We start from the raw sequence: 68,268 nt of genomic DNA on the forward strand, positions 1-68,268 counted from the left end.
GATTATCTATTGCTAGGGACATCATTCCTCCAGCCTTAACAGAACAAACCTGATGTAGACATAAGTGGCAACAAAAAGACAGCATATATCAGGCTCTTATCTTACTTAGTTCAAGTTGGCAGCGATAAGATAATTCTTCCATACCTGCTCGCTAAAAATTGTACAAAACCAGCTCAACATATATCAGGCTCTTATCTTACTTAGTTCAACTGTAGTGGCACTTCACTCCTCGTTCCAGAGCACAACTCAAGGAATCGCTCTAGCAAGCAGGGTACTAGAGAATTTTCTCCATTTACACCAAGTTGGCCATCCGTTCAACAGTCAAGGAATTAAACAATGTAAACAAGGGGAAAAAAAAAGAGAGCTTATGATGCAACTTCCAGAACTAAATCCTGTTATGAAGGATACAGATGTTGTAACCCCAACACTAAATGGACCCATCATCTGCAACAACAAAAGGACAGTTAGAGCATATGAGATAATGTACACCGTTGAATTATTTCATTGTGCTGTCAGTTCAAAAGTAGATAGGCTAAAACCCTTCACAGACATATATTGTTGAGTTCTGATATCTAGAGGATTTGATGGTTAGTTATATATAATCCTTAACGGTATCAATTAAACCAGTGATTGCATTTACAGTAAGCACAATGCACAAGGGCAAATCACAACACTTATAATGTAGATGATCTCTATCCACAGGTCATGCAAAGAAGTATAGTAGGCTTGAACTTGATAATCTATAACCCCATTCCTAGGCTCTATAATTGAATAACTTTCCATGCCATCTAAGCCCAGTAAAAACTTCAGACAGGCAAACTAGCCTGATTTGTGGATGCAAATATGAGAAAGCTATAAACTTTAACCATCCAGCGGATTCTTCAATAACAATAGAACAAGAAGAAGCCTCTTTCTTGTTGTTTGGGGATAGATTGGAATTGGTTGAGATAAGTGAGGAAGAACCACATATACCATAAGTCTTATGTTATGCAACACCACTATATCATCATCTACTAATTTCAATGTCTGCCACAAACATCTGCTAAAAATTTCAAGAATCAAAGACTCAATAAACTCATAACAAAGATCATCAAAACAGGTAGTAAAGCCTATTCCAGCAATCACCATAGCTAAAAGATTGATGCTTGTAACTACTCAAAGCTAAAACTGACTAGCCAGAGCAAGACTATGGTAAGCACCAGCAGCCACTCCCACAAATTTGAGCCCCTTTTCTGGTTTAAATTTGACCCGAACCGGACAGAGCTTGTCGGATTCCGAACCGGTTCCGAGCCGCCCAAACATGCCTCTCCCCCATGAATACACATACCCATCACCTGAAAATCAACCCCACAATCATTCAAACTCAAAATTCATGAAATTCTATCATCATGCTCTCTATGTTATAGTCTCTCCTGCCTGTGAGCGCCAGAGTGTGAGCTTCTCCGACAGCCACCGCCACCACTTTACGAGCCAAGTTGCCGCCACTAGAGGGAGACACGCTGACATCATCGCTCTCCTCCATTGAGAAATGCAGAGCTCTATAGTCTATAGTGAAACTGTTTCCAGGTCTATATGCTCTGAAAAATGTAGTCACTCATATATATACTACTCTGGGAGCAATTAATTAATTAATTAATTTTTTTTTGTACCTTAATAAAAAAATTGTGATATTTTGGCCAAATTTTGGCAAACCATCATGAATCTATGACTAATCGCACCGCATGGTTCTTGTTAATTACGTCTTTAATTTGGTTGATTAAGTATGATATAGATATGTACCTAATAATGCTAATAATGTTAAACCGTTTTGAAGAGTTGTTGTAGTGTGCTGAATAATGCTTAATTTCAAAAATATATTCTTGATTTCTTGAAATTGGGCATTTGAAGTCCAATTTCGAAATTAGGTCTGATTGTGAATGTGATAATAGGGTGTAGGTCTGATTGTGAATGTGATAATATGCATGTTCACACCTATTTAGGGTTGTTGGATAAGGATGGGGTGGTTTCACCACCAATATCTTCCATTGATATTCTCGGAAGAAAACTTAAGTTTTCATCCCAACATCCGTAGTTGCGATCGCTTGCCTTTTTTATTTTCTTGTGATAAAATAAGGGAAATTGAATGCGTTCATATTTGTTTCTTATTTTCTCAACATTCACATTCACATTCCCAACATCCGTAGTTGCGTTCACTTGCCTTTTTTATTTCAGCCACGATCTTCAATGCATCTAGAAACTCAGAGGCATACATTTTCCGGGTATCGGGATTCCTACTGTTGCGAAATCGATCACGAATGTTAATCAACTCTACTTGTACTGAATCCATGGGCGATAACATTTTACGGGTCAGACCACGAGCCAAACGAGTATGAGTGCGACCAGAAGCCTGCAAAAACATAAACATTAAATTCCAGATAATTTGATTAATATTGCAACTAAATCAAGAATGGGGAGAGAGAATTACCACAAACTTGTGAACAACGTAATAGTGATATATTGCACATCTCATCCTCTGAAATGAAAGCAGATTCGCATCTTCAACCACCTCATTCCTGATTTGCTGCAGATATAGACTTCCATAGGCTAACGCCGTGTGTCTATCCAGCTGATACGTACGTGTGTTATTATAAGTTTAATAACAACGCTAAAAAAATTTACGTACGTGTGTTATTCCTGATTCTGGATGCATTCAATTTCCCTTATTTTCCTGATTGTGAATGTGATAATATGTCTGATTATGAATGTGGTAATAGGTCTGATTGTGAATGTGATAATCTGTCTGATTGTGAATGTTATAATATGTCTGATTGTGAATGTGATATTAGGGAGAGTGCTGGGCCGGAGGCAGGTCTGAGGAGTGAGAACGTGAGAGAGAGTGTTTACCAACATCTGTAGTTGGGTTCACTCTCCTTTTTTTCTTTCAAATTTATTGAGAAAAAATTACAAGTGACAATACACAAAATAGTACGGAAAAACACAAGAACATTGGGTTTATTCTAAATTGAGAAAAAAAAAAAAGGCAAGTGAACCCATCTAAGGATATTGGGATGAAAACTTGAATTTTCTTCCGAGAATGTCAATAAAAGATATTGGTGGTAGAACCACCCCATCCTTATCCTTGTGATTCGAATTCTGGGGTTAGTAAAAATGTTCAGACGTGTTTAGTGGTTATTAATTGCTTATTTAACTCTTCCATTCATTGATAGATCAATATAGAAAGCTATCCTATCAATATCACATATAGTAAAACATACTCAATGCATTAAGATTGAATGGAAGTTTGATCGATTTTAGAAAAGCACATAAGTGTGGAACGCCTACCTTACATGCAATTCTAATTGTTGATTTAACTTTCGTCCAAAAAATCTTACTACTTATGAATTAAGATCATAGAACGCTACTTTTTTTTTTTTTTTTTTTTTTTTTTTTTTTTAAAGGGTTTGGAACCCAGCCTAACTGGGAGGCTCAGCCCCACGCCCGAATATTATTAAAAAAGAAAAAGAAAAGTGTACTGCGAGGGGGACATAAAACCTTCACCTCGAGCACTAGTACAAGAGTGTAACTGACATGAGACACACCACGGATATAACAGAATACAAGCTGGAGCCCCATAAAGGGGCCCGGGAAAACTAAGAAAACCTGTAGTTTGGGCGAGCAGAAAAATCATGACCAAAAGATGAAAGCAAAAACGGCGGTAAAAAGTCCCACCAAACATAATTCTCCGTGGCTGCACCATAGTTGGCTAATCGATCTGCAACCGAGTTACCCTCTCTAAATATATGTGAAATGTGGACATTCATCTGTCGAGCAATATGCATACAATTTCCCCAAGTCGTACGCAGACGCCAAGGAACAGACAAAGGTTCCCTAAAGTATGTTAGTAAAATCAACGAGTCCACCTCCAACCATAGATTATGCCATTGTTTTATCCAAGCAATGTGCACTGCCTTAGTGACTGCTAACATCTCTGCATCTAGAGCACTAAGCACTTGTACATCAAAGCACTTAGAACGCTACTTTCTTAAAACTAGAACAATTATGCTTATATCCTAAGTTGACCATCAAAGAACACAAACACATAAAAGATATCTATATGCACGAAATCAACAATAATTCTTAAACATAATTCCTTTTTTTTTTTTTTTTTAAATAAAATAAGGGATTAGGCGATATTAGTTCCTCGGAGGCAAACAATGTAGGGAACAAATCCCACCCTCAATCCCAAAGGAGAATGGTCTGCCACACTCTGGGAACCCACCCCCCATCCCCCTATTTTTTTATTTTATTAAAAAGAAAGTGCAAAATTACATAAGTTGGGGGGACCAAACCAAAACCCAACAAGTAACAGATAGAGAAGAGACAAAACCCTCTTCTTATACAAAAACTAGAAAAAACAACAAAATTAACCAATGAAGCAAAACCAATCAAAACAAATCTAAATACCCACATTAACGAAATCTATAAGAGACAGCAGACGATAAGTCTTTTCCATAATGTCCAGCAATGAAGGTAGGTAGAGAATCCCACCACCTAGCACCAACATTTGTAGCACCATAATTAGCAAGCGCATCAGCTACCATATTGCCTTCCCTGTAAATGTGAGTAACTCTGAAGTGGATTAGATGAGAGAGATATACACAATTATTCCACACCACTCGCAATCTCCATGGAATTAACTTAGGATTAGTGAAGTAATGCACCACAAGATATGAGTCTGTTTCTAGCCATAAGTGAGTCCAACCATTTCTCCAGGCAACCCCTAAAGCCTCTATTACTGCCAATACCTCTGCATCAATAGCACTCGGAACCTCAACCCTATGTGCAAAGGCACCCTGAAACAATCCCTCATGGTCTCTTAAAACGCCCCCAAAGCCTGCCGTTTCCGGATTACGAAAAGAACCATCGGTATTAACTTTTAACCAATTTACAGGAGGAGGATCCCAATGCACAGAAATGAACTTTGGAGCTTTCAAACTCAAGGGTGAGAGACCAAGCACATTAAACATATTCTGCATTCTCGAAGTAGCAGTGCAAGAAACAAATTGAATGGATGCCGACTCCTTTAATGAGACCAAAAAAAGATGCTTAAACCTCACTGAGTTAAATGATGCACCATCAAACCTAACTTTATTTCTTTCAGTCCATATGCACCACAAAGCAATACAAAAGGCAAATCCCCAAAGTAGCTTTGTTGAATGTATCATTGCATTTGTATGACCGGGGCTTATAAGCTCAAGTACTGAATTACTGTGCAGCAAGTTCACGTTGAAAAAAGAAGCAAGCCATTCCCAAAAGTCATGAATTAAGTGACAATTAAAGAATAGGTGGCTCATTGTTTCCACATGCTTGAGACAAAAAGAGCACTGGGAGCAAAGAGAAGTACCTCTTTGTTGTAAAATATCGTCAGTAAGCAGCCTCCCATATATAACTTTCCAAGCAACCAAACTTCTACGTGGCTGCAAGGCTTTATGCCACACTAACTTACTCCAACCCACAATTGGATTAGGCGGTGAAAGAAAATTGAAAGCATCCCTCGTGGTCAACTGTCCAGCTGGGCTATCGGGCCAAATTACTTGATCTCTGACATCTTCTAACGGCAACGTTGTATTAAGAATTTTCAAAGCAATGTCCGGGAAGAAAAATCTGAAAAGAGAAGGCAAGGACCATTGCTTATTAAATATAACATCACTAACCTTGATTGGCATGAAGGAATGTAACACTGGCGTGAGTTGATGATTTGCCAAAATCGGCGACCCCAACCAATTGTCAGAGTGAAAATTAATACTATTTCCATCCCCTACCAACCAAATAATCTTAGAGTGAAAAGTGGGCCAAAGCTTTCGGAGTCCCGGCCAAACCGCAGATTTCTGATAGTACTGAAAGGTTTGCATATTGGAAGTGAAGAAACGATCACGCAGAAAAATTGCCGAAGGAGAAGATGCATTAATAATACGCCAGCAATTCTTAAGAAGAAGAGCCCGATTGAAAGTAAACAAGTTTTTTAGCCCTAAACCACCTTGGTCAATAGGTCTGCAACAAATATCCCATGCAACTAAAGCTGATCCTCTCTTTAATGGATCACCAGACCAAAAAAAATTCCTTGTCCATTGCGTTACCTTCAAAAGGAGAGACCGTGGCCAAGCGTAAACTTGAAAGCTATGTAAGAGCTGGCCTTGTATCATAGAGGTAATCAATTGTAATCGGGCTGCTTGTGACAATTGTTTACCCTTCCAGGCAGTAAGTTTGCATCTAATCTTGTCCGCAATAGATCGAAAGTGAGTCTGTTTCGGGATACCTTGAAAAATAGGGACTCCTAGATAGGTGAAAGGCAAGTGACCCTCCCGAATTCCCAAAATACGCTGAATGGATTTCTTACGTCTTAGAGCATACCGTCCCAGGAAAACAGATGATTTGTTTTTGTTCACAACTTGCCCAGAGTTACGGGCATACTCATCCATAAACTTCATGAGAGCACGAAGGCTACGAGGATTGCTTTGCATAAAGACCATGACATCATCAACAAATAAGACATGTGATGGAGGAGTAACCTTAGTTGGAGCTGCAATGCATGAGATTCTACCCTTAGAGACCAATCTAGTTAAACCACGGCTCAATACTTCCTCTGCAAGGCAGAAGAGAAGCGGCGAAAGAGGATCACCTTGCCTGACTCCCCGTGAACATTGGAAAAAACCACAAGATTGACCATTGATCTGAATAGACAACCAAGCAGACTGAAGCACCTTGTGAATCCATGTAATAAATGTATTTGCAAAGCCAAAAGCCTGAAGTACTCGAAGTAAAAACTTCCAATCAAGAGTATCGAAAGCCTTACTGATATCAAACTTGATGGCAATATTACCCCAATGTCCACGTCTATCAAGAAGATTCACGCACTCTGAAGTAAGAATGACAGGATCCACAATTGAGCGTCCCTTAATAAACCCACTCTGATTGTGTGAGATGATTCTAGAGGCCACCAAACTAAGCCGGTCAGCAAGTATTTTGGTGATTACTTTGAAAGCAAAATTTGCCAGCGCAATGGGACGATAATCTGAAATACTGTCTGCATCATCTTTTTTAGGAATAAGAATAATCAAACTAGAGTTGAAATGAGGAAGAATAAATCCGCTGTCAAAAAAACTAGATACTGCAGCGATTACATCATGAGAGACCACCTCCCAACAGGAATGAAAAAATGCACCACTAAACCCATCCGGACCTGGCGCACTAGAGCCATCCAAACTGATAACTGCTTTGTGGATTTCCTCTGCCGTCGGCCTCGCTGTGAGACCCAAGTTCTCTTCCTCAGTCACCAAAGCTGGAATAACCCGTGCCACCAAACCTGTGTCGGTAATAAAAGGATCTTGTGTGAACAATGAACTGAAGTGGTGGACCACATGTGATGCGACCTGATTATGACCAAGTAGTATTTGAGAACCAACTTTGAGCGAAACTAAGGACTTGTGAACACGATGGAGCTTCACCATGTTGTGTAGAAAAGTAGTATTTCTATCTCCCTCAGTCAACCAACGAATGCGAGATTTGCTTCTTAGAAAAGTCTCTTGCATGGAAAGTGCAGTTTGGTACTCCGAGATAGCAGTATTCTCACACATGTACCTGAAATCTGATGGACCCAAGTTTGAAATTTCTTGCTGCCAACGGTCTAATTCGGCTTTCGAAGATCTAACTCGAAGAGTAATATCCCCAAAAGAACTAGTGTTCCAGTCCTTCAACAAAACTTTAAGGGCTTTGAGCTTGGCGGCCAGTATGAACATTGGACAACCATAAATTGAATTATTATTCCAGAAATCCCTCACCATAGCAATGAATCCCTGATGTTGTAACCACATACTTTGGAAGCGAAAGGGAGGATGGGGAATAAAATCCAGGCGCGAGCATGTGATCATAATGGGATGATGATCTGATGATGTCTTAGTAAGGGTCCGACATTCAAAGGACTCCCAAGCTTCAAACCAATCCAAGTTACCTAAGGCTCTGTCCAGCCTCACATCAGTCCTTCGGTTCGACCAAGTAAAGAAAACGCCCTTGGTGTCGATATCCAACAAATTACATGCCGTGATCATTCGCTGAAAATCCTGACAGGAAGTTACATTAGGAACATTTCCACCACGCTTTTCATGAGCACCTAATACACAATTAAAATCTCCCAACACCAACCACGGCCCTTGAATCACACTTTGGTGTAAATAACTCAAATCACTCCAAAGCTGACGACGACCCAATATGGTAGTCCGTGCATACACCGCTGTGATGTTGCAGCTAACTCCATCCAGGGAGCAAGACACTGTGATTTGCTGATCAGAAGCAGATACAAGGGATGGCCTGAAATCTGTGCGACACAACAACCAAAGGTTGGGGTCTTGCACTCCCCGGTCATTAGTTGCAAATAAATAAAGATTTAATGAATCCCAGTAAGAACTGTGAACTGCAGCAGGTAACACAAAAGGTTCTGAAATAAAGACTAATAAGGGTTTATAGGTACGCACTAACTTCTTGAAGGCAATTTTTGTGTCTTCGTTACCGAAGCCACGGGCATTCCAGAAGATAACTGTCATTAATAAAATTTGTGCTTGGCCTCCTTGTGCAAGAGAGCCCTAGCTGATGTTGTCCTACGTCCTCCAGCTTTAGGTTACAACGTAGCAGCCTGCTTAATCAACTTTTTGTTTTTCTTGGAAATGACTGGGGTGAATTCCCCTTCTTCCCTTTCAACCAAACCATGTTGATCAACCTCATGTATAGAAGCGGGACCCATTTCTTCCAAAGGAGTGATCAGTGGAGCTACAGCATCCTCTGCCAATGGCGATGTACTTGAATTGCACAACTCCTGTTCTGGCAAATTTTTCTCAAAACCTGGCGGTACACTAAGTGAAGAAGAGGAATGAATTGCCTCATCGTTATTCACCTGTGCTGCCATATCTTGGATCACCAGGTTTTGATCCAAATGCTCCTCATTACACACTAGCATTGAAATATCAGGGGCCTGAGTTGCAACCGGACCCAATGGCTTTTCGGTTGCTCCCAAGGAAGACGATGACTCCACTGTTTCGTCCTCATTATGTCTCTTCGATCGAGTTCGACGTTTCGATCGACGACGCCGCTGTTTGGAACGCTCAAGTGACCTTCCTCTAACATTAGGGCTGACAATCTGAATATCTGCCGGCTCCAAAGAGCGACATGTGCTAGCAACATGACCCACTACTCCACACTTACCACAAACCTCAGGCAAAGATTCATACACAACACCGATTACCACTACCTCACCAGTGGCTCTAGTGATTCTAATCTTGTCCGGTAGCGGCTGTGAAAGATCAACATCCACCAAAATTCTCGCAAAAAGACCCACAAAGCGATTCTTTGTTTTTGGATCCAGTTTCAGGGGCGTGCCAATTCCTGCGGCAATTTCGAATAAGGTTTGTTGATCCCAGAAAGCAAACCCTAGATCCCAAAACCTCACCCAAATGTGAGCAAAGGAGTTTTTGTATGTCGATGGCGAGAAGTCCGGCGTCCATTTGATGAGCCTAAGCAAGCCAGAGTTCAGCCGCACGGTCCCCATTGACCATACACGCTGCATGTCGGTCATGTTGTTGAACTGGAGCATGAAAAAACCCCTGCCAAGGGGAGCTGCTGTCCAAGGCGCTAAACCAGACCAAAGGGTGCGTAGTTGCTGAACAAGATCGTGAGTTTTGATAGGGGAATTCACCCGACCTACCAAGTTGGTCTTGCATCGTTCTAGTCCCCGGAGAAAGGGCTCCTCAGAAATTCTAACAGAGACCAAACCCTCTTCTTTGAAAGGAACCGGCAGATCTGCAATGGCAAAATTGATTGGGGAATCTGCCACTAACGCCTCAGCATACGAGTGTTTGGGGGGAGGAGGTGTTCTAGGGTTACTGTCCGCCATCATTCTGATTTTAATTTTCTTATTTCATAGCAGATATTCTTAAACATAATTCCTTATTTTGAGAATGATCGACAAATCCTTTTGAGCAACTATAATTCAGTAAATTTCTTCACTGGACTATTTCAAAACTTGTGATATTTTGGTCAAATTTTGGCAAACCATCATGAATCTATGACTAATCGCACCACATGGTTCTTGTTAATTACGTCTTTAATTTGGTTGATTAAGTATGATAATGCTAAAGAATGTGTCATTTTCAGCTGGACACTAATCTGGTTGTAAAGTCGTCATTTGCACATGTACGTTGAACTGGACTTGATCAGAAGCCAAAAGGGACCATGTCGTTGAGAAGTTTATCTTATCTAATTCTGTTCTTCGTCAAATACATATCATTCACATTGTGACTCAACGCGGAAAACCCTCGTACGTATCGTTAATCTGCTCCTCATGCAATGAGAATTACGAAGCAGATGCATTCATTTCCGTCAAGTCGGTGCTAATTTACATCACACACAAGTCTATTTACAGTTACGTACTGATCATCCCGATCCTTCATATCCTTGATGTGATGTTGTACCAAAAAAAGCTTCGTCACATTAGATCACCTTGTTCTAGTCTGCGCACTTCCATCACTTCATTGATAATATATATACATCATTTACACATTTATTTATGGTTTTGGAGAATCGTCCCTAGTCGTCATCCTCCTCATAAGCAGCTAAATTTAAGTACATGTGCTACGCCTGCTCGCGGCTGATTGTACTGCTCCATTTTGCACTGCATATTGCACAATGAGGCGACTTGTTCCTTGCGCTCCTCCCCCACTTCAAGAAGCATTCCTCATGCATTGGATTCCTACATTTCCCACAATGCACCGCTTTATCTCTCTTTCTCATCTCATCCAAGCAAACAGGGCAGCAGCTACCATCTTCAATTCACAGACTTAGGCTTGGCCTCGATGAGAAAGGCCTCTCCTGCTGCTGCTGCTGCTGTTTCTTTCCAAGAGGATGGAGCTGATGAAACCACTGTTGGACACTATCCTCAGCCAGTGATGCGCGCGACATGGACAACCCCAACAGCCAACTCACCTCGCTCGGATGGAGTGCACTCCTCCTAACACAACGGGTGTCGATACAAACACCCAATACTTGGAGATACACAAACAGCAGGTGCTTGCAGGGGGAGACAACGTCAGGGCACGAGCATGTTGACTCGGTGGACAATGTGACAGTGTACACATTTTTGGTGTGTCCTAAAACGAAGAACCTGGAACCAGAGCGGTGCAGGAGGCGAATGTGCTTGTGGATGGCTCGCTCCACCCGGTCTTCGAAAGGTTTGTCCGGGTTGCGCCACCGTGGCATTGGAATTGAAAGACTTAGGCAGTTGTGAACAAGCAAATGTGTTTGAAATGTTGGATTCTTTCGTCAGAATTGGAGGACTACTTGAGTAGGGAATTATGAAGTTGAAAAAATGCAAAACCTTGACTTGCAATCCACAAGATCACTTCTCCTAAAATTACAGAAATGTAATTGTAAGAAATCAGTCAACATCGAACAAAAGAAAAGTAAAACTGCAATCTATTCCACTTTGAAGCCAAACTAAACGATTGAAAGGGTAAAAAAAAAGCAGATATAATTTACAAGAACCCAAAGAAAGAAAGAAATCTAGTGGTAGTGCTTCCACTTGACAAGTAAAACAAAACGATACCAACGAACTCTAAGGACTTCTTCACCTTGATAACTGTTCGGAAGCATCTTGGTGCCTTTGCACTGCAGCCGTTTCTCTTCTTTATTAACCTTGTTTGGATATTCTCTGTTAGGGTTGTCACTTTTCAGCTTTTATAGTCAATTGTGTTTTTACCGTTCTTGTTTGCCTTGGGCTGGCTTGAACATTTGACTGTGTGCTGTTCCTCTTGTGCTCCTTTGGGCTTTGATGAACAGTACACAAAAAGATGGCACTTTGATGTTTTACAAAAATTATTATCACAAATACCATCACATTTTGATAAAAAATTTCTCTGTAAATTGATAATCCAGTTTGCAGTATCAAGTCGATTTATGTCATTTTTAGTTGACTTGTTGTATAGGTGTAACCGGAGTAGCATCCGATTTGGATTTGGATTGGTGTCGAAAACAAGCATTCATCTTGCAATTAAACCTGGAAATGGAAGCATTCATTCATTCCACATGAAATTCAGACAAAATTCCCACACTAGGAGCTACGCACTTCTATCATTCCATAGCAAATTTACATCATCTACTACCAATTTATTTACAATCACCCCACTTTTAACCATCACAGTGCAGATCATCATTCATATTCGTCTTCGTCCTCATCCTCCTCGCTCGTACTAGCGTAAGCCGCCAAGTTCAAGTACTTCTCCTGCTCCTGCTGGATCGACCCCCATCTCGCCCTGCACATCACACAATGAGCTGGCTTCTTCCTCGCGCTCCTCTTCCACTTCAAGAAGCATTCCTCATGTATCGGGTTTCTACACGTCCCACAAGCCACCACTTTGTCTTGCTTCCCCATCTCATCCAAACAAACAGGGCAGCAAGTACCCTCTTCAATCACCACTCTTGGCCTCGACGACGAAGAAGACCCCTGCTGCCTCTGCCTGCCCTGAAAATCATACAGCTGATGAAACCACTGCCGCACGCTTTCCCCGGCCAGCGATTCAGGCAGCGTGTCCCGCCCCAGCATGCACTGCACCTCCCACTGCGAGAACGTGCCGTCCCTGAGACCATCGGCTGAAAGACCCAACACTTGGAGATACACAAACAGCAAATGCTTGCATGGTGTTACAGGGTCAGGGCAGCTGCATTTAGGGTAAGTGGTGATGGTCGCAGTGTACACATTGCCCGTGTCGCCGAGGATGAAGAAGGTGGCACCGGAGCGGTGCAGGAGGCGAATGTGCTGGTTGAGGGCTCGCTCCAAGCGGTCATTGAAGGGCTTGTAGCGGCTAGGCCGCGGCATTGTTGAATTGGGGGGATTAGGAAGATATGGTAGATAAGGGTTGGAACAAAATTAGGCAAAGTGTTTTCGATGTGGGATTTGTAGGTGGGAAATGTGGTTGGATTCTTTGTGTGAATTTGAAGAATACGTGAGGAATAGCGGGAGCGTATAGGAATTTGGTAAAGTTGGAGTGTTCTGTTCTCAGAGGCAAACCATCGAAACACGTTACAGGCAAGAAATGACAGATCAAACTTCCCTGAAAGCACAAAGATAAAAATTACAAAGAGTAACGAAAACTCAAACCAGGAATAAAGTGCAGAGCAATGGTAATAATATGGTGAGGAGGAAAGTAGAGTAAAACCACCATCAACAAATTGAAGTCCAAAACTTTTCTTTGGTCAAAAGTTTCTAAAGATCCAAACTTTACAATTGAGAAGGTAACAAAATACAGAAAAAGTAACGGCAGCGTTAAAGAAAAAGTACAAACCGATGCTGATCCGCCATCTCAGACTTTGCTCAGCCTCTTCTGGTTTTGGATGCGGTGGTTGTTTGTTAGGGTTTTTCACTTTTTACCTTCTACCTTATTATTACAGGCTCTTATATTGGTTCTTATGGGCCTACACCCAAAAGCTATTATGGGGTCACAGGCCCAAAAAGGAAACATTGGTTTTTTGTTTTTTTGGCGTTGAATTTAGGCATTTAGCTTATGCTGGTTTTAGCACTCACCCTCTGACCCTCATCTCCTGCTTGCAAGTTAGAAACCCACCAGAAAAAGAAAAAGCAGTCTTCTTCTCTGAGCAAGTTACTATCTGTAAACCACTGAACAATACCCATGTTTGGTTCATTAAGAATTTCTTCCCAGAATCCAAGAAAGGTACTATCTTTATTTTCATTTTCATCTCTTTCTCTTACTTTGTTCGAGTTTGGTTTCCGAGAATTACGGCAAAAAGAAACCATGTTGGAATTCTCATCTACCCAAAAGAAAAAGATTGCATCTTTCTCATATAAATTGAAGCGCGGAGAGACCATATAGTTGATTTATGAGCTTATTTTATTTGGTTGGAAATTTGTTCTACTTGTTAGGATTTAGATAGCGCAATTAGTTGGATTTCATCAATTGTATTGTAATGTATATGTTTGACAGCAGCAGCAGAAGCAAGAACGAGAATGGTTAAACTTGAGTTTTAAGCCAGAGAATTTCCTTCCAGGAGTTGTCATTGGCTTCATTCTTGGGTTGTTGTTGGATTTATCACAACCTGGTAAGGGTTCCTTGAAGTTGAAGAGGAAAAATTTCTCGGAGGGAAAGCCCCAACAGCGAAGTTTGGTCTCGACTAATGGTGATGAAGAGCTTAAAATGGTGTGTTTCTTAGTTCCTTGATAAGTTCTTATTGAATTCTGATGTTATTCATACCTTGAGTTTCGAGTGATATAGCTTGAGATGGTGTTGCTGTTGGTTTATGGCATGCTTTGGTGTTTCTTAACATGTCAACTTAATCATGGTACTGGTTTTGTAAAGGATAAAGTTGATTCTGACTGTCTGGTTTTTTATCATTGAGATAACTTGATGAACATGCGTGTTTGTACTAAGTTCTACTTTGTCCAGGACTATATAGACTTTCATCAGACAACTAAGCACGCTCTTTAGAAGTTTAGATCTTGTACTTTTGTTCTATTCTTGTGAGTTATAAGAATGAGGTCAAGCGATATTGACAATAAGTGAACAATTTGCTCTACTAATATTTATTGAAGACTATCATGAATTTACCGCTACCAAACTGACCGACTTTTTACACAAAAGTGAACAAGTATGAAATAAGGAAGTTAATGCTGCTATTATTTTTGTTGGGTAACGGTGTCAGCTGCTCAAATTTTCTTTGTTGCCTTTTTAGAAATTGTCCAGTATTAGTCATGCTGGTATCAGATAGGCTGTTAATTTCTTTGTTTGATGGTTGAAATAGTAATGGCCTTACTTTTTTTTTTTTTATCTTTTTTTTTTTTTTTAAGTAAAGCAATAACCTTAAATGAGGTTAACAAGAATAACACCCAGATTTGATATCATTAGTCAGGCACTTGAGCTTATTAGTTAGGTTACTTATCTTGGTTAAAATATTCTCTAAATTCAAGTGGTGAACTGCTCATGACAGGTTCTTGTAGTTAGACGAGACTTAAAGATGACAACTGGAAAAATCGCATCTCAGTGTGCTCGTAAGTCCCTTAAATTCTATGAAAATTAGTTTATTCTAATATTAACTTCTGTGGTACCTACACCTTTTCCCAGCCTCAACATTTTATTCTTGATTTTTTTTATTTGCTGAATCATTTGGGTAAAATATTTCTTTTGCACACTTGCAGATGCTGCCACTGGCATGTATGCAGAACTGATGCAAAGGTGATTATGGGTGTCTTCCTTTATTTGAAGCCTTTTACTCTTACTGAATGCCCCCCGCCCTACATAATGTTAAATGTTTTGTATCCATTTTGGACAGTTATATCCTTTGTGCAATATCTGTAAACAGAGGTTAACATCTGTTGAAAGGGTGCAACAATTAATTTGAAATAATAAAACAAATGAAAAAAACAAAGTTGTGCAAAGACATTTGTATAACTGCTAGCTACTTGTGCATCTATATGAATAAAGAAGTGCCATTTAGAATGCTATATTATCTTATCAAAGGTATAACATTAAGTTTTGATTGCAGCCATAGGTCCCTTTTGAGACAATGGGAGGAAAATGGGCAACCCAAAATAGTGGTTACATGCAAGAATCAACAAGAAATGTAAGCAGGTGATTTTGTTGTATATGTCTAGCTCACTGGACATGTCTCTTTTTGGCTGATTTGTTGGTCTTAGAATTTGCTTTTTATTTCATTACTTTTTTAAATCAGGAATAAGCTGAAAGAAGCAGCTGAGGGCATTGGCCTTCCAACTTTTGTTGTCGCTGATGCAGGGCGAACACAGGTAAGATGTAATCTTGGAATGTACAGTATTAGTCTGAAGTTGGTTGAATGCATATAAAAACTTGGCTATTGTGAGGACTATTGGCTTCTTAGCCAAAGCAAAACCTTGAGAGGATTGAACTACAGCGCCTTATATATATGCTTAGCTGCTAATGAGTGCAATATTACATGCAGAAACACCTTAGTAATTATAGATCTTTTGTCTTGAAACAAGAGAATAAGATTATAGCTCTTTCTTGGTTTAATTAAGATCGTACATCTGTAGTTGAGAACTTGGAGGTCTTGACAGTTAGTTTGTTTTGCTCAGGTTGTGAGTGGGTCAAAGACAGTTCTTGCCGTTGGACCAGGTATGTGTCTCACACTTCGCTGTAAAATAGTTTTTGTTGAATGGCTTTGTAGACACATGTGCCATCCTTTTGCTCCATTAATGAAAGTAGTAGATTTAACCCAACATTAAAAGTATTAAAAGATGTTTAGTGAACAATGAACTTACTGCTATCTTATGGTTATTGGGCTTTCTACATTTCCTGCTCTGAAATCTACCATAATGAAATATATAGATAACCGGAAGAAGATGTGCTTTCTTATTACTTGAGTTTCTGTGCAGGACCAAAAGAAGTGGTAGATTCAGTGACAGGGAAACAGGGTCTCCTCTGAAGTTCTGTAGAAAGAAAGGGCTATTTCCTGCCACACTAGTGTTCTTACATTTTCTTCTTTCTTCTCTGATTGAGACCTGTAAAATGCAGTCAAGATGAAGTTTGATTTCACCATTCTGCAAAGCTGTGGTCAAATGCCTTTTTCCTAGTGTTATAAGGAAGAAGCCTTTCTAATTCCGTTGAAGTGTCCTGTAGACCTAACCTCACTGCCAGCAGGGGTGATAAGGTAGGAAAGGTGGATATGTATCTTGAACTTTCCATTCTTCTGATTCAGATGTATGTTGAACATATTGTAAATTGTGTGTTAATGCATTAAAAGGAGCATGATTTGTAATTTTGCAAATTGAAACTCACCTATTTTAGATTTTTAGTACCGGTGATTGAGCATCTATTTTTAGCGTTTATTTTTCCGAAAAAAAAAAAAGAAAAAAACACAGAATTTAAATCCTTCTGAAGCAATCAAGTCCAGAAGTCACAATGTCAGAATGGATCAAAGAAAAAAAATTGTGAACCAATTGGAATGTATTTTCCATACAAGTCTTGACTAGCCTACACTAAAACAAAACAAAGTAATATTCCTGCCTGGGTACCTTTTGGTAATTTCACCAAGATGCAAAACCCCTCTAGAGCCCAGCATCCCAAATTGCAGTGAACTCTTTCTCCCCAAAACCCTAAAACTTGGCCCTTTCTCTCTCGTTTTCTACAATGGCTTCTCGCTGCAGATCTTTTTCAAGACCCGCCTTTTCTTTTCTCAAATCCACCGTCAACAAACCACCTCTCAAGTCCAGACCCATCTCTTCTCTCCCGTCGACCCCATCACTCTCAAGGTAAGCAACCCCCTTCAAACCCTATTTTGAAATCCTCAATCTTTTGCAAAAATGTGAATTGGGGATTGTAATTCAGGTCGTTTTCCACAATGGGTTTGTATCAAATTAGCAAAGTTTTGACCTTTTCGAGTTTTCTGAATTTTCAGGCCGGCTCCTCAGTTGGGTTGTCTTCAATCTCTGCTTCCATTTCACACGGCGGTCTCTTCAGCTCGGCTGACGTCATGCCTCGGCATTGACTCGAGGAGCTCGAGGTCGTTGTCTCAGGGTACGCTCGGTGCAAACCCAGGAGTTTGATATCTTCAATCTTTTGTATTTATTATCTGTAAGCAACTTTTTTAACTCTATAATGAGCTAGTATTTGAATCCTGAATTTGCATTCTTGTTTCTTTCGTGCTGAAATTTGCTCAAATGTTACAATTGTGAAACTGATAGGCTGAAAATTGCTAGTCAGATTGACCCGTTTCATTAGTTGCTTAGGTCGATCTGCTTTTGTACAGTGTACACTTAAATACTGTTGTGATTCAATTTTGATGAGAGTAAGACATCTGCATACCGCTAAAGAAAGTGTTGATACTTGATAATGATCATTTTTGGTTGCTGTCTCGCATTACATGTCACAGCTGTGAATTGGTTTATTAGTCTGTCTTCTCTATGATAATACTTTAGCTTTCGGTTAAGAGTTCAATTTTTAGCGCAATCAACACCTCATATGCTACTAGTAAAATGTTTGAAATTGATTAGTTTCATGGTTTGTCCTGCTGTTTTTGCTAAAAGTAGACATATGGAGAGCAAAACGTGGTGATTAGAAATGGATGTACCTGAATTTCACAGCTTTATACATTGTACTCTTGACAAATTCGGGATGAAGTCTCTCAAGTCACAAGAGAGAAGGCAATATCCTGTATACCATTTTTCAATTTTTTATTATTGAGGTTCAGTTTCTTATTGTTTGGACTTTGGAGGTTTTGTACCCGGTTGATCTTGTGAAATTATGAATAGACTTCAGTACATCCTCCAATCATGAAAGTCTTTACGGCTTACGTACTTAAATGCTTTCCTCTTTAAGCTGAAACTAATAAGTTTCATTGACTCGGACAATTTAGTTTGAGTCTAACATCTTATTTTGAAGAGAGGAAGGCCCTTTTCTGTTATAATTAATGCTATATTGTGATAAATTTTAAATGCATTACACTATTTTCATTGATTTTATACAATAATGTAAGACGATGGTTCCATGCTGGAAGACCCTGCAATATTACAGCTCTTTCAGCCTGCAGTATCATTGTATCAATCTCCTTGGACTCTAGATGAGGTGTATGAATAACTCTTAGCTATAAGACTTCAGATCAAGGTTGATCTTTTCCTGTGCGGAACTGAAACAATAGTTAATGTGGTGTTTTTTTTTTTGGGTGGGGGGGTTGTGGGGGTGGCCATGGCATCCTATATTTGAAGGCCAAAGAAGGATGTGAAAGGATTAGCTTGTTTCATGAGTAATCCTATATTGTAATGCTAATAATCTATCTTAGTTAGTTGATTGATTACTAAGAATCAGCTTACTTATTTACTTGTTTACAGTAACAAATCTAATATATTTTCATTTTCTTGATTATATTCAGAACTAGGTCTCAGTGTGCCGCGATAATGATAAAAGATTGAAGTTGGAAGATAGAGGCCTAGACCGAGTGTCACATCACCTCTGTTATCAGCGTGTCCTTTTCATCACCTACTGGAGTTAATTTTTACAGTTCTGTAAACGGAGGATGTAGCTGCAGGAATTGAATTAACTGATTTGCTGCTATAATTGTTGAGATTGTCCTTCAAATTTGTTTCTCCTTCCAGTAGAATTCCCCATGGCACCAATGTAGTACATTGTTGTTTCTTTACTGGAAAAGAAAATAAGTTCAAAGCACTAAGATTTGGCGTGTGTTCTAAGTTCCAGTTAAAGATTCCTTATTCGTTTTGCTCTTTGAAGTTTGAATGAAATAAAAAAGGGCAAAAGGACTGTCGCCACGTAGCAGCGTATTTGATAAGATAGAATAAGCTTGTAAACAACGTGAAGTGCAGGTTGAGGCTACATATTACATGGGCGGTAGGGTGATAATGTCCAATGTCTCCCATTAAAGAGTCTTGGCCTTAGCGCCAAATGTCTCCATGATCACAATACACTTGCATGTTGCATGTGGGTCTCTATCTCTTCCCACAATTCCTTTGCACCTGCACAAAGGTCACTTCTTCCATTTTTTTTTTTCGGGAGAATGAAGGTCACTTCTTCCATACGCAACTATACATGAAGCAAGGGTTAAGTAAAATGATCATTGTGTGGTTTTTGATTTAGAGTTCTGTGTTTCCTAAAGATTGCAGGGTTTAGTTAATTTCGATCCCAGATAAGTTAATTGGGTTTAGAAGAAGTGTGTTATCCGCAAACCTTTTAAGATTGTTGTTTCAAATCACACGTCTAATCTCAACTTTTTAACACCCACTACTATGTGCATGGCTCAAATTGAACAGTAGCACCACTGTCTTTAGAAGCTAGCCCTTTCTGGTTTCTATAAGCACTGGTCCAGAAGAAACCTTAACAAGATCTTTCCAATTTGATGGTCTTTGATTCGTTGAATCCAAATATTGATCTGTATCTGGTACCAACTAGTTGTATGTATGAAAGTTCTACCATGTGTCATTGGTAATCAACTAACGGTGTTTCTTCATTTGGACCCTCACTGGTTACCATGTTAGGGCAATTGAGAAAAGCTTTAGCTCATAAAAAAAATAAAAAAAAATACTCAAAAGCTACTGTCACCAAGTCACTGTCAGAAGAGAGGTAACAGTGGAAAAGGGAGACAGACGTACCTTTTATAATGAACATGGAAACATATCCCCCATGCATGGAAAGTGGAAACCATTAGTCAGTTAAAATGGGACTAATCTGATGATATTACACGGACATAGCCAATGATCTTCTTTTAAGTAGACTATGCTTCTCTTTACTTGATTTGATCGTCTGAGAAGTGAGTGGAGTTGCTTTTTCTTCCATACAGAATATATTTGATAGAACTCACATTTCATTAATTCCAATACATTAGAATTCGTTTGATATAAGGCATATTTTGATGTAGTGTTTAATAATATTTTGTTGTAGAATTTAGTTTCACAATACATAATGTTAAATCTCGGAAATTTCTTCTTTAAGCAGTCATGGAAATTACAATAAGTAAAAACCTGTATTACATAACTAATACAGCTCGATATCTTCCTTGATTCTTATATTCCTTTTGACCATGATTCTTCTTGGATCTCTATTGTGTAAGTTATCGATCATTTCACCTTCCTCATTCTCTTGCAAGTCATATAACTTACCCTCTTCTTCACACTTTTCAGAAGTTAAACTGTGAAACACTAATCAATCCGGTAATTACTTACGTGATTATAAACACATATCAATCCAAAACAAGAAATGGAGTAATTTCCTTGTCTATGACCCCAATAAATTTAATATAATTTCCTAATTAAGTAATAGAGTGCAGCTTTAGAACAATATTAATATTAATGAACTTAACTGGTGTCTGTGTCTTATCAAAAAAACTGGTGTCCGTGTCAGTGATGGCATCATAAACCAGAGCAGTGAGTGGTGCATGAGGACATGAAAAAGAGGCATGTGATCACCGCAAACCTTGCTTCACAAATCACACTAATGTACAAATATATATCGGATCGAATAATTAAGTTTTGGAATTTTGAAATATCATTATTCCCACCACTGTGATGATACGTACTGCCATTAGGTTTGCTGGTTTCCCTCTACATTATCTTTATTCTTTTAAGTTAAATATGTTCACTAGCGATAAGATCAAGTAATACTACAGGAAAATATATAGTACATAAGGCATCTTAAATAAAAACTAAATCATATGACATTAATCAATTTATAATGAACTTAACAGACCTTTGGATCAGCGTTGCCTAGGATCTGCATACATTGTTTGCAATGACAACCAGATAACACAATTAATATAATGCACTCCTACAAATCATAAAATTATAAATGCATGCTATAATTATCTAATAGCAGAACTCCCTCAAACATTGTATGAAGACTGATTCGTCAAATGACTTATAAGACATTGGCTCTAAATATTTCACGAAAGCTAAATCTAAATGCTAAATAGATAACAGAATGATGACATGCCGTTAAGAAGATAGATATGAATTATATTACTATCGTCTTTGGCCCTAGACTTATGCTGAAATTCATCCATAGGTAATGAACCCACGTGCAATATTATAAATGGGAGCGAGAGGGTTTTGCGAAATACATGCATGTTCAATCATTTTCTTCTCTTGATGGCAAAATTCTTTTTACTTGATTTTCTCGAAGTCTTAAAAAGTGGTGAGAAAATTTGTGCAAGAAGATAGTAACAAAATTCGCCAACCGGATTTTGTGCAGCAGAAAACGATGTCAAACTATCTGCTACCCAAATCTGCCTTTCTTTTCTAACATTCTCTCCTCCTATGGTTAATCCCCACCGGCCACTACCAGTTTTTTTTTTCACTGAAATTTATGCACATAATAATATATGACATTATTTTCATTTAAGTACTATTCAATTTCTCCCTCACGTGCTCTTCAATTTCTCAACTAAAATGTATACACTGTTCCGTAATAATAATAATTACTAATATTGACTAATTGACATGTTGTTGCCTGATTATTTCATGGGAGAGGTCATAATTAAAAGAGGTTAGTTTCTGTAAGGTGAAGAATAAAGGACAGTTTTTAGTTTTTACAGAGGTGGAATAATATTTTTGATGTCAAGCAAATTATGATTAGGTTGGGAGACCTTAGCTATCAATCTATCACTTGGAAGATGTTGAGAGTGTTATTTCAGAAGAACAAGATAACATGATTATCTCTCACCAAACACCAGCTCAGTGGGTGCACATTTGGACAACTATATCCTACAAAATATTCACCATTCCATTTCAATCACAAGGCCCCATAACCATTGCTTGCATGTGCTATGCCATTACTATCTTAATCATATGTAATTAATTTGTACTGAAATGCTAATGTTATGATTGATTCTCAAAATTATGATATCAATTTGTCAATTTAAATTATCAATCATATGAAAGTATCTCCTATTATCGACTATTTAATAATATCAAACTGTCAATATAAATTATTAATTTAATGAAATACGTTGTTTAACATCCTAGATGTAAGATTCATATAAAAAAAAAAAACATGCTAATAGGTGGAATAAGATCATTTTATCCCGGTTGAAGATGATCTTCTAAATATTAATGAGAATTAACCATTTCAATGATATAATATCTTCACACAGAAAGAACCTTCCCCTATCTTAAATTTTGTAATTTCTAATATCATGTACTCGATCTTTCATCAATTGTAGAAGCAGGTGGTCGGGTTTCTATTGTCATTATTCATCACTTAATATTTACGATTTAATTCCACTATAAATATGTGCAAAACCATCACTTTGTGGTTCTACAATTTAAAATGGCCAAACTCAAAGATCTTGATATTTTATCACGTATTAAGCAATAATTCGCGAGATAAACAACTAGTCGTGATCACATATATTTGATACACTTTCACTAAACAAAAATACAAAATAGATAGAAACATTACGCTTCTACTCGGGAAATTAAGATGAGATCATTATTATCAAAACTGAAAATGATCATCCTCTTTGAAACCCATTTGAAGCCTCCAAACGTGGTAGGGGCAAATGAATGATGTCGTATCGATGGTTCTGATTCTGCTCCAAATTCATTTACCTTATGCATGGGACCATGACAACACACAGACTCATATAGACACAGAGAAGAAGCCACCTTTACTACTATTAAGCTCTCCTCATCTTGTAGTTTTGTGTTAGTTGGCCATCGATCATCAAAACTTACTACTAATTTCACATGAAGTAACTTATGTTTTCATACCATCTATAAACTAGGGTACTAATTAGCTCAATCCTATTATGCAGAGGAAAAGGCAAGAGATAAAAGTAACATTTTCTTTCTTTTGTGGGAGAACATTAGTTGTATTCAAATGGAGGAGCCACAATGCATTAACATTAAGGAAGTCTATGATGGAAATTCAAAATTTAAGTTAGGAAAATTTGAGAAAAAATAACATTACGAAATTGTCTAAATTAACCCAACAAAGAAAAAAGAAGTAGAAGATGAACTGGGGCCGCTAAATTAACCTCGAAAACTTGCCTAGCTTAGCTACTCTAGCGTCTCCACACTAGATCAGCTGCCTGAAATCGGGCCCCACGTGTTGGTGAATTAAGTAATCACCGCCATTAACGTCGAAAATCATGTTGGGATTATGGTGGTGGTGGTGGTGATGGTGGTGCGGCGGTGGCTGGTGATGAATGTACTGGTGCTGAGCTCTCACCATCTCTTTCTGCCGCCGCAGCTCCAGCACCTTACGGTGCGAGTTGGAGTGCTTCGTTAGCACAAAAGTCGGGCTGGCCGCGGGCCTGTATTCAGGCACGAGCCGGCCCGACTTATACCGGACTCCGCAGGCGTTGCAGAGCGTCTTCGGGCCCATGGGCCCGGTCCGCCACTGCGGAGTCTTATCCGTTGAGCAATGCAGACACTTCCGGCCGTCCCCGGGCACGGCGGCGCCGCCTTCTGGATTCTCCTTCTTCTTTGGCGCGGCCTTTAGTGTCTTCTTGCCGACACTAGACGCCACCGGAGGCAGCGACGGCGGTTCCGAAATGACGACGTCGGACGACTCCGGAGAGGATTCTTTAGGCGTGAGAAGGAGGAGGCGGGAAGTCCAGTTGCACGGGGCTGCCCGGGACCGTTTACTCCGCGCCTTGGCGGGTACCGAAATGTCCGAGTTGAATATCGGGTTGTTATTATTGTGGTTGCTGATGATGTGGTTGTTTGGGTCAGGTTGGAAGTGGCGGGTCTCGGAGGCGGCCTCGTCGGGTCGGGCTTTCATTCCGGATATGAGCTGCAGCTTCTGGAGGTCCTCGCTGGAAAACGACTCCTCCGAGAAACTCGAGAGCTGCCATTCGAGCTCAGCTAAATCGTCGTACTGCCCAAAAAAAAAAAAAACAGTTCAAAAATTTTGCATCAGCTAACAATATTCCAAGTCTATCACCGAAATTTTCAATTCAAATTTCGAAATTGAAAGGAGCCCATTTTATCGCCAAGTGCCAAATACGTAACCACCTCGAGAATTCACGTAGCTTTTGTCGTCTTGTTTTTTTTTTGGGATTGAAAAGCATAACAAATTCAAAACCCAACCAGAAAAGAAAATAATAGAGAATTAAAAATATATAGATATACCGGAACGCAGAGGTCACTGGAGAAGGGGACTTCGTTGAAATTCCGGCTTCCGAAATCGGCGGGGAAATTGGCCGGTTCGCAGCCGGATAACGAGGAAGAATTGCAGCTGCTGTCGATGACGGTGAGGGTGGAGGAGTCGGTGGAGTTTCCGGTGACGTTATCAAAAGCAGAAGCAGCAGCAGCGTCGGTAATGACAGCGTCGTCGTTAGAAAAGTCAAGAAGGTCCTCCACCATGAAACCGTCGCCTGCACCGGCGCCATTGTTGGCCTTGGTGTTGTCGAAAGAGTGTCGCTGCTTTTCGGTTACGAATTGTGGGCAGAAGCTGTTCTGAAAATATTCGGGTGCCTCCATAGCTCAATCGGATAGAGCGGTGTTGTGGATTTTTGGTTAAGGCAAATGATGAGGAAGGAGAGAGAGAGAGAGAGAGAGATAGTAAGTGAGAAAATAGTGTAGGAAGAGCGAGAAGACGGACACCTAAAATGGTGGGATTTTGACGAGGGCAAAAATAAATGCCCCCGTATAAAATTGATTAAAGTAAAAAAGTAATATTATTTATTAATTTCTCTACAATTTTAAAGCCTCTTTATTTCCCAGTTCGGAAAGAAATCTCCCCCAAGTTACTTTCCTACCCTTTTTGCTTTACCTACTTTGCCCTTTGCTTTTATTGACCAACAGCGGCTGGTGGTGAAGCGTTAAGGTCATTAAAGTAAAATTAAAGTCCTGGAAGGACCCGCTCTTTGTTTAGGTCATGAAATCAGACGCACGTGGATGCATGATTACGGCCATGATCACCGAGTAGTACAGCAATAATCACGGCATGTACTTCAGGAGTTCAAGTATCACTAGCTGATTACAGTGCCAGTTAACTGGCAGAAGGGTAGAATTGGAAATTTGCTATCAACTGCTGGTAATAGTTGGAGGGTAAAAGTGGAAAGTGGATGTGAAATTAAATTGGGTAATTAAGCGGAAATAGAGGTTAAACGTGATTAAAGTGTTAAAATTCAACCCCTTAGGAATCGATCTAGCAGGTTTGTCGCTGAGCTTTGTGCCATTAGCGTCCAAGTTTACAGACCGATTCCTCTGCTTTAATTTTTTTTTCTGGGGAGACGTGCTTTTTTTAATATATATATATATTTTTTTTTTAACCCAATTTTTTAATTGATTGCTTTTATAATAAGGGTTTTAACTAATCCCTGTGCAGGTTGGTTTAATTTATTGAAACCCTTCAGTTGTAAGCACGACGGTTACAGCTCAACTTCATGGAAATGCACGGCGGAGATCTGCCCTAACGTGTCACCCTCTTCTTGGACCCTCCCATTTCGGATTTCACTTTTTACCTCACCTTGCCGCGTAGGATTAGGAGCGAGTCTACTGTAAATATATAAACCACGTTCTTTTTACTAGTGACCACAGAACATTAGTTGAGGTGGTAACAATGACTAGTAGCTCAAGTGGCATTGATACTTTGATAGGGGTTGGAAAAGGTTTGGTATTCGCTCAAGTAATTTTTATATCTCTTCGATTAACAATTAAAAGAGTTCGAACAATCAAAAAACGAAAGATAATAGTAGTTATATATAAATGATTAAATTCAGTTTACTCCCCTGAACTTTGGGGCTAAAATCAGTTTGGTCCCTCTTTTTGAAAATTAATTTGGGCAATCCCTAATATCTCAAATAGCATCAGTCGAGTCCGAAATTTGAATTTGGCTCCAAAAGTGACGTCAGCTGCTGACTTGGAGCCGACATAGGGACCCATTTTTCAGATTTTAAACCCCACAAGGAGGGCAAAATAGATATTTCCAATTTTTCTAATTTCTCTCTCTCTCTCTCTCTCTCTCTCTCTCTCTCTCTCTCTCTCTCTCTCTCTCTCTCTCTCTCTCTCTCTCTCTCTCTCTCTCTCATGACGCTGAAACCCCTTCTACCACCTCCACCTCCCTTTGATCTGAAGCTCCACACCATGCCATCTCGCTCCTCGGCGGCGTAGGCACAAGCTTCTCTAACTTATCTCTATCTCCCCAAACTCGATTAAAGCCCTAATTCTCACTTTCGCCCAATTCGAAGCTGGAGGCCGACAGGCCGGAAAGGCCACCTCCGGCCGGCGCACCAGCGCCAAACCTTTCGTCTCGTCCTTCCTGACGTCCTTATGGTACGGGTTTGTCCAATCGTTGATTGAGGAGAGAGAATCGAAGCCTGAAGCTTCGGGGTTTTGTGGCTAACTTTCGATGCGTTTTCCAGCGACTCCGGCGATCATCGGCAATGCATGAGGTACAAAAATCGATATCTTCTTCACTCTCTACACGATAGTATACATGGTTTTTGATTTTGCTTGAGTTATAAACGAATTGGTTTTTGGTTGCTTCGGTGCCGACGGAGCTCACTGTGCACAGCGGTTTTCTGGGATTTTTCCGGCAGCTTTTCAGGAGGCTCTGGGCTTGTATTTGACGTTTTGGAGCGTGACTAGATGCTTGAATTCAAGGTATACTATGAATCTTGAATTATGAATTGAATGGCTGGTTGTGATTATTGATTTGGGTTGCTGCTTGAACTTTTTGGTGTCGACAGCGAGGTCACAGAGCTTCTTGGAGAGGCGGAGGGTGTGATGGAGGATCTCGGAGGTGGCGTGGAGGTTGGAGAGCAAGAAATTTAGGGCATTGATGGAGCGGAGGAGAGCTGGGAGAGGGCGTTGATGGATCAGACGGTGGAGAGGGCGTGGCCAACGTGCCGGAGGGAGGAGAGCTAGGAGAGGAGGTCGGAGTGGCGAGAGAAGACCTTGGACCGCAGTTGGGACTCGAGGAGACGGATGGTGTGCTGGAGCTTCTCGGCGGTGGAGGCTTTCATCTGAAACGAGAGAGAGAGAGAGAGATAGAGAGAGAGAGAGAGAGAATGTAGAGAAAAAAAATGAAAAAAATAGAAAAAATTAGAAAAATTGGAAATATCTATTTTGCCCTCCTTGTGGGGTTTAAAATCTGAAAAATGGGTCCCTATGTCGGCTCCAAGTCAGCAGCTGACATCACTTTTGGAGCCGAATTCAAATTTTGGACTCGACTGATGTTATTTGAGAGATTAGGGACTGTCCAGATTAATTTTCAAAAAAAGAGACCAAACTGATTTTAGCCCCAAAGTTTAGGGGAGTAAACTGAATTTAATCCATATATAAATATAAATGAAGAATTATGTGATATTACAATAGTGTCATTCAACACTCTTAGTGTTTGTGCGTCAAGTTGGATTATAAATTATATAATATTACTTAATTAAAAATTTCCGTACATGTGTGATCAATTTGGTTATCAGAATCTAGCAGTAATGTTCACCTACTCATTTACTGGGCAAAGAACTTGCATCCAATAGTGAAAACTTAAAATAAATCAAATGGTGAAAAAAATTATTTTATTTTTACTATTAGATCTACTAATTGAAAATCTCCCTAATAGAATAGAGACGAAGTGAAAAATATTATAATGAAGTCCACCATGGCAAAAACCTTTGCTAAATAGAGATGTAACCGTTGCAAAGATATTTGAGTATAATTTCTTTGCTCAACACCACTGCGTAATCTAGGAAAGAACACCTTAGGTAGCTAGTGTTACTAATTTTCAAACTCTATCCTATATGATTACATATACTACTAAAAATAAAAAATTACAGCAGTAACTATCACAGAAGTTACTAGAATATACATGCATGTAATTTTAGACTTTGACGACGTTAATCTAATGGTGAAAACGGAATTACATGTCGCGCATGTCACCACGTGGCAGACAGCGAGACGTGAAGGATGATCATGGTGGGCCCGTAATTGATGAGTCATGATCCCGAGGACTCTCCTCGGTAGGATAAAGGCTGTTGTTTATTTATTGCTGCGGAGATATATATATTTTATATTTTATATTTTATATTTATCCTTTCGTTTTGATATTTTTACTTTATCTCGCTTTTTTGAGTGAATTAAAAGAAAAGCCTGAAAAAGAGAGGGTACCTGGACCGTTGCTTGGCTTAGAGGGTTTCATTTTTCAGAGATTTTTTGGGTCTTCAATGTTATTTTTCTTTTTGCAGGAAAAAATAAAATAAAAAGTCAATATAATTCGTGAATTTTTTTAATTTATTTATTTTTCAATATTTGAGGGGGTATTTAGGGTGGGGTCCAGCTGACACGTGATAGAGTTGGGTGCAGTGTCAGCGAGCCATGTGAGTGCTTTGCTCGTGTCAAAAGCCAAAACCGACGGTGGTCAATGCCACGCGGCGGGGGTCTATTGCGCAGTGACTTTTCTAAGATGCTTCGACCGGATATGTTAGAAATTTGGGCGTACAATTCTAATCGTATCCCATACATGGTCCGTCGCATTTTTATATGTATACGATAACGTGAGAGCACGTGTCGGTGGGTGTCACGTGAGGAGTGGCTAATGCACGTGCTTTCCTAATTGAGACTCACAGTCGGCCAGTGAGAGCAAGTCACGTGGTACCACTGATTCTGCTTTTACCTTCGCGGTTGGGGGTGAATTTGAATACTGTAAAAAAACTAAAAATAACTGTCGAAAAGTGGCAAAGGTGTAGTGTATTAATGAAGAAAGAGGTTGCATGGCTAAGTTACTTGGGAGCTTTACAGAGTGCATTGCATGTTGAAAGTTACGAACTTTGCCAACCTAGCTCCTTCTGGTGTTTCTTCAAGTTTAAGTCAGTGTTTAAGCCTTTTTAATACTTGCAGGTGAATGCGCTAAAAGCAAGTTCATGATAAAAAGACGAGAATGAACCCTTATAGACGTTTAGCCTATGTAGCAATTAATCAATGGGTCATTATGTAAAAATGTCGATATCTTGTGCATTTTGAGCTTTTTCGGTTATAAGAGGATCATACCTACTTATAATCGAATACAGAGCTCATCAGGTCCATCACACCAACTTATATCATGCCTCTGATGTCAAGATCAGATGCAGTTTTAGGAATGGCTCAGCTATTATTGGTTTTGTTATTCGAAATTTGGATGGAAATCCTTTGGTTGCAGCTAACAAAAGATTAGGTCATTCTAGTGTTTTCATTGCAGAGGCAACTGCTCTCAGAGATGGTTTACACACTGCCTTACTTCATCATTATCCTAATATCTCTGTTAAGGGGGATTCGAAGCTCTTAATCGACTGCATTCAAGGCAAAACTGTTGTTCCTTGCAGAATTAAAGTTATGGTTCAAGATATTAAGCATCTAGCTCAGCAGTTTAATTCAATTTTCTTCCGGCATATATACCGAGAAGCCAACTTTGTTGCTGATCATCTAGCATGCTTAGCTCATCAATTTCAAAATCCATCTGTTTGGTTCTTTTGCCTTCCCCTTTCTGTGTCCCCAGCGTTCTATTTGGATCAGCTGGGAGGGGGAGTTAGTCGTGGTTTTGTGTTTTAGTTTTTCTGTTGTGTTTTTGTGTCATAAAAAAAAAAAAGATCAAATGCAGTTTCCTTGGCCGGATAGTGTGTTGAGAGTTTGAGACTTGAGACTTCTGAGAGAGGTACGCACAGAAAAAGTTTTTATTAAAGCCAAAACCATACTTGCACAGTTACAATCTTCGTGTTAACATGAAAAAGATTATATTATCGAATGATTTTAGCTTCAGGTGTATCGCTGTGGTACCACCACAAACTGAAAATTCGATCTCATGTCTTTTGAAAAAAATAAAATCATTCCTCATGAGTACACCATTACTTATTTTCATCATACATCTCTCAATTAAGAACATATTTAACCGCATTTCAGATATTTGAATTCGGAATGTAGAACATGCATAAATCAAGAACAAAGCAACCCATAATTGATTTTATTATTTATTTCTTAATGAAAAAGTTTGAAAAGAGTGCAAAACATATGCTACAACTAATCCTATAAGATATAGGAGCTTTCATACTTGATGAAAAAGTATGAGAGGCTCATTTTTATTAAATATACTATTGGACGCAATCGCATAAGCCATTAACACAATCAAGATGATATGGTGGAACGCAAGTGTTTGTGTTTGCATTCACTAGCACCGGAACACTTTAGGGTCTCTGGAAAGGTGCTGTTGCAGAGCCATCTTGAATAGTGTGGGATACTTGACACGTGCATACGCCATTAACACACAAAACAAAGCTTCCAGAACATGAAGTTTTTTGGCAGTCAGAGTTTTTATGGCAAGTCTCCACAGTTTTTGCTTCTGAAAACTCTGAGAATAGGGGTAAGCCTGCGCGCACAAAATTGGTGTTAATTTTGTAATCCACACAATTGTTGTTAATTTTGTAATCCACACAATTGTTGTTTCATGATCTTTAACATTGAACATTAATTACTACCAAAAAAAAAAAAAAACATTGAACATTAATTGCGCTAGGTATTGAAACTCACCAGAAGCAATGACAAAGAGAACGAACATCCAGCTGATAGCCTTCTTGATTTCCATATCACCTAGCTAATCTAATTTTGAGGATTTTTTTTTTTCCTGTAGTTTTTGTGAAATCTTCGGAATTTGGGCTATATTTATATAGGGGCTATGGTCTTGGTGCCAATTAAATATTTGGAATTTAGGCTATATTTGTGAATAATTATGTTAATAGTATCAAGTTAATGTTGGCAACTTTTTTTTATTGAAAGTAAATAGAAATGATTAATTTGGTATATATTTTTTCACTTATTTGGAGATTCTATTCTAAATTAATTTTTTTTTTTTAAACAAATTTGCTTTATATAGTAATGCAGCAAACGAGAGATCCTTGAATTTCATGTATGTGATGACTGAATACATGAATATCATTTTGCTTGAACAGATTTTATATGAAATGGTAACTGTTTTCCTCTTTAATTTTGTTCACTTTGATTTATTGCTTTTAATGTTCTGTTCAATTCGAGAATATAAGCTGTTTGTTATTATGAGAAAATGTTCTAACACCTATGGAAAAAAAAAATGAAGCTAAAACTAAAAAGAAACTCTTCCATGACGGTTATGTTTGCTATCAAACTCTTCCCTGCTTTCGTTACATAGACCATTCATTTGAACCCCAAGATCCTAATTTTATAGTCATTAATTTGGAAACAATTATGAATTATGTGAGCAAAAAAAAGATTTTGGAACAATGATGCAGAGAAGTTAATCTAACTGTTTGAGATATAAAAATTAATTAGGTGTGCATATGATCACAAATTGAAGCAGGTGTAAATAAAATGCCTAGCTGCAGACCTGAAAAGCCTAAAAAACGATGTGATGGTAGCTAATACAACATTTCCCTGAATTTCATATCTGCCTAGTTAATGGTGTGATAATGTCCTTTTCGAATTCTGATATAGGTGTCCATAGCCTATAGGAAGAACAAGACAATTAGGACGATGAGGCGCCTTTCTGTTGTTCAAAGGAATCAAGCAAAGGTTTTTTTTGGTGAGAAAAGGAATCAAGCAAAGGTTAAGTGACCTAGTGAATATATAAGCAAAGTCAGTCATTATTGGCCTGTGCTATTGGTATCGATCTCTCTTGTAATTTCAAATTTTCAAGAAAATTTGGTGTGCCTAAAAGAATGTTAGTATTTTAAAAGAATTGAGATGCTGTTTGAAGCGTTCAAGATTTTCGATGAGAATGGAGATGGGTTTAGAGGGTGTGGGTTGTTTGAGAAGGTGGTGAAGGTTGTACGTGCATTTGATGGATGGGAAGTTGGATTTTGGTGAGCTTGAATTATTAATGGGATGAATTCAATGTCATTGGATATTATTTATTGGAAATGTTTATTTTATATTGTCTAGCTAGCTATTCATAATCAAATTAATCTGGGGTTCATGGATATTGAAACTCATGAAATGAATTTAGCACCAGAGACTTCTAGCTTCAACAGGTCAACTTCAACACTCACATCCATCACAGAGAACAACACTGAAACCCACTTCCACATAACTCTGAACTTGGCCGTCTCCGAAAACATCAGCTTATGAGGACCTGACACTCATCTTCACCCCAGATGATTTTTTGACACTTCCATTACGTAGCCATTGATTTGTAACCCGCAGTTGTATTCTCAAAATGAGAAATCTACAACAAGAAGTCAACAACACATTCCATTTATTATATGCTTGTTAAGTAGAATGCATTACAATACATCGATCAGAAGCGAAATGTAATGGGAGAAGAAACGACGTGTTTGTCATCGGTCCACCGTCCACGTCAACTCTCCGAACTCTACCTCACCATGTGCGACATCGGTAACTGACATGGTCAGTATACGTGTAGCTCTGCTTTTCATCCTTCTCTAAAAACACCAGCTTATCACGAATTATAGCGCAAGTCTTGCGTTTGGAGCAATTCCTGATGCAACACCTTGAGCAGAGCCACCAAGGAAGGAGGCGTTTGTAACATATCGTCCAGCAATGGTTGACGCGGCATCGATGTCGCCCTCGTCTCAGTGAAGAATTGTTTCCGGGTTCCTTTTTCTCGCTGTATTTGCATTTGTATGGATCTTGTTGGCAGGCGCGCTCATCGAATGCTTGATTATGAAATATGGATTTCTTTTCTTCTTTTCGGACGGCTGTGATGGTGAGGTTTAAAATCACTGGTTATCCTATGGTAGAGCAGTGGTTGAAACTCACTCGGGCAAGACATAGAGACTCAAAAGGATGCCAGTACACGTCTCTGTAACTCGAAGAGTGCAAATAATTTGGGGTGTTGTGATATTTTGTGTATATGTGAGTTTTGTTGCATGAATGAAAGCGAGTTGCAATCACAGAAGGGATCTCTATAAACATGTGTCCACAAATGAGTTAAATTCAATAATATTCAACTGTGAAATAAATAACCAGCTCCCCAATTGAACAAGATGCCTCATGTTCGTCTTGGGTTTGTCTTCTTTAAAGCCATGACCAGTGCAGCCAGATTGAATCACTTCAGTCTAGAAAATTCAGAATAAGGTGACCACTTCACGACCTACAACTGGAAGAAAAAGACCAATGTTTGGGGAGTTGAGGGGAATAACTGTGTACCAACTGCTACACCAGTTATATTTAGCAACTTAAAAATGCATGATCATACTAAGAGCATAGAAGCAAATCATGCATCGTTTGCAAGCATGTAAAAGTTGTCTACCGTCTACCACTACACTTGGATGTCATTCGGTATCCATTATCCATCATGTCAAAATATTTCACCCAATTTCGATTAGTTAATAGTAAAAAGTAGTGACATCTCCTGTTGCAATTAACAAGGCCAAGCTCCTAAACCCATAGTTAGAAATGCATCAAATAGTTAAAATAGTTTAAGTCAGGACAAGGCATCTGATTTCAAGAGAAAGATATGTCATACCTCGTGTTCACGTTTTAACAACTCTCCAATAGTATCACTAGATGGATATCTAAGAGTCAGAGCTACAAACAAACTTTCACTGTATAAACTATAAACTTCCCTCACAAAGCCACATTCCAGCTTTTCTTAATACCTGTTAGATATAACAAATAAATTTGTTTACAGCATATTGAATGACCAAAATTGCAAAATGAAAGCAGAGAGAGGAAGAAACTGCTTACCAGTTCTAGCATACAAAACTGAACTGAGTGCTGTGTTGTCCAGTTAAACCGATAGCCAGTCAATGATGAAACACATAGCTACAAAACCAAGACAGACCAAAGTCACATCATAAACTGTAAGAAAGAGAAATTGAAAGAAAATTTCCTTGTGACCTTACAACTTACCGACAGAAAGATAGGTTTTCCCTCTTGGCATCATAAGTCTTGCTTCATACATGTAAACTTCCCTGCTGTGTTTCTGCTTCGAAGACCTTGACCAAATTATCAACTATTCAACCTGTGATACTCATATATTCACAGATAATATAGCATTGCCAACTTTTGTGTAGTGTAAAAAATAATTGTCCAGCAATGTACAGTGGATAGCAATTCAGAAACACACAAACATTTTAAAAGTGGTCGACCAAAAAATAATTAGAAACCATTACATACAGATGCTGTAAAGTATACAAATGCTTTCTGTTTTTCAGGTTGAACCGAGACATCCCATCTTAAATTCCATAAAAGGAGCACTTTTCCCCCTCCCCCAAAAAAAGAAAAGAAAAAAGGAACAAAGCTCAGTACAGACTGGTTCGGAATCACAGCAAATGATAGGTGACATTCCCAAAATTCGATCACAAATTATGACTTGTGCACATCCCTTCAACCAAGGTTTTATTGCTCAGAATATACAAACTTTTTGACAATAGGTGAGAATAAATAAGCTCAAGAGATTGAAAGACAGTGCACAAGTGCTTCTAACAGATGCTATGTTATGGTGGCGATAAAGAAGAGTTTAGCATACATCAACTCCAAAGGCCAAGACCAATCAATTTGCTGTGAGAGGATCTTTGATTCCAAAGAGGCAGTAAATGTAAAGCTGGTTGTTGTTCATAATCTGTCAAAATTAGATCGATGGCATCCCAATAAAACTTGGTTGTTCATGACACAGTTCGACCATAACAAATAGATGCTATGTAAAGGTTTTTTGCCCATTTCTCCTGCACAATTGCCACACAGAAATTTGAGCTCTCAGAAAGAAGAATAACATTGAAAGGACAAGCACGAAAAAATGATAAATCAAATAATCAACCTACCTTCACATGTGTACTTGGAAAAGCAGAGGTTCGAAGAGTCTCTTGTGTTTCATCAGCAGGTTTTCTCCTTGGAACACTAAGAACGAGAGCTGCCTGATCCCAAGTTGCTGCAGTTGACGTGATGCGGTAACCACTGTCCCACCTTCGATGAATACCTTCACTAGGATACAGAAAATCTAGTTCTACAACCTGAAATTAGTCATTTCAAGTAAGGCAAAACACAATAATCAACACACTTTATTTCACAAGCAAATGGTATTCAAATAGAACAAATATTTGAGAATCCGAATAAGACCTGGTCAGAAAATCCTGCACCCCGAGACATAACAATAGCCCATCTACTCCCTGCAGTGGCCATCGCAGTAACATAAAATCCTTCCCTCCATTTTTTATTAATCCACTTGAAAGGAAATGACTCACTGACTTTATAGGACTGCTGTAAGAATGAGGTCCCTATAAGAAACAATAGAAGAAAAGTTAGACCTGTAAAATTTATAAAGCAATCTGGCTTTCCTGAAACTTAAGACTAACCTTTAGACATTACAACCAAAGAGCTTCCATTGTTAGCTCCTGCTATTGCGCTGATATAGTAATTTTTGTCCCATTGTTCCATGATCCATTCCTTCAAACAATACATAAATGGCATGATATGTTATGTTAATTTGCACAAGCTCTATGTCTAGTCTATACAGCATTAGTTAGAAGAAAAATTCAATGCATATAAGCACCGATGCTTGTGCAGTAGTAGTAAGCTGAATATTAAATCTTCAATAGAACACCATTTTACATTTAATAGAACAAACCTTGTGGAGAAAAAATGGAGAGAGTTCATAAACTTGGGAACTGAATCCAGTTCCAGCATCCATAATGAGAGCCCAAAGATTTGAACAGGAAGCCACACTGCTGATAAACAACCCATCTTCATTTCCTTTCTCAATATGTTGGGAAAGCCTCACATCTGCCACATTGTAGTGATATCTACAAGAGATGAAAACATCAACTTAGTCCACTTGGTCAAATTTTGATTTTATAAATCCAAAATGTAACTTCAAGGATATACCTTTGCTTCATAGGCCTACGAGCATTGTAAACACTAATCCATTGTGTTGCCGGCATCCCCATGCGAATTTTCTTCTTTGGCTGCTCGTCGTCCTCTTCCTCCATGGTTAATCGCCCTCTCTTTTGTCCAACCTGACATATAAGCTTTACCATGCAAGACATACATGTTAGATGAACTCTAAACCAATGTACATAGCTAATCATGCATAATATAGGCTATAGAAATGCAAGAACATGGAAAGTACCTTCTGAGCACCATCAGTATTTATTGGTCTAATATCCGGATTTGGACCAACAACTCCATCAAAAAGGGATATATATTTTGCATAGTTCGGTTCTTCATCAAACTTCAAATTCACCACATACTCAACAAAAAGTCTGAATGGTTGAGGGCAAAAGCAACATAGAGTTTCTGGAGAAGTGGCCATCTTTTTCTTGCAGACAAGGAATCCTTTATTTTCTCCCTAACAAAAGAATGTTGTTAGCATGTCATACACCAAAGAGATAGAAGCATAAACCGACTGAAATTTGGAAATTATGAACCTGGTATCCTTGCCAAGGTAACCGCCCACGGAGAAGAAATATCAATGTGTAAGCTAAAGATTCCAAGTCATCTCTCCTGCTACCAGTTCTACCAAGATGAGCATGCACACTTGCATACCGCACAGTTCCCCTGCAACAAATGAATTATCAGGATACTGAATGGTAATAACTATATTACTACTGATTATATATATATATATATATATATATATATATATATATATATATATATATATATATATTAAGGACCAAAACATTTTTACAGTAAAACAAATGTTTATTTTACCTGAAAACATCTGGACGTTGATCATAATCTACATGCAGGCCAGTTGAACTATCTCGCCACCTGGTGGCTATTAAGTCAAAAAGGTCATGAGATGATGAGGCATTAGCCACAGTTCACTGGAAGTAAAGTCAGCTCTAAGGAGAATAAATAACTATAGCATACCTAATCCAAGGTCAACGAGGAATAGCTTCTTCTCCTCAGGAGTTCCAGGCGGACCAAGCAAAAAGTTCTCAGGTTTCACATCTCCATGCACATATCTGCCAAGATCATCATCAGAAAAACAATGAAACCATGCAATGATAGCTTGATAAGGCTGCCAGCAACTCAGAATTGTCATTTTGTTTCGTTTATGGGAAACCAGGCTATTGGAAAGTGTTGTCATTGCTTTATAGCACCAGAAACTACAAAGACAAAAGACTAAATAACCCCATGACCTACTAACAACAGTTTCTATACAGGAAATTAGTATCAGGATGTTGTGGATACCGATTCAGCCAACATGCCACATTTATAAAATTTAAATTAAAGTGACAATGGGGTTCTATATTCATGGAAGTTATGTCAAAGTTGCTCAACCATAAATGTTTTGTAATTATATTAAAGACTATTGACATGAGAACAAAAGAAAAAATTGCAATAAAAATCATTACCCTCTAGAGTGCATCTTCTCCAATATGGAAATTGCTTCAATGGCAATACATGCAACCATTTCAATTGACATTCTGTAATTCCAAAGGTAGAAGTGAACGTTAGATGGGGAGACAACAGTTACTGTTTAAAAAAAAATGAATGAAATTTTATTCCTTTAATTGAAAATATAGGAAAAACTTACGTGTGCGAGCTGTTATTCCAGACATCCCACAAACTAGGCCCAAGAATATCCATAACCTGTACCCAAATCAGGCTTATTTTAATATAATTCACAAATCTGGCTAATGATACACTATAGTTTAATGTCATAAACTCAAATGCAGCAAACAACTCATACCATGATATAGTAGTCAGCTTGCCGGCCCTTATAATGAACTCTTGGAACTCCATGACTACCACCAAGTGCACTGCACATACATATGATCAAGTGTCAATTTATTTATTGTGGAAGACTAAGATGGTGAGAATGTGTTATGCAGAGCTGAAATGTACAACAAGATGAGAGTAGCCTTACTTGTAAATTTGCCACTCATATGGTGGGCCATAATTACATCCTTTACTGCTTCTATGCTCAAATTTCAAGGCAACCTAAGGTTGAGATCAATCGAGCACATTAACCATACAAATTCAACATAATGAACTCTGAGTTATTCAACCATGTTAAACCATAAAGAAGATGATCACACACCTCAATAGCTCCAGGGCCGGGTGCAGTGCGCCGGCCAACATATACTTGTCCAAAGCCTCCTTTCCCCAATTTCCTCTCTACTTTGTACAGCGGGGAACCACCAACCTGGACCTGCTTTCAATAACTCCAGTAATCAGCAGAAATTCAAATCAACATAATATGCCAAACAGTTTCGCGACTGACAAGCATTTGCAGAAGGAGACTGCAATGCATTGCCATGCCCGGTTCACTCTTCCATTTAAAGAAGAAGGAATCAAAATCCAAATCATCACCATCCTAACTCTAAGTAAGAACACAAAAAACTAGCCCATGCAGGGTGACAAAAAAAAAATCAGAGCTTCATCAAATTCAGAGATTAATAACAAGAAACAAAATTCTTCCTAAACACTGCTAGAGAACTAGACTTTGTTGAAAAACCGTGTATTTCATAACAAGAAAACTCAAAAAGAAACAAAAATTATAGGGAAAAAAAAAATTGAAAAATCGGCATCAGTGAGAAAAAGAGTGAACCTTGTCAGGAATAGGAGCTGAGATTTCTTCCTCAGCTACCGGACCCTTATCGCCGCTGCGGCCACCGCTATCGTACTCATCCATGGCTCTGAAATCCCTAACCTGGTGTTCCTTCAACTCAAACGACCTCGTTTCGAGCACCGGACCGCTCTTCTTCTTCCGATTATTCCTAGTCTTATTAATTTTACCACAATTCGTCTTCCTCAGTGCGGCCCTTCGGGTAATCGGGTCGGGGTTTTTAGGGGTCCGATTTCTGCGGCGCGGCTCAGGCATGGTAAAAAGGTCGGTGGTCCATGAAGACCGGCCGGAAAACGGAGGTTATCGGGAAGAATCTAGATGATCGGCGGAGAAATGTGTGGGATAGAAAGAGAGAGGGGGAGTTGGTGAGAAGGAATTTGGAGATCTGTGGAGGGAGGGAAACAAGGGGATTCTAGATTTTCTAGAGAGAGAGAGGAACAGATGGATAGAAAGAGAAGAGAGGAGATGAAGAGGAGGAAGGTAAATTTTAAAACGCAGCACTCTACAGGAGCCGTTGTTTATTATCAATTTCGTTTTACCGTTTTTCCAGTCGGTAATAATACTTGAAAGTTTTCGGATCAAAAGAAAAAGAAAGCGCCGAGTATCATTTGGCATGTGGGTTTTTAACCAGGATCATTAACATGAGGACTTCACGAGGAGTTTTTAATCAATGGTTGTGAGATTCACTGTTTAACTACATTCTGGCAAACAATCGTTAGATGCATGTTTAGATATTTATAAGTAGATCATTTTTATAAATTTTCAAGGCGTTCATAATCGTGATTTATTATTTATGAATACGAAACATTCAGGTTTGACATATTTGGTAATTGTAAATAATTTGGAAGAAAATTTTCAAAAATGATTTACTCATGCATAACTAAACATCTAACGGTTGATTTACCGAAATGTAATCGAAAAGTGGGTCTCATAACTATTGATTAGAAAGTCCTCATGAAATCCTTATTTTAAGGATTCTTATTAGAAGCTATCCCATCATTTGGCCTAGTGGCATTAATATTCTCTTCATAGGTGAGAGATTGTGAGTTTGACTCACAAAAGATTATTTGTTGTGTATTATGAGTTGTTGATATAATAAAAATAAAAATAAGTCTAATGTGGAAGGCGGCAATTGAATGATAAAGATCTTGGTAAAACTCTCTTCTTTTTTCGTTATTCAATTTTCTGATTGGATGATCATAGAATCTGTTTCGATTATTTTTGTGTGCGGCATATGAATAAGTTATTTATAATACATTCTACAGCCTTTTACGAGCCAACGGTAATAACCATTTTTGCTCGTGAGTCGTGACAATGAGCTGTTCAAAACTAAAATAAATGATGAGTAGGAGCACCCTCCATGCTGTTTGGAATTTGGTGTGAGCTACAAAACTAGGTGGAGATTGCGCTGCTTGTTATTTTACCAATTTTGGGTCAATGAAATGAATGAATGGCTTAATTGACATGTGGCTTGTTATTTTACCAATTTTGCGTTGCCATGTGGTTTCAAATCTTTTCTGCTCATCTAACCTACAAACTCTACAATTTTGATGTTCCAATTTTCGAGAAACATCCATCCATTTGAATGTCGATGCATTTAGTGAAGGCCCATTGACTTAGTCCATAGTGTAGAATTCTAAGCTTCAAAATTTGTTGGCCATTCAGGCCCAACAGAAACAATCCTTTTTTATAAAGATCGGATCCATTTATAATCAGAAGACATGGCATTTTATTGGATTCGACTTTTGGGATTGATTCTATGATGATTAGAAGTGCCTTTGAATTCGTAAAAAAATATTATAAATCATAATGCGTCTTGAAGAAGCACTTAGTTTTCCTTGTAAAAAAATTGTTTTTCTCAAATTTGAAAAATGTTTTTAGATCGCACTTTCAGACAAGCTATTATCATGAGTATATTAATCTCAATCATTCAATCAGTGACTAGTGAATACTGTGGGCTGTCAATTCTGGTTGGATTTTTATCAACTCTAACCGATTATATTTGATCCATGAAATTAACGAGTTATCAATTATAATATCGTACTAATCGGTGAAATTATACTCTTCTAACTTGCAACCATATTCTGATCAAAATTAGATCCATTCACAAGTCTATTCTCAATAATCAAGCTCGTAATTACTTAAGAACGAACCGTTGCCAACCAAAGTGCAGTTTCTACTTTTATAATGTCCCCTTCACTGTTAAATTATTCTCAAGAGTCCCAAAAGAAATTGCGGATTAAAGCAAAGAAGAAAGAATATTCCAAATTTCCAATCCAATTGCAATTTACACGCCATAGGAATTTTGAAGTGTGAAGGTGCTTTATACCACATTTCTTTTGTGAACCAGAAACCTCATTAGAAAAAGAAAAGTCTTAGTTATACATAAATAAGATAACATATTAAACATTAATTCTCAAGAATTCCTGCTATATTTCATATTCCATGCAAGGGAATCCTGATGCCTCTAAGTTTTTACTGTACGCGAGCAGTACAATACTAGAAAAGTAAAAAGTGAAAACTAGGATCTTCTTCTCATGATGCATGCATGCATGGATACATGGTTAAGATTCACTACGTCGTCCCGGCCGGAGTACGTTCCACATACTAAAAACCCTAACTTCGATCACGTCTCACGAGCCTGTACGTACTGACGCGTCATCAGCTAATAGCATCGATCTGCTACCATATTCCACTTTTGCAACATTAGATCCCGATAAAACTTGTCGATGAATTCCTGCGCTGCCTTGTCCACATGCCACTCCTCCTCCTCCTCTTCTTCACTGGTGTTCAACGGAAATAACGGCTCCCACTCCGTTATCCTAACCCTCCTCACCCTCGGCCTCCGCCGCAGCGGCTCCACCACGTCACCGCCGCAGAAGGACACATTCTTACTCCCCAAAACGTCCTCGCACATCATCGGCACGTAAACGGACCGCCGCGAGTGCTGGTGATGATAACGGCCGTTGTAGTAGTTGGTGTTGTTGCGCTTGCTGCTGGTAAGGTGGCCGGGTGTGCGCGACCGTTGGTGGTGCGGTGGGCTGCTGCTGCAGCTGAACTCGTACTCCATGGGGTACACGAATGACACGTGCACGTCGTCGAGTGAGCGGCAGCGGACTGAGTCGAGGGTGGTGTGGTGGCGGAGCATGAAGTCGTTTACCGACTTGCCTAGGATCTTGCCACGTTTCTTCATTAGACGTAACATGTTGCTTAGCTTCTTTGCTATCTCTGGTGTGGTAGTAGATTCCATTTTTGAGCTTATAGAGAGTATAACTCAAAGGCTATCAGGCTAAACAACTTGGAGATTTAAGAGAGGGAGAGATAAAGATCACAGAGTTTATGAAACTAGAGAGGAGTTTGAAGCTAGCTAGTTGTTGGAACCATTTTAAAGGGTAGAAATGATGGGGCCCATATTTTTATTGGGCTTTTCTTTGTTGTGGGCTAAAGGTTAAAGACTATTTCTTTAATAATGTTTTTTCTTGTTAAACAAGTTTATAATCAGTGTTGATAAGTATTGCATATACCATGTGTAATGATTACTTTTGTTTTGTGCTGTTTCTTTTATTTTTTAAATTATTTTCCAAACCATTCCTACTGGGGTTTCTTCTTTGTTAATTTGCATATGTTGTCCCTACAAAACAAGGGTGCTTCAGTTGAAGGTTTAAATTCTTTTCACAAAGGCTAGGTCCCAAAACCATCGAACAGCGCCATGAATTTTCAATCTTTGCGCTTTCATGTCAAAAATTCATGTTACAAAAAATTTAGACCATTTCTCGATAAGTGTCATATTTGTGCAAGAATCATTCTAATCTTAAACCCTTCACTTCATATATATTTGATAAAACGAGAGTATTGCTTTAAGCGAGGATCATATATTTTCCTATGAGGAGAGTGAAATAAGTCAATAAATTAAAAGCTAATTAGACAAATAATAATGGACTAATAATGGTGGAGATAAAGGAGTGTAGAAAGTGATAAATGAATGGCTACCCGTTTTGTGGAAACTTTAGTTGGGTGTAAGCCTACCTTTAGCCCTACATTATCCCATACTTTGAAATTTATAAATGAAAATGTTTAAGGCAAATCGAAATACTTTAACTATTTTATTGGAGTGTTGGATATCATAATGATGATAGCTAGTAAGTAGCTAGGATCCTATGTAAAATGTTAAGATCAGGGTCAAGAATAGAGTTCTTGGAATATTTATCATTTTGGGGTTGAGTAGGCATACAATATTTTTGGGTTTTCTTGTTGCCACAAATTCATCTGGATGAATATTCCTAGCTGTGGTAGGTTAATTTGAAATGGTATGGTGGTCTTTGTAATTTTGGTTAGGTGAAATTTTACTTTAATTTTATGAGTTGTGTGTATGATGTAACCAACGCAGTAACTCTATTAGTTAATTACACATCAACTTCTTCCATATGATACATCAATGATGTTGGTCTAGCTTTAAGGGGATGCAATTATTAGATGCATATATGCCTAAAGACTTGTGAGATGAGAAACCTCAGACTCTTAACTAGGCAACAATTAAACAATAACGTGATCTGGATGATCAGTTACAAATTGGGGAAGTTCAAAGATTCAAACCTTGTGTACTTGATTTCAACTACTTTCTTCTTCTTCCTATAGGTTTGGTCATGATCATGGAATAAATGATACTTTTATGAAGATGCTTTAACACCCAACTGTTTTTCCAACTATCTCTGTCAATATGTAGCTGTATAAAACCTACCCCATGTAAGAAAGTCGAAAGATCTGTGAGTAAAAAGCCGGATTTTATAACATCAAATCCAAACACTAGAGCAATCACAACTTCACGACAGTTGATTTGAGCTTATTCTATTTAGAATGGAAAAGAAAAAGAAAAAGTTTGCCTCCAATTTTTTTTTTAAGGTAAAGAGTTCATAAATTAATTAATATAAATTAATATAACTCTTGATCATGGTCAAATAATAGTACAAAAGACTACTCCAAATAGATATTATAAGCACCGAGTAGTCTATGCTAACAAAATCAACTCGCCTTGTAAGCAATATGGTCTATCTAACCCTACTACGCCAAGCACCATTGTGGTACAAAAGAGCCAAATACTTCTACGAAGGCTTTTAGAGAAGCTTCTACTACCGTAGACAAAAATCTAACTAACCAACTAGGCTAAAAATCCAATGGCCCAAGACCTAAGACCAAGCCCAAAGGCCGAGTCCCAGGCAAAACCCAAGCACGCAGGAGGATGAAAACCCTACACCTCCGCTAATCCATCTCCACCACCGCCACCAGGCTTTCCGATGGCTGGCCTTTCCAGCACTCCATCGAGGCCGGAACCAAAGAGCAGTTCCGTTGCCTCCCTTTTGCAACACAACGGGCAACGAGATCGCCAATCACACCAAATCACTGCGCCGCCAACAAGTTGCAGCACCACCCGATTCACTTACCTTGAATCCGCCTCCCCCAAACCCGAAGCCTTCTACAACCAGCACCGGATGATTACACAGACCCGTTACCTCTTCTAATTGCCGCAGATAACACTCGACCCAGAAAAGTGATCCCCAAGAAAGAGATCCCCTCGCAACTCCGTCAGCCCCACTCGACCTAGAAGAGGCTCGCTCCTCCCGCAAGATTCTCGACGTCCGGCGTCGTTGAACGCAACGGCAGTGAGGCGCCACTGCTGGACTCGAAACCTAGGGTTTAGGTTTCGGCGAGAATAAAGATTTAAAACTTATGGACTATTTTAGTTTATTTCTGTAATTTCCTTGTTTGCCGCCAATTGTAATTAATTAAGTATGAAAAAGCTGCTTTAATTTATATTCTTTAGCTTCTAGATTTTATTACAAATTCTTCACCAATAACCAAAATTCTATCATTTTTTTTTTGAAAGTTGTTTCAAGGATACGATAAATTATTACTTATGTCATGAACTTATGGATATGATACATATATATCATATTATTTTTCTCCTTCTTCAACATTTTTTTGACTGGATCCAAAAACTCATCTAAATTTCAGATTTAATACTTGGTACGAAATAACGATCAATTTGCTATAAACGACCATTAGCAAAATGGAGAGAGAATTAAATTTGTAAAACCTCTGAAACAATAGAAAATTGTACATGCACCTCATGATTTCAAAATAACGATCAATTTGTAAACGACCATTAACAAAATGAAGAGAGAATTGAATTTGTAAAACCTTTGAAAAAATAGAAAATTGTACATGCACCTCATGATTTATACATGTTCATATATATGTAACTTTATTTCTAATGTTATGTTTTGATAGGATGAACACATATGAAGTATGAATATAGTGATACATCGACAACTCGTGTTATGCACTTATGTGAGACCATGTCCTTACAACTCGATGATGAGAACAAAAAACTATGTCCATAGTTAAGTCCCTATTAATTAGGCTGATCCCTCACCGACTATTACAAATCTTACTCTTTGTGATCATCAGGTTTGGTCTTACTTCGTGGAGTTGCAAAAAATGAAAAAATTAATGGGAAGGCAAAGTTTCTGCGAGGCTAACAAGGCTAGGGCAAATCACATATGGCCACTGTTCAAAGACTTCTTCAACTTCCAGTCTTCCATAACTGGTTACAAACCCTAGGCACTTGCTATGGGATCCACGGCACCAATGGTGAGTCCGGCTGCATCAGATTCTGCATCTGTTCCTCAATCCCATCCAACGGTGTTAGCTTTCCAAGAAGATATTGTTCGACGCTGAACGTTCGATTGTCTGAGCTACGTTGACTGTAACACCGGGTTCAAGTCGCATGCATCGACGGTTAGGATTGATGACGGTAGTTGAACCGGTGGGTCGGAGGGGTTGGTTTTGAAAAGTTCCTTATACTCCATGTCTAAGAGAATGGAGGATGCACTTGGACATTAAGTAATCGGGGTTAATTAGCTTGTAATGATCAATACAATAATAATGAATGAAACTGATGTTTGTTTTATTGCTTAGTCAAACGCACTCAAACTTAACATATGAACTAAACAAAACCAATATGGCATCTGCCAAAACAAAATAAGTAATACAATATTATTGTAGTTAATTGATGTAAACCCAATCTTTCAATATGCAAGAATGCAAATTAACGCCATTCATGATTTTTGATTAATTAATAATTCTAAAGTCAATATAAACCTTTAATGGGGACGAATGTACTTGCAGTGTATAATATTAGTTTTTTTTTTCTTTTGAGATAACATTTAAAATCTTTAGCAAACTACCAAAAAAAACTTAATAAATGATCATTTTATTATTACATCCATAAAATTTCAAATCATGCTCATAAGAACAAATTCTTACAATTCTAAAATTCAGACATGGATTTAAAGGAGCTTTTATTCATATATACCTCTAAAATTTGCATTAAATTTTTTTTTTAAGTGATAGTTGACTTTGTCATCTCATGCCAAATTACTAAAGAATGACATAAAATAAGGAAAAAAAAAATCTCTTCTTACCTCTACGAACATTAGTAGTCTTCAATGAAAGTTGATTTGCTCATCTTCTTCAGGTTTTACCATAAATCCTCAATTCACAGCTCTAGCCGATCTCCGTATTTTTTTATCAAATGAAGAGAAAGAAACTACATCAGAGAGAGAGGAAACCCCTGTTTTGGGGTTAGTCCACCTATATATAGTGGCATCACAGTCATTTTTACAAAAAATGTTTTAATTCGTAATTACACATACAAAATTAGGGATTAAGCCTGCTCCATTCTCCTTGAGCATAAGGTTCTTGTCCTTATTTGAATGAAACTTATAAAAATTGGGTTTTATGTTTTTCTATAAAATCTTTGATTGCTTGCAAAAACTTATTTAAAAATCTAATTATTTGTAACATCTGTGAGTTGACTCAATTACTTTATAGCCTTGACCTGGTCAAAACTGCATCTTTAAGTAATAAACAAGGAAATATAAATATTTTACTGTTGAAATAGTCCTGAATAGAATGGGTGAACGAGTACAACCAATATATATAGAGGATGTGTTTTGGGTTGTAATGAGAATTCAAAGCCTAGATAGAAATCTATATTTTTCATGCATGTTAGTACCTTGATTTCTAATTTGTATTTCCTTCTCTATGGAAGAACAAGCACAGCCCAAATGGCGAGGCAAGTCCTCTGCTGAGGTGAATGGCCATGCAGCACAAGAGGTGTGGCCTCTCTTGGCTGATTTCTGCAACCTACACAAAGTATTCCCCAAAGTCGAGACATGTTACCAACTAGAGGGAATCGCCGGCCAAACTGGTCTAGTTCGATACTGCGCCGGATTTGCGAGCAATCGTGACGAGTCGACCATCAAGTGGGCCAAAGAGAGGCTACTGATGATCGACCCAATCAAACGGTGCTTAAGCTACGAGGTCATTGATAGTAACATGGGGTTTAAGTCATACGTAGCAATAATGCATGTAGTTCCGATAAACGGCGATGGTTCCATGATCGAGTGGTCATTTGTTTGTGATCCGACCGAGGGCAGGAAAATGGAAGACGTTCAATCCTTTGGTGAATCTTCTCTTCAATCTATAGCAAAGAAGATCGAGCATGTTCTTACCATTTTAAAGTAATCTGGGGTTCACATCCAAAACCAATTGGCAATGGATGGAGTAGCCCAAACCCTTATAAACTCATAAGCAAAGTTATATTTTTCCAATGTGGGAGTTATATTTTATCACATTCTCAACAGAACCAAGTAATTATTTTGTGTTACTTGTAAATATCGTTATATTTCTATATTGTGTATTTTCACGATCGTAAGTTTACCTCTAGCAGTCTAGCTATTAGTCTACTCTATATATCAGTAAAGTGAATGATATAGTTTGATATTCGAAAAGGACCCATGTGCCATGAGACTGGAAAATGGAAGACGTTCAATCCTTTAGTGAATCTTCCCATGTGCCATGTTCTTACCATTTGAACTAATTAATTATTGGGCTAACTACTGTTTAGTCCTTAAAGTATGTCTTAGTCCTCGTTTCAGTCCCTACATTTCTAATTTAATCCCAAAAGTCCCTGAACTCACAATTTTTAATCCAACCGGTCCATTCCCTCCATTCCTCCTGTTGCTCGATGACATGTCAGTTATGTACTTGCCAGCTCAGCGCCACGTAAGACACCGATTGTGTAAAGTGACGAAAATACCCATGGCCTCAGTTTCTTCCAAAATTTGACTACAAACACTCAAAGCAAATCAAACCTGAGAGGGATTTCCTCAATTCAAACTAGACCAGCCAAATCAAACCCAACCAACACAAAAAACCAAAAAAAAGAAAAAAAAGAAGAAGAAAACCAGAGGAGTTGTGAAAGCTTACGATGGGAGTGTCCTTGCTGAGGTGAGGCAGAGGGTCGGAGATGCTAATGTGGAGGGGGGCGAGCGGAGCTCTCATGACTCCAAGCAAGAGTCTCAGATTAGACCTTCGGTTGTTCTGCGCCATCGAACTCACCTAAAGAGTCCGGGAGAGCGCGCATCCACTAGCCCAGACTCGACCCGACCAACTTCGACACCCAGATTTCCCCGCCGTCCTGATGCGGACCCTCCATGACCGGCCTGAGGCTCCCAGATCTCCCGATCAACAGCTCCGGTTGTGCGACAAGCTGGCCGTGGCCGCTACCGTCATGGTGGCTGTGCTGCTTCTTCTGGCGGAGCAGACCCGACATGGGGGAGCCAGAGCAGACGGGGCTGGTGGCGCAGGAGCGAGAGGGGCTGAGGCCGCGAACCACCTCTTCTTTAAGAGCAGAGAAGAACCCTTGCTTCTTCTCCATTTCTGGAGAGTCAGTTTCAGACTTTAGCCTGATTCTTTCCTCCTGACCCGGTTTCTTGGTTGAAAGGGGAGATGGATTTGTGAGAGGAGAGGGTGTAGGATGTATTGTTCAAATAAGTGATACCCAATGTTGGGTGGTTATGAAGGCCAGCGAAGGAGGCAGAGGTCGTGGGTGCCCAGAGAAAATGTCTGGGTGTTCACCGCGATGGCGCGTGGGCTATTTTTGGGCATCGCCTGATGACGGAGAGGCTGCCAGTGGATCGTCGGAGGCCCCTGAGCACAATGGTGGTGGAGGTGAGGCACGACGGTGCCAGATATCCACTGGTGGAGGAGAAAGAGAAACCCATATCTATTTTCTCTCTCCTCAAGTTCTCTCACGCTAGGTCTGAAACTATTGTAATAGAGGCCATGGGCATTTTCGTCACTTTACACATCGGTGTCTTACGTGGCGCTGAGCTGGCAAGTACATAACTGACACATCATCGAGCAACCGGAGGAAATGGAGGGAATGGACCAGTTGGATTGAAAATTGTGAGTTCAGGGACTTTTGAGATTAAATTAGAAAGACAGGGACTGAAACGAGGACGAATGCATACTTCAGGGACTAAACAGTAGTCTTAATTATTTGATATTACTTATACTGTATATATCGTTATATTTTTATATTGTGTATTTTCACGAATGTAAGTTTGCCTCTAGCTATTAGTCTACTCTATATATCAGTAAAGTGAATAATATAGTTTGATATTCGAAAAACACGCACGTGCCATGACACTGGGAAAACGGAGTGAAATTGATTACTGGAATCCTTCTGTTACAAGAATCCTCAACTTACAACCTGTAATGTAGACCATCCATGGTGCACCATTAGCATATCTGATCGGAGAAATTATTGCAGAGTTTTGTTTCATTTCTTTTCCTAACATGTAATCAGTTGACTCAGATCAATAACTAAACAACATTGTTGGTTCCCACGTATTAAAATGCATGTATTTTGGCATTTTCGGAAGGAATGAGTATCAAACCATCCAAAGTGCCCCGCTAGCACATTATACGTACAGGATGAGGTTGTTTTTGTAAATCCAATATCGCTAGCTCTTTAGCCAAAGCATATATGAAGAACCTTTATGTGGTTGCAATTAGATAGCTAGCCTTCTCCCTTTCACATTTCTCTCTGTGCATCTTTCTAATGAGATCAGAAGGTCAAGCACAGCCGAAATGGGAAGGCAAAACCTCAGCCGAGCTCAAAAGCTCACCAGCACAACAGGTCTGGCCTTTCCTAGCCGATTTCTGCAACGTACAAGAAGTCTTACCAGGCCTTGAAACTTGCTACCAAGTCGAGGGAGTCCCCGGCCAGCCGGGCCTGATCCGCTACTGCGCCGGACCGGCTACCGATAACGACGAGACCACCGTTAAGTGGGCCAGAGAGAAGCTGACCGCGATTGATCCGATCAAACGGTGCTTCAGCTACGAGATCGTTGAGAGTAACATAGGGTTCAAGTCGTATGTTGGAACCATACAAGTGGTTCCGGTGATAAACGACGATGAAGGGTGCATGATCGAGTGGTCGTTTGTTTGTGATCCGAACGAAGGGTGGCGATTGGAGGACTTCCAGTCTTATTTGGAGTCTTCTCTACAAGGGATGGCAAAGAAGATTGAGGATGCTCTTCTGTCTAGTACTAGTGCTACCGTGTGATGATTTACATTTTCTTGCTAGTTGTATTGTTGTCTCTGTAATGATTCTAAGAGCACTGTCTCTGATCTGAACGTTTCGTATCAAGTTCTCTTTTACTTGGCCGTTTGCTTGTTCCAATTTTCATCGAAATGCTAGACTGATGAGAAAAGAATCCAATGCTATATATGCTAGCCAAGCATCCAATAGACTATTGACCTTTTGAGTTCGTGCTGACATACAACTCTATTTAATTTAGAGAAGTTTTTCATCCCAACAGAAAACAGTATTAGAGAAGTTTTTGTATTCATTTACTCAGTATGCATAACTGGTCAGTTAGTAAAAAGGCACTGCCATTGATCATAACGCCAGTTTACTTTGGTACCCAATTATCATGTTCCAAATTATCAATTTACTCCTTCAAATCTGTGCTTAAAACGCTTAAGGCGCCGTTTGACTATCCTCAAGTTGGAAGGGTTCGGAAGTTGGTAGGATGTTGGAGTGTGTGGATTGAGTATTCGCGGATGAATATGACATTACCCTAAACTCTTGTGAAAAGCAATTCACTCTAATCTTTTCTGGAACTATACATAAACATGGCGTTCAAGGTACCATGTAATTCAAACCTGTTTGTGAACAAAAATCCAACGATGTGATAGTTTGGTGTTTTCCTTCACAGATTATTGAAAGAAGCCGCGGACCACATATACAAGACTACTCTGCGCCAACAGTCTGTGTAGTTAGCATACAGGCATCTCCGCATCTATCGATATCGTCAATTAGGAAGCCAAAAAACAGAAAAGGCCGGATTGGTAGCCTAGGTGATGAAACCCACTAATTAAGTTCAGCCATTTCATGGTTGGGCGTTGATCTATTATCTATAACGAGAATTTCAAAATACAAGAACAAAATCAAGTATGTGTTAAAGACACATACTTAGAAGATGAATATATTAATGTTCGCTAGGACTTGCACTTTTCTAAAGACACCTATATATCATCATCGATCTTCACATCGGCAGGAGCTCCTAAATGAAAGTGACACACCATTTTTGCCGTTCACAAGCTATACCCTATCAACATTTCAGTCTATAAAATACAAGTTTTCATAATGAGGATGATGATGTGAGCAAACCACATACATTTCAAACAACTTTTTAACATCTAAAAGGACGTGCATGTATACGGCCTAACTGCTTCAAAACTCCCCAATTCTTCTTCTTCTTCTTCTTTTTTTGGCCCAAATGGGGTGAGGCAAATTGCGTGTGCAAAGTTGGTAACGTCTTCAAGGCCAGCACCTAATCGCTTCCATCCTGTCGATGTCGATTATATCTTGAGCAATCTCTTCAAGTGTAGGCTCAAACAGGAGATCGTGCAAGAAACCATCATAGAGCTCTATGTATTTGAACTCAGGCGCTGTCTCTCTGTACAGATCCTGAGAGGCTAGAGGATCCATGAATCTATCAGCAGTCCTATTAAGAACAAAGAAGGATACAGTTTGTACTTAAAGTTTCTCGTCAAGTAAGCAGAGATATGCAATATATATATATGTGTGTGCGTGCCCGTTTTAAAGAGGATTTCATTATTATTATTTTTTTTTTGAATAAAGGGCTGGTGCGGCTGCCCTCAAGCCTTGATTAATGAAACTGTCGAATACAAGGGGGGGACATTGAGCCTAAACCCCTGATTACAATAAGCATCTAGAGTTTTTTCCGAAATAATATCAGAAATCTCTACAGGAGACTTGTATTCTAACAAGCACCAACTAGCAAAGAGTGCACAATTAGCTACTCTATTTGCTTTAACAAGCACCAACTAGCAAAGAGAGGATTTCATTACTTTAAGAATTTGAGGATTTTTCATATTTTACACTCAGATATGACCAAATTCAATGATTACAATCGTTGATCATTTAGATTCATTGCAATTATTATGTCTACAAAAAGTAACCAAATCCATAATCATTTTATCATTCAAAATTGTGTGAACAAATATAGTTCGTTAGATAAATTGAAACTAATATTGTGCTAATCAAATTGTTAAACGTTTCTGATTTGGCTAATTTTTTATAGGATTCATATGTGTGTGTGTATCTAGAGAATGAATAGTTTAGATTATCAAACTACATGCTAAAAATAAAAACATCCTCACATTTCAAATTCAAGGAGATCCTATCTAAATCCTCTCTCTCTCTCTCTCTCTATATATATATATATCTATACTATTATTAAGAGAAGAGGTTTTGTTAGCCAAAATCTAAAATTTTGACAGAATTAAGCCTAGAAGATTAATAAACTTTGAGAATTAATTAAATCACAAGGATAATTAAGACATTTACAAAATGTATTTTTATTAAAAAAAAATTTAAAAATACCCACAACCCACTTTTTTCTCTCCCATTTTCTTTTCTCTACAATAACCAACTCTTTTCTTTTTTATTTTCTGAAAAAAAAAAATTAATAACTTGCACATGCAGAGCATGTATGGAGAAATGTTAGTATATACTAGTCTGCAATCACATGCTCCACCAAGTAAGAAAAATTTTAATTGTAAAAAAAAAAGTTATCTGCAAAAGAAAATAGATTTAGTGGGTAGTTATTGCAGAGAGAAAATAGTGGGAGAGAAAATGGGAGGTTGTGGGATAATTTCTTTTCAATTTTCTTAATAAAATTTATTTTATAATTGTCCTATTTACCCTAGTGATTTAATTTGTTGTCAAAGTTTTTTAATCTTTCAGGGTTAAATCTGTCAAAATTTTCAGTTTTGGCTAACAAAGCCTCTTCTCTTAATAATAGTATAGATATATATATATGAAGTGAATAATATAGTTTGATATTTGAGAAGGACGCATGTGCCATGTGTTAAGTGTATGGGATTGGACACTAAGCATAATCCTAATTTAGGATTGAAATCTGATATCAGCATACCAGCAATCCTAGCAAACATACAAGCGAAGCAATTCTACACTCTGCTCACAAGCATGCTGGTCCATCCTTATGCTACGAGCCAAGACAAATCTGGAGCAAATGAATCAAGACAAAAATCTTGTCTCCCACACCTTGTTTGGCATCTCTATGCTTGTAGTAGTTTAAATATGTGTTCTTCTTTATAATCAATGATTTAATTCAATCAAGCAATTTCATTTCTCTTCACCAAGAGACCAGGAAAATGGAGTGAATTCGAAATTGATTAATGGAACACAAGAATCCTTAACTTACAACCTGTAATGTAGACCATCCATGGTGCAGGATTAGCATATCTGATATGTGAAATTATTGCATAGTTTAATTTCATTTCCTTTCCAAAAACATGTGATCAGTTGACTCGGATCAATTGTTAATTGTTTCACATATCAAAATGCATATATTTTGGCATTTTCGGAAGAAATGAGTATCAAATGATTCCTTCTGGAAATGCCATGTATACTTATACAGGATAATCCGATAATGTTGTTTTTGTAAATCCAATATCGCTTGCTCTTTGGCCTTTTAGCTAGCATATATGAAGAAGCTTTATGTGGTTGCAATGAGCTAGATAGCCTTCTCCCTTTCACAGTTCTTTCTCTTACTTCTCTCTGCATCTTTCTCATGGCATCAGAGGTTCAAGCACAGCCGAAATGGGAAGGTAAAACCTCAGCCGAGCTCAAAAGCTCACCAGCACAACAGGTCTGGCCTTTCCTTGCCGATTTCTGCAACTTACACAAAGTCTTCCCAGGCCTTGAAACTTGCTACCAAGTCGAGGGAGTCCCCGGCCAGCCGGGCCTGATCCGCTGCTGCGCCGGACCGGCTACTAATAACGACGAGAGCACCGTAATGTGGGCCAAAGAGAAGCTGATCGCGGTTGATCCGATCAAACGTTGCTTCAGCTACGAGATGCTTGAGAATAACAAGGGGTATAAGTCGTATGTTGCAACCATGCAACTGGTTCCGGTGATGAACGACGATGAAGGGTGCATGATCGAGTGGTCGTTTGTTTCTGATCCGGTCGAAGGGTGGGGATTGGAGGACTTTCAGTCTTATCGTGAGTCGGGTCTACAAGGGATGGCAAAGAAGATTGAGGATGCTCTTCAGTCTAGTACTAGTGCTACCGTGTGATGATTTACGTTGTGTTCTTGCTCATTATATTGTTGTGGTCTCTGTAATGATTCTAAGACCAGAATGTTGTACTTGATAAGTCTTTTAATTGTTAATTGTTTTGAATAACTATTCTACGAGGAGTTTGTTGGTGTTTACCAAGTCTTTAGGGAAATCCCATGAACTCAGGATTTGTTAGTCATGGGGTTCCAATATATTGCTTTCATATTGTTTAGTTTCTCTGACAATCTATGTCTCCGATCTGAACGTTTCGTATCAAGTTCTCTTTTACTTGGTCGTTTGCTCCTTCCAATTTTCATCGAAATGGTAGACCAATGAGATTATGCTAGCTAAGAATCCTATGCTATTTGACGATTGACTTTTTGAGTTTTGTGCTGATGACTCATGAGTCGTGACCCCACCCCCCCCCCCCCCATTGGTTCACCAAAACTGATAAGCAATAAATTACTGCCTTCAACTTTGTGCTTAAAGCTTGCCTTCTTTCGATTGCATACCAGATGGTTAAGGCGCCGTTTTACTGTCCTTAAAGTCCTTTTCAAAAGAGTTGGTGTGGTCACTAATCACTACGGTGTTGGAGTGAGTGGATTGTAATAATTTCACAGTCGCGGATGAAAATAACATTACTCCAAACTGTATTGTGAATAACTTGTTTATACCATGTACGTATGGCGGTATGGTCCACAAACACCGGAAGAACACGGCAACCGGCCACCATGTACGTATGGTATACAATCTAATTCTTTCCTAGTTTCCTGTACCATGCAAACGCTAACCTCTTTGTGAACAAAAATCCATCTATGTGATAGTTTGATGTACAAGAGTACTCTGCGCCCACGGTACGTGTGGTTAGCATACAGGCATCTATTGTTATCGTCAATTAGAACAAGGATTGCACAAGCCAAAATACAGAAAAGGATTGATGCAACACACTAATTAATTAAGTTCAGCTATGTGGTTGTCATTGATGTATTATATATAACGAGAAACTCAAAATACAAGAACAAAATCAAGAATGTGCTATGTGCTAGGAACCTTGGAAGTTGAATTTACTGTTCGAGAGGACTTTCACTTTTCTAAAGACACCTAACATCATCTTCACATCGGCAGGAGGTCCCAAATAAAAGTGACAAACCATTTTGCCGATCACAAGCTATACCCTATAAACATTTCAGTCATCAAATACAAGTTTTGATGATGATGATGAGCAAACCACGTACATTTCAAACAACTTATTAAAATAAAAAAGGACATGCGTGTATATGGCCTAAAAAACTCCCCGATTTTTTTCTTTTTTTTGGGCAAAAATGGGGTGGGGCAAATAACTTATGCAAAGTTGGTAACGTCTTCAAGGCCAGCACCTAATCGCTTCTCCATCCAGTCAATTATATCCTGCGCAATCTCTTCGCGTTCAGGCTCAAACAGGAGATCGTGCAAGAAACCATCATAGAGCTTTATGTCTTTGAACTCAGACGCTGCCTCTGTGTACAGATCCTGAGAGGCCAGAGGATCCGTGACTCTATCAGCAGTCCCATGAAGAACAAAGAAGGGTACAGTCACAAACTTAAAGTTTCTCGTCAAGTGAGCAGAGATACGCAATATCTCATAGCCTGTTCTGACCCTTATTGGCCCTGTATAGACCAGGGGATCGGAATACTTGGCTACCAGTGCTGCAGGATCTCTAGATACTGGAATTCCCCTTTTGTTTGCACCTTTAAACTGGAACTTGGGAGCGACCAAAGAAACAAGTGGAGCCACAGCCTAGACCAAGACGTCAGAAAAAATATTCTTAAAATGTGACCAACCATGAATCCAATAAGTAAAGCTCAACATGCAATCAACATCAGTTAACACTTAACACTTGTACCACCCAAAACAAGCTGATGGACTGACAGAGCTCAAAGGAGTTCTTAAGGGAAGGATAAACTTGCCTAAAAGTTGAAGCATTCAACATACAGTTAATGTAATCTGGAAGGAAGGAAGTGAAGACCTTACCCCAACAATTGGATGTGCTGGCTTAACACGCAAAGCTGGTGAGGTCAGTATTATACCTTCCACCTTTTCTTCAATTTTAGCATAGGTTGCCGCCTACACAAAAGTTCGACAATTTAGATTTTTTAATACAAAGATTAATTAAGCCAAACATAATAGATCTTTCAATGACTTACCTTCAAAACCACAGCTCCTCCAGTTGAGTGACCAAAGAGGAAGCACGGTGCTCCAGGGTTCTCTAATCTAATCTTTTCCAAGAAATCCCCCTATAAAACAGAAACCTCAAAACTGTTAAAACTTTAAGCTTATCACATATGTAGTTGAATGATGCAACCTACATAGAGAATCACAAATACTCCAAATTACTAAGAATGAAGGTATACCAGTGCCGGCTTAAAGATGCATGATCTGTAATAAACTGGAAATATAGATTGAACTTACAGTATCAGCAACAACATGGTCAAGTGAAGGAACATAGCCATGCAATCCATCACTGCCACCATGACCTGCCACAAAGGAACAAGAAAACACTATAAATACAGTTCTAAGTTCTAACAACTTACGAAATCCTTTAGTATAAAAAATAACTCATCAAGAGTAACATGGAGAATTAAGTAGCAGCGTTAGCTCATAGCATAACTGTTATTACAAGAATGACAGAAGATTACATCCTTCGTTGGCTGAGTGACAGGTTCTATTCTAGTACAGTAATTTAAAAACAGCTTGCTCATTTTTTTCGACTATTCTCAAATCCATTGAACATATATCATTAAACTACTCTCTTTCCAAAGCCAGAACATAATTGTCATTTTAAACTAAAAATTAAAAGAGCTCAAATTAACAATATCTTGAAAAAAATAGCTACCTATCCAGTCCATTGCATAAACCCCAAAGTTGCATGAGGTTAGTTGCCTCGCAAAATCAGCATATCTTCCACTGTGTTCATTCAGCCCATGTATGATGACCAAAATAGCCCTGAAATTACAATACATAACTTCTCAGAGGACCATACAGAATCAAAGAAACCGCAAGAACACCAAAAATTTTCCCCGAACAACGATTAAGAAACCCTAAATTAACAAAGACTCCGAACAGTTCGACCTGATTATTCGGTTTAATTACGCCTAAACCAGAAAGAGATACGAAAAAAGTGATACTGCGAAATTGGAAAAGAAGAGTTCTACCTTGGATTACCGGAGACCGGAAACCATGAGCGGCAGAATAAGGCGCTTTGCCTTACACCGTAGAACAAGAAGGTGTCGCGACGGAACCGGCAGTCTCCGTCTCCGGTGTGGAGTTCCTCGGCCAAAGCTCTCCGTCTGAAAGTGTCCTCCTCCTCTCTCCTCCACGCCGATTTCCGCTTCTTGGCCGTCGACTCCGTGAGCGATTCCGACAGGCAGCGGCGGCGGGGGCGGCGGAAGACGAAGAGAAGCAGCGAGAGGAAGACGGTGTGGACGAAGAGGAGGGAGGTCCTCAGGGCCTTGAGGAGCGGGATGATGCGGTTGCTCGCTCCCGAGGTCAGTTGCTCCATCTCCGCCGTCGACATGGCCGCGGAAATCGACGGTGGAGAGAGAGGAGGTGAGGCACGGCGGCGAAACGCGAAACGGGGTCGGAGAATCTAAGCGAAACGGCAGCGGAAAGATGGAAAAAAAAAAAGGGAAGGAAATGATTCTAACGCGTTCGATGGGACTTTATAACGTGTGGGGTATGATTGCTCCGCAATCGCAGCGGTCAATCTGGGCCGTTGACGAGGCGGGTCCCGGAAGTACACGGTTACAGTGTTTCGTGGAGAGAGCGGGAAGGGGAGTTTGGTGACGTGGTGTGGTGTGATTGGAGGTTTGTAATGGAGACGGGTGAGATTTTGTTGGGCAAATTTCGGCAGGGAGTAGGTGATTGCGGCTCCTGGCGAGGATTGGCATTATAAATTTTTCGGTAAAGCCGTTGGGAAATTCAAGGTGATGGGCCGCGCTGGCTAAAGTCTAAACAGCTTGGCTCGACAACGGCTTCTATTTATTTTCTTCTTACCTTTTTTTTTGGCTAATAATGTTGCAGGTAAGTGTTGTTGATCATTGACGTTCTTACATGGATTCATAACTAAGTGGTTGATATTTGAAAATCATATGTTTAATTTCAAACTTTGACACAAGACTACAGTTAGATGGTTGGGTTAAAGATTGCCTTGTGTTGGCCATTATAGTTAAAAATCATAGGATTATTACATCTATCAATATAAATTAATTCTTGTACCAAAATGGTTCCTACATTTCATATCTCATTTATTACATTTATGTTATTTTTGTTCAAAAAGTTATTATCCTAGAATTTACAGTATGATGAGAAGAATAAAATGTGGATAAGTAAACTCAAGATGAAAATATTTGTATTGGAATAAGAGTTTTCTCTCTCACCTAAACCCTAAGCCCTAAGGCCTCCCGGTTGCAAATCTCTTCTCGTCAGGACGTCGGCCTGGCCTTCGGGCCTCCGATTGTCATGGGATTTGCTGCCGGACGGGCGAACTACAGCCCATGGGATTCTCTCTGGTGTTATGTCAGTTTGATTTGGCTGGGATGGTAGAGCTGGTGGGGGTCGTGCTGTCTGGGCCGGCATTCGTCCCCGTTGATGGTGTTCTTGGATTGCCGGCGTCATGGAACTCGATCGATGGCGGTGTGATTTTTGCAAGGCTGGGATCGGGGATGGTTTTGGTCTGTTGTGATGCAGGTCGCGGCGGCGTGGCTTGGGCGACAGATGATGCGAGGTCGTGGCGGTTTGGATCTTGGACTGATGGCGCCGCCATGGTTTCGATCGAGGGAGTTGGGCCGCGGAGTCAAGGAACCCAGATCAGGGATGTTTTGTTCAGTTCGATGCAGGTCGGCGGCATGGCTAGGAGCGAGTGGATCGCTCGCTGCCATGGGGACGTGGATCTTGACGACGTTTGTCGTCGGAATGGATCGGACGAAACTCTGCCGGCAGGGGCCGTACGACGGATTGATGGAGAAGACGGCGGACTGGGCCCAAATCAGGCTGTTGGGCCTGGAGATCTCCTTGGTATGCCCTATTGGGCTTAATTGTTTGGGCTGAGTTCTACCTTAGTCCATCAACTTCTATTTGGGCTAGGGTTTAGGCTCTTGACCCAAATCTATGTTTTAAGCTTTTGTCTAATTACCTTATATTCCCGTGTATTAGGAACCCAACGAGTGTTTCGGCTTGTCTATTTGCTATGTTTTTTTCATAGCTTATAGGCTCGCTGTTTTGCGAGCGATAAGTTCTAATATAGTAGGTCTATCCTATGTACCACTGTGGCTCCTCCACGAAATATTGTCTGGCCATTGTTATGTGTCAGCGGATGAGTATGTAATGGCATTCTTGGCATGCGCTATTATCAATGGAATTACCATTACTTAAAAAAAAAAGATGAAAATATTTGTGATTGCTAACCTTGGGCTGTTAGTGCTGGCACTACCCTTAGACTGTTGCCGAACGGGGATGGTTGCTACTGTCCTTTGGCTTTCGGGATTGTAATACTTGTGGCTTTGACGGTGGTTGAGCGATTTGCTCGGGTTCGGGACCTTAGAGGTTTGAGTGGTCACGGCCGGCAACGACAACGCTGTCCGGGTTCGACTTGGCTGTGGCGACGAGGATCTGCTGGAGGATTGGAGCGCGTGGGATCACGATATGTTCTGATTTGATCGTGGCTGACGACGCGGTGGTGGTGAGGGTGGTCCAACGTCGTTGTGCCAGTTCCGTTTTCTAGTGTGGGTGCGACTGGTCAACTCAGAAGGGCGGAAGCTTGAACTGGATCGGGCCAGTCATGTTTGAGCTTTGGGTGTTGTTATTCTTGGGCTATGCTAGGCTGTATTTTAAGTTTTATTTACTTTGTGTTATTTTCCAATAACCCCCTATTTTTTAAAGGAACTATGGCACTTTTTTGGTGCCGTTAGGTTAGGCTTGCTAGTTTAGTGAGCATAAGTCTACACTGCTATGGTTTCTTTTTACACCAAGTTAATGGATATTTTAGAGTACCACAATTGAGTGCATTGACGAAGGGAGATTCAAGATAGTTTTCTTAGTGTAAGCTGATATTTGTAGTAGTGTAGGCTCTTGAATATTTGAGCGACAATGTACTAGTGGATGATACAATTTTTCCCCTTACTTGTTTGACCACTGATGTAGGGTACAAACACATGGGGATTATTTGTAAGTGTCGTTCTAACTTTGAGATTGAATGAAATCTCTATAACTTTGTCAAAAAAAAAAAAAATGAAAATATTTGATTACACAATTAAATTCAAAGAAAAAATAAGAAAGTTTATTATTATCTTTTATGATGAATCAGAATAATTGATCTGATAGAAATGATCTTTATAATTTCTTCCTTGTTAATTATAAGGAATTAAATACTTGTACATTAATGGAATTATATTTATGATGTGGCGAGCGGAAAGCTGAGCTGGCTAGGCGAGCTGAGCCCTTTTCATTTAAGAGAGAGGAGAATTAATGAAGGTCATGTCTGTCGTTATACTGATCCATGCTACGAGCGTGCCACGTAAGCATGCAGAAACGTACAAAGTCCAGCCTCTGAATTATCGTCACTGAGTTATCGACACGTGTCATCTATAACTAATTATAAATAAGAATTATCTGTGTTAATTAATTATGACTTGTTTAGATTATCAAGGCTTCATCATATTTTGTACGTTAACTTACCATTTTGTTAGAGAATTTTAATTAGGGTTGATGCTAAGCTCAGACTCATTATGCGTTTGAGTCTGGACTCTGGACACTAATTATTTCTAAGAAAATCTTAGTTAAGAAAAATAATTGAGTTTTAATTAATGGGATCTTCATTTCAAGTTTTATTATTTTAATTGGCACCATCATATTTTCAAAATTAGGAATTATTAAATTTGGATATAGCCCTACTATATATAACGGCTCTTGCTATTGTCAAGGTCCACGTACAAACAAAATCAAAGACGAGGAAAATGATGGTTCATATTTGGTGAGAACAAGATCGATGATAGGCTTATTTGGTGCACGTAATTTTCAACAGCGACGTGTTCAATGCCTATATTGTAGAGAAGGAACAGAGATAGGCAAGTATGAAATAACACTCCCAAGTTTTTGAATATATGGAATAGGTAGTACTTGGTACGCAATATATTTGAATTAATTATTGGTCAAGGCATAACTTTTTTCGGTGGTATTGGTTCCTTATTCTCATTTCTCAAACGCCATCAAAGATAAAAAACTTGAAGGTTGGAAAAGTTCACAAGTCACGCTCGAAAAGGGAAAGCAAAGACTTGGTGCTATGTACGTTCTCTTTTGTTCGTTTATTGAATGATGGAAAATTGCTTTGATGATATACCCCATGCTTTTGAATTTCTTGCCTTTAAGATTTGAAATATATGGCTATCAACGTAATAGGAAAGAAACCACTCTGTGTTTGGTTGAATTTTTTTTTTTTTGAAAAGGTGTTTGGTTGAATTTTAGAAGAGGCAAATCATTATTTGGCCAATTGGTTTTTTATTTTATTTTTTTATTTAGAGTTTTGTTTCAAAATGGATTTTACTTTATTGGGCTGCAATTGATAGGCTAACGGCCCACATGTGCAGCTCGTTGATTTTTCTCTTTCTTTTTTTTGAGTAAATTTCATTTTATCTCATGATCTTTACATCTAAATCACTTATGAGTTAATTTCATTACGGGTATCCATGTACTTCTCAATTCTAATCAATCTTATACAATCCTTTGTATGTTGGGCAACTATATTTTATGATTTATCTTGAAATTCTCATCACTTATGACATAGTTTTGCATATTATGTTAGTGAATCATAATAAGAAAATGCAACTCACTAGAGCTACGTTTTCAATTTACAAAATACTTAAAGTAAAAGCTAATAATTGAACAATATTGATTAAATTAGAGAGTACATTGGTACATCTAATGAAATTAAAAGTGCAGTGTATAAGCAAAAAACAGAAACAAAGAAACAAAAACGGGATAAATTTCAGGGCTCTCGTTTTCTCTCTAGAACTAGGGTTTCCTCGTCAAAACTTTTCCTCGTCCGGTGGCGTACCCTCGTCGGCGCGGGCCTCTGGCCTCGTCGGCGCGTGGCACGTGCAGCCGGACGGGCTCTGGCCTTCGTGGTGATGTTTCTTCCAGATGGCAAGGATGGTGGTGGCCGAGATTGGGCCGCCGTTGAGACTAAACCACTCAATCCCGATCGGATATCAGGTTGAGTGGGTTAGATGGCCGGATAGGCAGCGGTGCTTGGCAAGGGATGGATGGGGACAGGCGGGTCGGAGGGAGGAGATGGAGGTTTAGCGTTGTTGCAGCTATGGCGTCGAGCTGTGTTTCTGGTTTTTCATCTTCTTTACTAGTGTTTTGGCTGCATGAGTTCAGATCGGTTGGCGATCTGCCTATTAGGGTGGCTGGGCTCTGGACGGAGGTAGGGACAAGGTAGAGGCGCGATGATGGTGGCGTTGTGGTGGCGGCGGCGTTAGTGGGGCTGAGGTGTCGGTTTGGGCTGGAATCCCGTTTGTTCCTTGCTGGGCCTAATGATTATTGGGCCTGGGCTTGGCCTGTGGCTCTAAATTTATTTTCATTTATGTTTTATTGTTATTTTTATTTACTTACTTGTAGCTTTATGCTAGCAATAATCCCCTATCACTTAGTGGTAGGGCGACGTGGGCTTGGACCTAGCATGCACCTTCAGTGTGCCTTGTCTGGCCTAGAGAGGCGACGAGCTGTTTACGTCAAATGGACGCAACCTCCTAGGGGCAGGATGAAATTCAGTGTCGCCGGATATATCTCCGTGCGGCAACATATTAGGAAAGCTGTGATATTTGTAATGATGCTTCTTCTTTATAGAGTAATCTTTCCGTTATGTCACCGCTTTGTTAAAGCAAATAGAGTAGCCATTTGTGCACTCTTTGCTAATTGGTGCTTGTCAGAATACATAGACTTAGTGGAGACTTCCGATATTATTTCAGGATGTTCTCTTTATGCTTATGCTTATTGTAATCAGGGGTTCAGGCTCTACGTCCCCCCCCTTGTATTCTGCAATTACATTAATCAAGGCTTGAGGGCAGCCGCACCAGCCCCTTTCAAAAAAAAAAAAATGCAGTGTATAATTAATTTAAGTTGTAAAATGAAATTAAGATATCACAATAGACATTGTATGGTAGTTGCCTCAAATTCGTAGCTTTGGGTAGCTATAGTGATGTTCAAGAGTTGGTACCTCAAATTCGTGTTTCAATTTAAGAAACCATAATAGACATTGGGCTAAATACAAATTACTACCCTGTGGTTTAGGTCCAAAATCAATTCAGTCCCTGAACTTCTAATTTCATCAAAAACACCCCTGCACTTTCAATTTTGATCTAATAGGTCCAATTTGTTAGTTTTCCAACAATTTAGTTATTTAACTTGTTAATGTGGATCATATATGGCCTATATTTTATGATGTGGTGTCAAGGTGGTCTGCATTGTCAATTTAGGAGTGAGTCCTACTATTAAAAATAAATAGTTTTTCAACAAATAATCCAACTATTTGAAAGAATATTAACGAATTGGACCTATTAGATCAAAATTGAAAGTGCAGGGGTGTTTTTGATGAAATTAGAAGTCCAGGGACTGAATTGATTTTGGACCTAAACCATAATAGGGTACTAACTAGTATTTAGCCCATAGACATTATATGATAGTTGCCATGTGATCAAGAGGAATGGAATAAGAATGACAAGTTGTTGAATGATAATGATAGAACTGCTTCTACAATCGTTGCTAGTACCATGGTCTGGTATGATAAATTTATTCAAGCTAATAAAGGCATGGTACGAGTACCCCAGCAATTTACAAAAGCTAGGGCAGGTTGGTTCCCACCAATGGTTGGTATGTTGTGTCTGAATGTGGATGGTGCTTATGTTTCTTCTTTGTTGCATGGAGGAATTGGAGGTGCTTTTATTCCTGGCTTTGCCTATAGAGTAACCAATGTGTCCTTTGCTTATCATTCTGAGTTGCTTGCTATTAAATCTGTGTTGGAGATTGTCCAAGCACTTGGTGTATTCAATGTTGTTCTAATGACTGATTGTTTGGCAGCAATCAAGGCTGTTACTGCTGAGGATCAAGACTTTTCTATTATGAGAACTATTGTTGAAGGAATCAAAGCTTTGTTGGAGGATTTGCAATATGTAGATGAATATGTACCTATAGAACTGCAAATCATGTAGCTCATAGACTAGCAGGTTTTGGTTTCGATTTTGACATTCATATGGAATGGTTTTCTCACGTTCCAAAATTTGTTATGGATGCCCTTTAATTAATACTATTGTAATCATATGATTCATTAATAAAATTTCATCTTTACTTAAAAAAAAAAAAGGAATGAAAAAAATTCACAAGACATTGTACGATGAATGATCAAATAATGTTACACTGTAACGAAATCCAAATAAAATATGTGTAAGGGTAAAAAAGTTGGTTTATGGTTGAGTCACTGTTTAGATGAGAAATGAAAAAAAATTTAATTAATTAAAAAATAAATAAAACTAACGTGTTGTCGTATTTTCAAAGGGGATTACAGCATTCACTTATATAAGTTAATTATAATATGTTGAGCAACACTCAAGAACTCAACGAGAGCTTGATATGTACTTACGGGCTTTGGCCTTTAGGTGATTGGGTCATCTATATTATTATTAAGAGAAGAGGCTTTGTTAGCCAAAATCTAAAATTTTGACAAAATTGACCCTAAAAGATTAATAAACTTTGAGAATTAATTAAATCACAAGAATAATTAAGACATTTACAAAATATATTTTTATTTAAAAAAATAAAATAAAAGTACCCACAACCCACTTTTCTCTCTCCCATTTTCTTTTCTCTACAATAACCAACTCTTCTCCTTTTTATTTTCTGAAAAAAAAAAAAAAAAAAAAAAACTTGCACATGAAGAGCATGTGTGGAGTGGAGAAATGCTAGTGTCAATAACCTTAAGATAAATCTTTGTTTACTAGTTAAGTTTTGATTACGAAACAAAATTGTGTGGTATATGATCTAAGTAAGTTACATAATTTTGAGATACCAAATATTTTTTTTGGTTATATTTTGACAAAAGGTTGTAACTCATTTTGAAATTAGATGTAAAATTCGAAAACGAGTTCCATGAACATATAAAAGGAGTGCAATTGGTACGTAGAATATATGAGAAGTGAGGAATACATTGAAACAATCAAATATATGGGGTCACACCTTTTAGAGGTTTGTTTATTTTCATCAAAGTGTTGTTACTACTTCGACGAACTTGACATATCAGCTGGGAGGTCACTTCTTAAAAAGTTTGAAGATCCGATCCGATTCTCTTCCTTTTTCTTATAACAGCCGTTGTTTTCTTACTCTCCGGCCAATAAAAGAGACATTACATACGATCGACATATATAACTGCACTTTCTCTCCAAGATACATGTGACTTCAATATCATCTTTATCACCATTCTGTTAATCTTTACTCTCTTCACCTTTTCACATGCATTTGGTTATATTTGTTGATATTTCTCGTGAAAAAAGTGGAAGTTCTTTCGATCAATCTCCATCTATTTTAGGGACCAACCTAGGTATATTTAGGCATCGACATTAAAATTAGTTTTCCAACATCCTGATTTGTTTAGTGCTTCTCCGATCCCAGTACAGTCCTGAAAACAAAACCCTGATTAAGAATTATATTTAATTGGAGGACATTATTACATTCTTCCCAAGCTATCTTGGTTTAGTACTGGGGTTTACTATAATCTCTCTGCAAGCTAGAAAAAAATAACTTTCGATTAGCTAGTTGAGGTTTTCTAATTGTTTCTTTGGCACTTAATAATAAATTATAACCATTTTTTATGATTCAAATTAGCATTTCAAATTTAATTTGATGTGCAACTGAGCAGGTATAAGATCTCACCACTCAAAAACTAAAACAAAAAGAGGTATCTATAATTGTACTATAAACTATAAAAGTACAGTAAAACCATAGAATTTCAAGCAAAACCGGGCGCAAAATCACCTTAAGTTAAGCAAGTTCACTCGTTGGGTCACTGGGTCACCCACTATTCACTGCTTTTTAGTGTTTATTTCTACCCTCTGGGTCACCGGCACAGTTTCCAAACTGACCTGGGTGTGCGCGCGGGACTGACATGGGTATGAGGGAAAGTGAAACCAGAAAGGGGAACAAAGCTGTTAGCTTTCAAAGCTTTATGAAATATCTTGCTTATTCAGGAATCAGGTACATCTCTCTGTGTGTGTGAGTCACACACACATTAATTGCTGCAGCTTACATGTTTGATCATAGTCCACAAACATTTGCCCTCATTCCCTCTACACAAAACAGTTCGAGTTGTTGGAGAGCAATATAAATTAGTTCCCAAGTCCTTGGTTTTTCAAACTCAAATTCCCAAAGCTTCAATGATCTCGAACCCTAATGGCCCCAAACAGAGAAAACCACATGGGTTCCTACTCCAAGAGCAAGCCACCAACACTATCAATGGGAGGTAGTACTATACAAAGAACCAAATCCGACATTTCGATAGAACTTCTGAGCAAAGAGTTAGCAGCCATCGACATTCATGAAGACAACGAGAAGCTGCTGCCTCCCATATCAGAAGTCGAAGAGGCCAAATGCGAGTGCTGTGGCATGTCCGAGGAGTGCACGGCCGAGTACATAAACCGCGTGCGAAACCAGTTTTCAGGGAAGCTGATTTGCGGGCTGTGCGCTGAAGCTGTGAATGGAGAGATGGACAAGAACGGAGGGAAGAGGGAAGAGGCTGTGAATGAGCATATGAGTGCTTGTGTGAAGTTTAATAGGCTGGAGAGGACAAACCCTGTTCTGTACCAAGCTGAGGCCATCAAAGAGATTTTGAGGAAGAGTAGTTCTACTAGCAGGTCCAAATCTATGAGTTACAAGAGTGGTGTTCAGAAGAACAATGGTGGCCTGGCGAGGAGCTCCAGTTGTATTCCGGCTATCACCACCGAAGAAGTTGATGAGCCGCTACACTAGTAAAACCGAGCTAGCTAATAGAATTACGTCTGGAGTAAACTTCTGCTCGATCAGCTTTTCTGTACTAATAATGTCATATTGTAACTGTTTGTGTTCAGACTTCAGAATCACCTATATATTATGGCACAAGAATATTATAGTGGCCCACTATAGTAAAAAGGGCTGCCGGTGTGTGCTTGTAATTGTATATAATGTAAGTATAATTAACTATGGTCAGGATTTACCTAAGCTAAAATTTAGTTAAATTTGTATTTCTTCTTTGTCTAAACATTGCCAACTCCTCCTAATATGATGGTTCATAATGATATTAGTACTGCCAGGCGTTGATCAATAGTCTTGGACCGTTGCAAATTATGATACATCCAGCAAGAGAAATGCCCTTTCCGAGAAGCGCAGCACAATAGTCTTGGACCTGATGTGGCCGACTTACGAAACCCAATATACTGTTAAGTGGCCCGTACTTGAAGAGTTGAAATGTAAGCCCAAATCATGAGTGCCCCAATATTGCAAATCTATCAAAAGTTTTCTTCATAATTCATAGTGTTTCCTACAGAAGAATTTGTTAAACAAGATCGAGTGCAGCTACAAAATGTATTTTGGAAGAGCCAGGGGGGAAATTCTCCACAGTTTATAGAAAACTTCAAGGAGAAATATATGCGAACAGTTGCTTCTTGAGGAAGTATTTAATGAAAGAAAATATTGTG

At 39.0% G+C, this 68,268-nt stretch overlaps 12 protein-coding genes across 19 annotated transcripts in view; 6 read left to right on the forward strand and 6 right to left on the reverse strand.

Moving 5' to 3' along the window:
• The window catches only part of LOC133736766 (ultraviolet-B receptor UVR8), a 2,944-nt gene extending 1,394 nt beyond the window's left edge, over window positions 1-1,550 (reverse strand). Inside the window, 5 exon segments of the mRNA XM_062164362.1 lie at window positions 1-49; window positions 210-310; window positions 409-444; window positions 1,173-1,334; window positions 1,417-1,550. The exon segment at window positions 1-49 is cut by the window's left edge and continues 1,394 nt beyond it. Coding sequence (XP_062020346.1) covers window positions 1-49; window positions 210-310; window positions 409-444; window positions 1,173-1,334; window positions 1,417-1,522 — 454 coding nt within the window. The 5' untranslated portion in view covers window positions 1,523-1,550.
• Window positions 1,551-12,070: 10,520 nt separating this feature from the next.
• LOC133738903 (uncharacterized) lies at window positions 12,071-13,432 on the reverse strand. The gene is made up of 2 exons (XM_062166579.1): window positions 13,362-13,432; window positions 12,071-13,130 (listed from the first exon to the last, which is right to left on the reverse strand). The coding sequence occupies exon 2, from the start codon at window positions 12,893-12,895 to the stop codon at window positions 12,230-12,232; it is 666 nt and encodes a 221-aa protein (XP_062022563.1). The 5' UTR covers window positions 12,896-13,130; window positions 13,362-13,432; the 3' UTR covers window positions 12,071-12,229.
• A 146-nt stretch (window positions 13,433-13,578) lies between these two features.
• Window positions 13,579-16,851, forward strand: LOC133738904 (uncharacterized). Of its 2 annotated transcripts, none has more exons than XM_062166580.1 (8): window positions 13,579-13,748; window positions 14,019-14,231; window positions 15,019-15,079; window positions 15,227-15,263; window positions 15,574-15,651; window positions 15,760-15,832; window positions 16,139-16,178; window positions 16,439-16,851. In XM_062166580.1, exons 1-8 carry the CDS (start codon window positions 13,707-13,709, stop codon window positions 16,486-16,488), a joined length of 594 nt encoding a protein of 197 aa, XP_062022564.1. In that variant the 5' UTR covers window positions 13,579-13,706; the 3' UTR covers window positions 16,489-16,851. The 2 variants fall into 2 exon arrangements, with proteins under 2 accessions (XP_062022564.1, XP_062022565.1); XM_062166581.1 differs by having other exon boundaries at window positions 13,580-13,748; window positions 14,022-14,231.
• Window positions 16,852-17,053: 202 nt separating this feature from the next.
• LOC133738905 (protein NONRESPONDING TO OXYLIPINS 2, mitochondrial) lies at window positions 17,054-19,238 on the forward strand. 2 transcript variants are annotated; one of them, XM_062166584.1, is made up of 3 exons: window positions 17,054-17,314; window positions 17,461-17,579; window positions 18,931-19,238. In XM_062166584.1, exons 1-3 carry the CDS (start codon window positions 17,193-17,195, stop codon window positions 18,954-18,956), a joined length of 267 nt encoding a protein of 88 aa, XP_062022568.1. In that variant the 5' UTR covers window positions 17,054-17,192; the 3' UTR covers window positions 18,957-19,238. The 2 variants fall into 2 exon arrangements, with proteins under 2 accessions (XP_062022568.1, XP_062022567.1); XM_062166583.1 differs by having other exon boundaries at window positions 17,068-17,314; window positions 17,461-17,636.
• Window positions 19,239-23,335: 4,097 nt separating this feature from the next.
• Window positions 23,336-25,117, reverse strand: LOC133738952 (GATA transcription factor 12). The gene is made up of 2 exons (XM_062166649.1): window positions 24,641-25,117; window positions 23,336-24,386 (listed from the first exon to the last, which is right to left on the reverse strand). The coding sequence occupies exons 1-2, from the start codon at window positions 24,989-24,991 to the stop codon at window positions 23,583-23,585; spliced, it is 1,155 nt and encodes a 384-aa protein (XP_062022633.1). The 5' UTR covers window positions 24,992-25,117; the 3' UTR covers window positions 23,336-23,582.
• An 8,235-nt stretch (window positions 25,118-33,352) lies between these two features.
• On the reverse strand, window positions 33,353-39,479 carry LOC133736665 (casein kinase 1-like protein HD16). Of its 6 annotated transcripts, XR_009859652.1 has the most exons (20): window positions 38,973-39,479; window positions 38,463-38,573; window positions 38,289-38,362; window positions 38,112-38,181; window positions 37,956-38,011; window positions 37,774-37,845; window positions 37,286-37,380; window positions 37,124-37,190; window positions 36,838-36,967; window positions 36,540-36,758; window positions 36,296-36,438; window positions 36,039-36,213; window positions 35,767-35,857; window positions 35,531-35,688; window positions 35,236-35,424; window positions 34,944-35,139; window positions 34,325-34,410; window positions 34,160-34,237; window positions 33,939-34,071; window positions 33,353-33,569 (listed from the first exon to the last, which is right to left on the reverse strand). XR_009859652.1 is itself a non-coding variant. In XM_062164249.1 (16 exons), exons 1-16 carry the CDS (start codon window positions 39,243-39,245, stop codon window positions 35,080-35,082), a joined length of 1,983 nt encoding a protein of 660 aa, XP_062020233.1. In that variant the 5' UTR covers window positions 39,246-39,479; the 3' UTR covers window positions 34,556-35,079. The 6 variants fall into 6 exon arrangements, 1 of the variants encoding a protein (XP_062020233.1); XR_009859653.1 differs by having other exon boundaries at window positions 33,353-34,071; window positions 34,325-34,397; XR_009859651.1 differs by having other exon boundaries at window positions 33,353-34,071.
• A 1,834-nt stretch (window positions 39,480-41,313) lies between these two features.
• LOC133741400 (uncharacterized) lies at window positions 41,314-42,326 on the reverse strand. The gene has a single exon (XM_062169305.1). It carries the CDS (start codon window positions 42,238-42,240, stop codon window positions 41,656-41,658), a length of 585 nt encoding a protein of 194 aa, XP_062025289.1. The 5' UTR covers window positions 42,241-42,326; the 3' UTR covers window positions 41,314-41,655.
• A 4,725-nt stretch (window positions 42,327-47,051) lies between these two features.
• LOC133736669 (lachrymatory-factor synthase-like) lies at window positions 47,052-47,645 on the forward strand. The gene has a single exon (XM_062164257.1). It carries the CDS (start codon window positions 47,094-47,096, stop codon window positions 47,574-47,576), a length of 483 nt encoding a protein of 160 aa, XP_062020241.1. The 5' UTR covers window positions 47,052-47,093; the 3' UTR covers window positions 47,577-47,645.
• A 2,249-nt stretch (window positions 47,646-49,894) lies between these two features.
• Window positions 49,895-50,567, forward strand: LOC133739139 (uncharacterized). Its single transcript, XM_062166864.1, has one exon. The coding sequence runs from the start codon at window positions 49,960-49,962 to the stop codon at window positions 50,464-50,466; it is 507 nt and encodes a 168-aa protein (XP_062022848.1). The 5' UTR covers window positions 49,895-49,959; the 3' UTR covers window positions 50,467-50,567.
• A 2,998-nt stretch (window positions 50,568-53,565) lies between these two features.
• On the forward strand, window positions 53,566-54,802 carry LOC133740983 (lachrymatory-factor synthase-like). The gene has a single exon (XM_062168914.1). The coding sequence runs from the start codon at window positions 54,029-54,031 to the stop codon at window positions 54,533-54,535; it is 507 nt and encodes a 168-aa protein (XP_062024898.1). The 5' UTR covers window positions 53,566-54,028; the 3' UTR covers window positions 54,536-54,802.
• Window positions 54,803-55,468: 666 nt separating this feature from the next.
• Window positions 55,469-58,192, reverse strand: LOC133738727 (uncharacterized). The gene is made up of 6 exons (XM_062166314.1): window positions 57,709-58,192; window positions 57,390-57,499; window positions 56,966-57,030; window positions 56,701-56,790; window positions 56,528-56,620; window positions 55,469-56,293 (listed from the first exon to the last, which is right to left on the reverse strand). Exons 1-6 carry the CDS (start codon window positions 58,068-58,070, stop codon window positions 55,859-55,861), a joined length of 1,155 nt encoding a protein of 384 aa, XP_062022298.1. The 5' UTR covers window positions 58,071-58,192; the 3' UTR covers window positions 55,469-55,858.
• Window positions 58,193-66,906: 8,714 nt separating this feature from the next.
• On the forward strand, window positions 66,907-67,774 carry LOC133740675 (uncharacterized). The gene has a single exon (XM_062168611.1). The coding sequence runs from the start codon at window positions 66,989-66,991 to the stop codon at window positions 67,562-67,564; it is 576 nt and encodes a 191-aa protein (XP_062024595.1). The 5' UTR covers window positions 66,907-66,988; the 3' UTR covers window positions 67,565-67,774.
• Window positions 67,775-68,268: the final 494 nt, after the last annotated feature.

Source organism: Rosa rugosa, chromosome 3 (assembly GCF_958449725.1).
Source record: "Rosa rugosa chromosome 3, drRosRugo1.1, whole genome shotgun sequence".
Taxonomy (NCBI): domain Eukaryota; kingdom Viridiplantae; phylum Streptophyta; class Magnoliopsida; order Rosales; family Rosaceae; genus Rosa; species Rosa rugosa.

Excerpts from the sequence above, each read along its gene's own strand:
- LOC133738903 (XM_062166579.1), bottom strand. The coding sequence starts at position 12,895 with ATGCCGCGGCCTAGCCGCTACAAGCCCTTCAATGACCGCTTGGAGCGA.
- LOC133738904 (XM_062166580.1), top strand. The coding sequence starts at position 13,707 with ATGTTTGGTTCATTAAGAATTTCTTCCCAGAATCCAAGAAAG. Across the intron at positions 15,264-15,573 it reads TATGCAGAACTGATGCAAAG|CCATAGGTCCCTTTTGAGAC; the intron begins GTGATTATGGGT and ends TTTTGATTGCAG. Across the intron at positions 15,652-15,759 it reads TGCAAGAATCAACAAGAAAT|GAATAAGCTGAAAGAAGCAG; the intron begins GTAAGCAGGTGA and ends TTTTTAAATCAG.
- LOC133738905 (XM_062166583.1), top strand. The coding sequence starts at position 17,193 with ATGGCTTCTCGCTGCAGATCTTTTTCAAGACCCGCCTTTTCTTTTCTC. Across the intron at positions 17,315-17,460 it reads TCGACCCCATCACTCTCAAG|GCCGGCTCCTCAGTTGGGTT; the intron begins GTAAGCAACCCC and ends CTGAATTTTCAG.
- LOC133738952 (XM_062166649.1), bottom strand. The coding sequence starts at position 24,991 with ATGGAGGCACCCGAATATTTTCAGAACAGCTTCTGCCCACAATTCGTA. Across the intron at positions 24,387-24,640 it reads CCAGTGACCTCTGCGTTCCG|TACGACGATTTAGCTGAGCT; the intron begins GTATATCTATAT and ends TTTTTTGGGCAG.
- LOC133736665 (XM_062164249.1), bottom strand. The coding sequence starts at position 39,245 with ATGCCTGAGCCGCGCCGCAGAAATCGGACCCCTAAAAACCCCGACCCG. Across the intron at positions 37,846-37,955 it reads TGGAATAACAGCTCGCACAC|AATGTCAATTGAAATGGTTG; the intron begins GTAAGTTTTTCC and ends TTGGAATTACAG. Across the intron at positions 35,858-36,038 it reads CTCCATTTTTTCTCCACAAG|GAATGGATCATGGAACAATG; the intron begins GTTTGTTCTATT and ends TATTGTTTGAAG.
- LOC133741400 (XM_062169305.1), bottom strand. The coding sequence starts at position 42,240 with ATGGAATCTACTACCACACCAGAGATAGCAAAGAAGCTAAGCAACATG.
- LOC133736669 (XM_062164257.1), top strand. The coding sequence starts at position 47,094 with ATGGAAGAACAAGCACAGCCCAAATGGCGAGGCAAGTCCTCTGCTGAG.
- LOC133739139 (XM_062166864.1), top strand. The coding sequence starts at position 49,960 with ATGAGATCAGAAGGTCAAGCACAGCCGAAATGGGAAGGCAAAACCTCA.
- LOC133740983 (XM_062168914.1), top strand. The coding sequence starts at position 54,029 with ATGGCATCAGAGGTTCAAGCACAGCCGAAATGGGAAGGTAAAACCTCA.
- LOC133738727 (XM_062166314.1), bottom strand. The coding sequence starts at position 58,070 with ATGTCGACGGCGGAGATGGAGCAACTGACCTCGGGAGCGAGCAACCGC. Across the intron at positions 56,791-56,965 it reads ACCATGTTGTTGCTGATACT|GGGGATTTCTTGGAAAAGAT; the intron begins GTAAGTTCAATC and ends TCTGTTTTATAG. Across the intron at positions 56,294-56,527 it reads CAGCACATCCAATTGTTGGG|GCTGTGGCTCCACTTGTTTC; the intron begins GTAAGGTCTTCA and ends GTCTTGGTCTAG.
- LOC133740675 (XM_062168611.1), top strand. The coding sequence starts at position 66,989 with ATGGCCCCAAACAGAGAAAACCACATGGGTTCCTACTCCAAGAGCAAG.